Below are 71,515 nucleotides of genomic sequence, written 5' to 3'. Positions count from 1 at the left end.
TTCAATTCAAAATAAGAATATTTTTTAGTCAATTTACATATCAATTAAAATCTAGTTTCTCTTATAATTATTCTTAAGAACGTATTTTTATAGTCTAATGCCTTATAAGGATTTTTTTAATTACTGATTTAAAATTCAAACTTCAAAAATTAAATCACCTAATCTAATATTGACACTTAATTTATGTTATCATAAAGCAAGAAATTTTGGTATTATGATCATGATATTTTTTAATATGGATTTTTCAATTGAAAATCACTTTTAAATGATGGGTTTTTTAATTTTTAATTTATTTTTTATATCAGTAAGTCAAAATCAATAAAAACACATATAAAATATCAATTAAATATTTTATCAAACAAAAAATTATTAAAAAAATAAATAAATAACCCAATTATAACACAAAAACAATACTTAATTAGTCTCCAATAATAATTAACATTAAAACAATCAACCAAGTTTAAAGCAATTAACCAAGTTCTTTTTTAAAAAAAAAAATATAATTTATTGAATGGGAAATACCTACCTAATATAGTTTATTTTCACATATTCAAGTGCTATTTATTTTGTCAACAAATAAAACGTGATTTACTCTAGTTATCAAATCATAATCATACATTTACAATTTTTCCTGAGTGATAAAGGTAGTCCTCTTCTCACCGAACACTTGAAGAAAAAAAATTTCAAGATTTTTTATTATTATTATTAATGTATATCCGAGCTCAACTTAATCCTACGAGTACTGAAATTAACGATTATATAAATTTTTATTGGTTTAAAATTGACGAGATTCAAACTGATAATTTTAAAAAAATAAATCAAGAATTTAATTAGTTAAGGTACACCATTTATAATTATATTTCAATAAACATGTGAGGTGATAATCATCGCCCATCAAATTAGAAATTTCTTATTGATTTATATGATGTTCCATAATTTGCATCCAATAAAGAATTTAAACTATACACGCACACACACGTGGATAGTAAATTAAGAAAATACATAGTTTTCTACGCCATCGGTCTCTGTAGCTTGGAAGACTGCCCATATCAGCTTGCTTTTCATTAATTTGCTTGAGCATGCCCTCAATTTCATATTATATTGTTGATAATTAAAATAGTAAAAGAAAAGTAGAAAGTGACAAGCAAAGACAATGAACTTTGTGAGAGCCCCACCTCATCATGATGGGACTGCCTCTGCCACATCCAGAAAACTGCAGACCAAAATAAAATCTATATTTTTTTAAAAATAAAAACCCTACACATCATCATCCCCACATCCATTATCCCCCATTGACCATCATGACATGGTACCATGTGACATAATGATGCACTCCCTTAACAGCACCGTCAGTCATCAAGAATACGACAAGATACACCAGCTGTGAATAAACTGAAATCCTGATTGGAGGATAGTGTTTGTAAACGGTGTCGTCGCGCCGCCACGGTCACCGACAGGGTCACGGAGTTTCTGTACGACAGAGAACATGAAAAAACAAGAAGGAAAGGAAACAGGTAATGAACATTAGTTTGTGTTCCATGTTTTCGTGTTTGTTTGTGTGGTGGGTAACGTTAGAACGCCGTGACGCCTCTGCTGCCGACATATTCGCTCGTGAGGAGAACGGCACCAATTTTATTGTCCAGGCCCCAGGGATCATGCTGTGCTGCCACGTTCAGTAATATGGGTCCACCTTGGCAGATTATTTTGAATATCGGAGAGGACAGATTATTTTGCAATAAGAGGGAGAAAAAAAATCAAAGAATCTTTTAAATCTTCAGTTTTACGTTCATTTTAATTCAATCAGATCAATTTAAATATTTTATTTAAAATGGCTGGCTTGGTGATTAAATCTTTTTTTTCTTTGAATCTCTGAATTTAAATATCGAAGGCAAGAATGCACATGTAAGAAATACATTTTTAAAATCATTAAAAAAGATCTTAGCCTTGATTGGTTTTCAAATCAATCTTATTTTTTTAAAGGGGCAGGGCCCCGATGTTTTCTAGAGCATTGAGCTCATAATTCATGTGTATATTTTTCTATATAAATTCAGTCTTTAATCTTAGTATTTTTGGGAATTGTTTCTCCTATTGATACTACTATGGTCTTTTCTCAACAATATCATTTTGTTGCTTTTTTCCCTCGCTTTATTAAAAAAAAAATTTGGTGGAGCACTTAAGTTATTTTCCTGAACACCATGTTGCACACCATAGAGAACTTCCCCTCTCAATTATGTATAACTTGATGTTAATAGTCAATCATGGAATAGTATATGATTTCTCCATTATAATTAAGGAAACATGGCACAATCATTTTTTTTAATAAATGTGATAAATAATTATCTTAGCTTATAATTTTTTATTTTTTTTATTAATATAGGTATCTGGACCAGCTTGCGTCATCTCGATCAATCTCACAAATTCTGTAATTTAACAATCATATAAATCTTTAATAATCCTGAAATTTATGGGGTTTAAATTAATAATTTATAAAATATAAATTTAAAATCTAACTAATCAAGTAATACTTTTCTCGTTATTTTTTATTTCTCAGCTTATAATTTTAAGTTTTCAGGTGATGTGGTGTTAATCACTCAATTGATTTAAGTTTGCCGTGAGAATTTACTTTTTTTTAAAAAACCAAAATTAAAAAGGAAAAGACGGAAAGTGTGTGAGAGAGATGGAGGGGGGGGGGGGACCGCAAGGGGAGCTTGTTCGGGTGGGTCAAATCGGTCGTTGTAAAAGGTGAAATGACGACCGGGTTGGGTGCATGCAGCAGCTGGTGCAGCCCTGATGCTGCTGCCACGCACTGATTGCTGACGCCATATTAAATCAATTGAGTCCCTGTGTCCCCAGCTTGCGTGCTGCCTCTTTTTTGTTGTTTTCCCCCTCCCGCCTCTTACTTTTATTATTCTGTTCTTTTTTTTTTTTTTCTGTCTGATTTATTCCTCACTGCAATTTCACTTCTCTGACAGCTATATTCGACATCTCCAATTTCTTTTCTTTGACATTTGTACCCATTGTTTCTGGACAGGCCTTGCTATCCATCATGGAGCTCGGGATATTATTATTCCCTCTTCCAAACACAATCCAGAAAATAAAGCTTGTAATTATTGTTGTTAAAGCCATTTCTAAATAATTAATATTCTCGTCCTTTCCAGGGCAGTAGTTGGTAGGTAAACTTTTGAGTAATATTAAGTGGCCGCTGCATTTTTATGTTAATATGTTTATATTAAATATATATAAAAAAAACAATGAATGAGTTACCACTTACCACACTTTACACAATGACCGGAAAAGCTTGATCGTGGTAGAGTAGTGCTGTACAAAATACATATTTGAGAGGTTGGTAAATATTATTTTTTAAATTGATTTTTATTTATAAATATATTAAAATAATATATTTTTTTTTAAATTCTAATATGTAATATTGTATATGTACAAAATTATTGCAAAAATTAGCTAATTTATCCTTATATTTTAGGCACTCAATTTATCTTCGTAAATATAAGCTGTGCAATCAATAAAATAACCTTCGTTCATTTGAATGCACCACCACAAAGTCGTATTTTAACAAAAATATTTTTTTTAAAAAAATTTGTATATTTAGTTACCATCCAATTTTTTAGAATAAAAATTCATCAATATAAAATGAGATTTCATAAAAACAAAAATCACAATATATACCGATCTCAACAGCTTCAATTAATATCTAATCTTAATAGAATATTAATCATAAACATTTAAAAATAATGCTTTGATACAAAAACGTATCATAATTATAATAATTTTATAACTTTATTTGCAATGTATTTTTGTTTTATATGCTTTATTTTTACCTTACATTGATTAATTAAATATTAGATTTATTAATCAAATATAAATTATTATTAAAGATAAGAAAACTTTAATAATAATAAATATATTTTAAAATTAATAAAATCAATACCACGTAAAAAGCATATTCACAAACATCTCCATCCCAAAATGCTCATGGCACAATTGCTTTTAAACGACAATCACCCTTCTTGCCCTTCCACGCGTCTTTTAATAAATTAATCAAATTACTATAATTTTGCTTTCTGCTTTGTTAATTTTGATATACTTCCCTGACCTTTTCTTGTCAATTTCAAGGATTGAATTCAACGCTAATCTCAAATTCAATGGCTAAAATCTCAGGATGAGGAAACATTAACAGGACCACGTCCAAATTAATAGCAAAATAAATAAACAACTCGTTTACCCAAAATCCGATCCAAAAACTAAATACACTTTGGACACACCATTAAGCTTTAAATTAATAGCCCAAGGAACAAATATGCACACAAAAGGGTGAGTTTCACATAATTAAACAATTGAGAAATAAAAATAAATGACCCAATATTATTTAACGCTATAAGACATCAGGATGGGAAAACATTAATGGCCAAATAAATAGAATAATTAATTCACTAGCTTCAAAGAAATAGTAAAACTTGAATATCAAGTCAAGATCACTTTCTCCTTTAGTGCAAGTTTCTCACAATCCCAAACTCACTATGTTTTCTTCTCTCCTCGTATTTTCTCTTATCTCTCAAGAATTAAGAGACGTGTGCATGTTTTTTTTTTTTTTTTAAAAAAATCCAGGAAAAAAATAGGTCTACTTTTATGGAGTTGGTGTGTAGATACGTGGTCGTTCGATCCCACGTATCCCACATAAAATAAAGGGTCGCATCTATTTGCAACTATTCCAACGTTTTTCAAGATGTTCATTGTCAACAATTGGTTCATAATCGAGTGCAATGTTTTCATGGGGTATAGAATGTCCAAGTAACTAGCTATCCATGTGTGATGGATGTATTATTAAAAATAATATGTATAATAATACACAAATATATACTTTTTTTTTTGTTCAAAGCATACAAATTAATAATTGAGAATGAATGAATAAATAAAAATGACTTGCATTCTGTACCAAACAACAAGACTTAGGATTATTGCTTGATGGATGATGAATCACGAACGAGTGGGACAATGGCTGGCATTTTACTATACCGAAAAGTGACAATTGAGGGGGACATTGAGAGCTCTCTCCCATCTCCACCCCTTTCTTCTCTTAAAAAAATAGCTAGATGATGAACATTTGAGGATTCTTGTTGAGATTTACTTGTTTAGCAGACAAATCCACCGTCCAGCGACAAAAAGGCAGGAAATGAAAAGGTTTACCGGTCAACTGTGGCCATCTCCGCCTATTATAATTTTCACCGTCTTCCTGAATTATTCAAAGCTCAAGAATCTACTTGTTACTTTGATATGAAATCTACAATGCCAAGAAAGAGAGGCATTAAAAATACGATTAATTAAAGCTCTCTCTTTTGCTACATTATACTCCTTTCCACTCTCCTTGCCCCACTTACATTACAGTATTTGTTTGGGCCACAAATATGTACGAGAATACGACATCTTGACAAGGTTGTTTTTTTTTTTTTTTTTGCAACTGGTAATTTTTTTTAGGGATACCTAGCTACCGTGTCGTTACCTAATTCCTATCTTCAATCTTTCAGTAGTATCTGGACCCTTTCCTTTAGCATATAATATTCGAATACGATCTCATATCTCCTTGAACAAGACAACTAGGGATATTGGACTGATTCTTGACCATGATCATGGAGTGGAATCTAAAAATGCTTTCTTTATACGTGTACGTACCATCTTACAAATGAGGCCATGAGGGAGAAGGAGTTCTCTGAACAGCCCCATCAATCATTCAGTTCCATCCATGTGCTGCCTTAATCATCACTGAGGATTAATTACATGAGTGCTTAATCAGTTAATTAACTGGAAAAAAACAGAACATGAATGCCTCTTCTTTCCATTGTTTAAGTACCTTACGGTCTGTACATAGCGAAGAGCATTTAGATTTGGCCTGTACTTCTCTTTCCCAAACAAGCCAGTCAACCTTGCTTCCAAGGACCCAGGGAAATGGCTTGCCAGGTTCACCGTCCTAATTAATCTAAATTAATCATCCTAATTTAGATTATAGCCTTTCAGATGTAGCTGTTGCCACGTTTTTGTTTAGGGATGTTGGTACCTTGTACCTTGTCTTAGCTTATAAATCGTGTTGCCTTTACACAGCCGCTAACGACTAGTTCTGATTTAACATGTAAAAAATTACTCCACTTCGGTTGTTTGTTTTTTCCAATTTTTAAAAACTGAGTTTGAAAAAAAAATAGAGCATTTATTTGTTTTTGTTTTTTATTTCACCTTTCAGTTGCTTGTCAGAAATTTTCAAATTCAAACAAAGTGATTTTCAAGAATTATATTGATGGCTGTTGATTTTGCTTTTTTGAATAAAGAATCCAAACAAATAAGTCCTTGATTTACGTTTTCGAAGATTGAAAAATGAAAACAACCAAAAAAAGGAAATTAAGCCAAATATCTATCCATTTTATCTTCTAAAATGAGAAATAATTCATGATAAATGGATAAAGTGATATTTTAAAAGGGACAAAGAAAATGAATTTTTTTAGAAAAAAGATTTGAAAATAAAAACTTATTAGTCAATGAAAAGCTTGACAGAACTAATCAATATGAGGAGCAAAATAAAAAATATAATACAATCTATTTGAATATTTGAATTAAAGAATGAAATTGAAACTCATAAAACTTTTACAAAAAAGTCAAGACAAAAAATTATAGATCCAACTAATAAAGATTGACTTGGGGAATAGAATATTTGATAAATTAAGAATAAATAATAAAATTGCAAACAAATAAATACAAAGGGGTAAAAAAAAAAAGATAAAAAAAATAAGGATTGAAGTTAAAATATTAACAACCAAGAGGGTCAAGCTATAATTTTCATGGGAGAAGAGAGAAACAAAGGGGAAAAAAAATGTCAACTAGAGACAAACCGGACCATTAACAGAAACACACACCGCACCAACAAGAAGAGGACACGACGACACGACGACACTTCCAAAAATAATAAATATTTTTGGACACGAGAAGGCGCCACACACACAACCTAAAGGGCTCGAGTGCCCCCTTTGCCCCTGAGTGTGCCACACAAAGATGTCTATTTTGTTTTTTATTTAGCTAAATATCAAAGTACTTATGAGTTGACTTTCTAATTACAAAAAAAAAAAAACCATTGTGAAAAATAAAAAACACTCCTTTAATCTCATGCTTAATTTTTTTTATTTAAAAGATATTTTCATCATTTTATTGTGTATTTTAATTATTTATTATTTTTTATATTTGATCAAATATCAAATTGTCTTTCAGCTTAAATTATAATAACCAAAAAATTATTGTGAAAATAAAAAAATACCTTTTGATATCAAGTTTAAATTTTTTGTTTTTAATGATATTTTAGTTGTTTTATGATGCAATCAAGAGAAAAAAAAAAATACTTATTTATTCTTAATGAAATAATAAATAGATCATATAAAGAGATTTCAATAATCTTGAATGCAAGTGTAAAGGTTTTTTTAGTGGAATAACAAAAACATTATAGCAGAAGAAAATGGATCCGTGCGTGCGTGTATTTGTAATTTGCAGTAATAATCCCATTTTCCTTAATGGAAAAGAGTGTGTTCCTTTCTTGAAAAAAAAGCTAAAAATTCAGAAATTTTTTATGCGATTCCCAAAATTCAGAAATGGAACTCCAAACCATTCATATGCCATTTTTTACTTGATATACATAGATTAATCATACAATTAACAATATATTATCGCTTTTCTTTTTATCATATCAATCATGTTGAGAAGGACTATTGTTCCCATATCTGAATGGGTGGAAACTAGGGGTGCATGCGGGGCCAAGAGTCTCCCAAAATTAGAAAAGAAGTATTTATTATTATTATTATTATTATTATTATTAATATAAATATTTATAACCAACTTGCGTATGTCCTTGATTAATTCAATGGACCTTAAAGTTAACAATCATGTAAATCTCTAATAACTCTGAAATTTATAGAACTCAAACTTGTGAATCTCTAAAAAAAAAATGAACCAGTTAAACTATACAGTATATCCTTCAAGGTTGAAAAGAAGTACTTTAAATTTTGCAAACAAGTATAAAGTTTGTCTACATAATAGTCATTACAATGAAAAAACTTACAAATTGGTCCTTAATATGTAACTTTCGAATCCACTTTTGGTATGTTTGAATAACTGTATGATCTTTAACATGTTCACTAGCCGACCGGCACCCAAATAGATTTTATAGCCCCGCCCTTGATGTCTTTACAAGTGAGGTTTAAAGAACTCAACACTCGTTCTTGCAAGACAGCCTGAAGCTCAAACTTCTAGCGCGTCTCAAACAGGCAAGCGCGTGAGGGGAAATCGCATAAAGGCAAAGAAAAGTAGTCTTTGCATCCAATAATTCTTTTTTTCTTCCTTGTGTGTCTAAAGTCTAAACCAGGATGGAGAATCCATCAAGGCCGGAAAAGGGCAGAGATGGATCGACAAGAATAATAGAACGGACCAAAAGAGGTTACTTTCCATTAAAACTAAGAAAACATTATATATATACAAACTCCTTCATGATTCTTAGTTTATAAATATTTTGTTGTTAATAATACTCCCTTTTCTTGCCTTAATACAAGGTGTGGATAGTGAAGCAGACGGTGCAATAGGAAGGAGAAAAAAAAAAAAAAGAGGAGAAAAAAAAGGAAAATAAGACAGTGGTAAGGTTAATAATAAAAACCAGCCGCAAGATATGCCTTGGAAGAACAAAACGAGACAGACCATCTTCTTCTTCTTCTTCTTCTTCATCGTCATCATCAGTTAATTGCTACTATTAATATTCAGTCACAGCCACAAAGGTGGAGGCTCGTTCAAATCTATTGGCAACCCACGTCGCACCATCCCCAAAAACGAAGCCGGAGCAACATTTTCCGGCACCGGAGCTCCAGCTACAGCACCAACACCAGGACCCTCTATCTTCACTACTGGCCCAGAAGCTGCTGCAGCCTCAGTAGCATTGAAGTTCATTTCTTTAAAAACCACTCCAGTCTGCAAGAACTCACCAAGACCACCAAACCTGTGGGACCCGACATGAGAACTTGAACTCCAACGAAGGTGGTGGTGGTGAGGGTCGGACGGAAGATTAAGGTCGAGAGAGAGACCAGAAGTGGAAGGTGGTGATGGGAAGTTAGTCTTCGCCTTAGCTCCACGAAGAGAACGAGCTGCACCATCATAAGCGAGAGCAGCTTCTTCAGGTGTATCAAATGTGCCTAGCCATACCCGTGTTTTCTTCCATGGGTCACGTATTTCTGCAGCATAGCGACCCCATGGTCTCTTTCGAACTCCCCTGTAGTGTCCTTCCCTTGAAGAAGCCATGAAAGGAAGGGAGCAGAAAGGGATGATTACAAAGAAAAGGAAGCTTTGAAGAGGAAGTATGAGAGAGAAGGAGAAATGTGAAAAGGGAGGATGCATAAGGAGGGAAAGAGAGTATAAAAGTGGAGGGTCCCACGTAGTCACCCGTAATCGTCGGCTGGACGGCACGATCAGCTTGTTTACATTAAAGAAATCATATGCCCTTTGTATATGCAAATCTATATTCTCGTTTTCTTTTCTTTTTCTTTGCAAGCCTTTCGGATCCTTGCCAAGTTTGGCGCATCGAAGACGTTACTATTCTGTGACCTTATTTCGGTGATGTCTGGGAATTTTATTAATTCTATATTTTAAAAACATTTTTAATTTAAAAATATATTAAAATAATTTTTTTATTTTTAAAAATTTATTTTTGATATAGAATAAAAACAATTCAAAAATATAAAATAATTAATTGTCATTAGTTTTTATGATTTTCGTTTTAGAAAAATAGATTTAATAAAAATATTTTTAGTTATGGTTTTAAAATTATGTGTTTTATTAAAATTGTTGTAAGATGAATTTGTGTATGTAAAATAAATAAAAAGCAATTCTTTATCAATAACAAAATATATTATTTTAGCCGCTACATAACTAAGATTTGAAATATACTTACTTATAAAATCTAATGTAAAAAAAAGTTATTTATCTAACAAAATAATTTTTTATATATATGAATATCAAATAATCTATTAATTAGATCGGGTTTTAATTATTAAGTTGATCAAACCTAGCTTGTCAGAAACGATCAACACATTTTACTTTAATAAACATTCACGTGGATAAAAAGTTAAGAAAAAGGAGATTTTTTAAAAAATAAAAAAAAATAAATCGATCAAATTAGTGATCATAGTTGATAAAGGGAAATATGAATTTGAATGTTTTATAATTATTTATTTTATTAAGCTTAAAATTGTTTAAGATTGTAGTCGTGGTTATTTTTTAAAATATTTTTTATATCAAAATATATTAAAATAATATTTTTTATTTTCAAAAAATTATTTTTTAAAGCATTAAAATAATCTAAAACATACAAAAAAAAAATTAATTTTTTAAAAATACAAGTTAACCCATATCCGTGTTCGAACCTCATGAATAACAGCAATGAAAAAAAAATTCCTTAAGATCTTTATAATTAGAGGCGGAGTACCGGAAGCTGCAAACTTCAGGGGAGCCGAGGACGTCCCTAAATTCAAGCTGTCACGTGTGGCAAACATTTCTAGTGCTGGGGATGTCGGAGCTTATGCCCACCGTGTATTCCACTGAGTGAATTTACGAGCCAAATTATCTATCATTTGCACTGACTACTTTATTAATAAAGCTAATAAATATTAAAATCTGATGGCATTGCTGTCCTTAAAGAAAGAGGCATGATATTTTTATTAGATCCAATTCATGATTAACTTTACCCTTTTCTTTTTCATATAATTTGATAATAAGTAGCAGGCACGTTATCACGGGGTGTTTCAGCCTAGTGAAGGTTCAATAGCTTTTTATTTTTGAATTTTTTTAAAAAAATATTTACCTTTAAAAAATATTAAATTAATATTTTATTCTAGTATTTTTGTGATTTTAACGTGCTAATAGTAAAATATATTTTTTTAATAAAATACATTAAAAATAAAAAAATCAAACTTAGCCGGTGGAAGGGGATGGCCCTATTCGAAAAATAATTATATGTTCCCACTCCCGCATTCATTTTGCTAAAAGACTAGCTCTCAATCCTTAGATTCTATTAAGGAAGGATATACACGTGAATATCTAAAGAAACGAGTTATCACTAGCATTAGTATCTAGGGGTTATTTATTTATAGTGCTTGAATTTAATTTTTTTTAATTATTTTGATGGGTTAGTATATAAAAAAATGATTTAAAAAACAAACCATATTATCACACCGTACAATACTTAATATGGGTCCTACAAGCTCTTAAAATAATAAATAAAAAGAAAGAACAATTGAATATCATAGCCGCCGCCTGATTAGACATGAGAGGGGAGAGCGCGTGTTACAGAACTCAACGTGTGTGTCTTGTGACTACACATAAAGGGCGGTAATGATGATGTCAGCCCTAGAAACCAAGCAAACACCCAGATGTACGGCGCTGCTAAGCGGCGCCTGCCATTTGTTTTCTTGTGAGTGTTAAATTTATTGCCGTAGTAGACAGTAATAGTAGTTTTTTTTTTTTTTTTTTAAAAAAAAGAAAACAAAAAAGGAAAATAAAATAGTGGGTCTCTCTCTGGCTAGCTGGGGGAGGGAACAGTGTGTGTTAGAAGAACAATGATTTATGAATATTATTAGATTGGATCGGGTATTGCAGGCGTAGTGGGGTGGCGTGTCTGCTAGCGAGTGGACGGTAGCTGCTGCGGTTTTATAGTTGCAGAGAGCCAAGAAAAAGAAAGGGATTGTACAGAGCCCCCACGTGGAGGGTACATAGGGTGGTGGTGTCTGAGTGGCGGGAGACAGCCCGAGTTGAGTTGATGCATCTCACATTGCATACATACATATATAGATAGATAGATAGCGTGTTTGACTCAGTTTTTGGGCCTCACAAAAACATGAAAGCAAAAGGTGTGGCCTATCTTTCTCCTGTCGTAAAAATTTCTGAAAGGCTAAAAAAGAAGAAAACAGTACGGATATGGTGGGTGGTGAATCTTGGGGGGGCTGTGTTCTGGTAACTGAAAACTTGCAGGGAGGTCACTGACATGTGTTCACGTGAACCTGGTATTATTATTGTTTTTCTTGGCTTTTGTTTTTTCTTTTTTGCCCTGCTTTAATTTTTACATCAGAGACACGTGTGGCTGTTACAGGATGTTCTTTTTTATATATTATTGTACCTATGCAATTTTAGGGAGAGAATGATTTTCTTTAAAAAAATATTAACAAAATAACACGGTTTGCTTGTATATATCACTGTTTGAAAATGACTCATTCAAGTTTGTCATTATTTTGAATCGTGATATTTAAGTTTGTCATTATTTTCAATTATGATAATTACAAAAAATTATGAAATGGGCTATATAAAGAAAGAGAGAGAGAAAAACCTTTCATAGGTACACCAAATTTATAACATGTCTTAACCTATATTCACATATATTGTTTTTTAATTTTTTTATATAAAATATTAAAATTTTAAATATATATATTTTTAATTTTTTTAAGTTGATTTTTAATTGACCTCAAATACATTTTTCATGTAACCCGGGACTCAACTTCTTGACCAGGTCAACCACTGAAATCAGGTCTGATAGCTATTGTTTATGCCTTATTAGTGAGTAATGGCTGCCACTGACATGGAGGAGAGGAGAACATGAATCATGTAAAATAAATTAAATAGTTTGGTAGAATAATACCATTTAAAAAATATTTGATGAAATAACACATTTTTATATTATCACGCTTCATAATAACGACATTTAAACATATCATGTTTTATGAATTTTATGAGTTTTTCTTCCAATTATCTTTTATGAGTAAAAAAAATATTTTTGTTCAATTTATAGACTCAAAATGAGATCCAATTAAAATAAAAAAAATTAGTGTTTATGCAGTAGTTCTCATGAGTGATTCCGAAAAGTAAAGTGTGGTTATGTTATAATTATTTGATAATATACTCCAAACATATTACACGTATGACTTAACAAATAAATTTATAAACCAATAAAAGAGGTTAGGTCCAAAGAAAGTTTAGTTGCACCAAACCAAAATAATGACTCAAAATAACCATAACTTTTAATCTTATCGTTGGGTCAAATTTTTATAAGAGTTGTTGGAAGCTGTTTTACAAAATCATTATTTTGACTATCAAATCTTTAGATTTCAAAATCTCGCTTTAAAACCTTAATTTTGATAATTTTATAATTTTTTTAAGAATTGATTAACTGCTCAAATTTAAATAGACATCAAAGTAAAGACTGAAACATCAATTAAAATTTCATCCTAGAAAAGTACATCAATTAAAAATACCCTATTTCACCCAGACTTTTTGTTTATATGCCATTCCATCATTTATTTACATTTTACATGTTAATTGCCGAATCTATCCCCCCATTTTAGCATACAATTTTACTCCTGTCTTCTGCCTTGCCTTGTGCGGACATTCAAAAACTGCATGCACAGAGTGAAAAAAGGTCTCCCTCTGCCAAAAGCCTAGCAAGAGGAGACTTGAATGGTAATTTGTGGTCTAAAAAGATCAGGCTCAGTTAAATGAAAGATCATTCCATGAGGTCAGCTCTCTTCAGCTTCGAGCCCCTAACTCACCACCAAAATTCAAATTATGGGTCACTAGCCGCTAGTACAAACCTGCTGCTGCCCCAAGTAAATAAATAAAAAAAAAAAAAAAATATATATATATATATATATATATATATATATATATATATATATATAGTTTCTGACACTGAGTTAAGCTTTGCCCTAACCTACCTGCAAATATTGTCATTTGATTAGTCTTTCAGGGCTATGTCTTCTGCTCCTCTGTGCTTTGGATGATTAAAGAATGACATCATTCATGGTCTCAAAAGAAACATTCACCTCACAGAGACACCAACATTCATGCTTTGGTCTGCCAAAATATGTTAATTATTTTCTTAATTACATTTACTAAATGTTTCAACATTTGTATGGAGTATTATGGTTCAATGCTTTTACAAAATATTTTTGAATTAGAAAGAAATCAAGTTGATTTTCTTAAAAGGTATTTTTAGATGATTTTGATATGAAATAAAATTATAAAAAAAAATCTTGTAAAAAAATAATAATTTAATGTTTTTTAAATAAAAATTAAAAAAAATATATTTTTAACCAACGCTTTCGTGGCACCTCGCCCATTAATACTTAGAGAGTATTTTAGTATATGAATTTAAGACATGATTGGCGGAAATCTAGTTATGAAAATATGATACTTGTATTTGATGGAAAATAAAATTTCTAATAATAAGTCTTTATTGTAATTGGTTTATTATTAAAGCCTATTAAGAAACAACCAGTTTACTAATTTATCCTTAAAACTTAAAATATATCATTCTTATAATAAATTGTTTATCTTTACACACACACATTACTTATATTTAAAACTAATATATTAGAATGATCCAATATTTAATATAACTTTATAAACTATAACTATAAAATAAATTAATATATCCACTAACAAATTAAATAACACGTGTGTTATGTTAAGCATTGTGGTACTAGATTAAAATCAAAGAAAAATTATATTAAATGTCCAAATGTATATCCTAGCACACACATACATCTTAATTACCTAAAACATTTGTGTCTTATTGATAAAAAAAATAAAATAAGGATATGTTAGTCAACTTAATATATTAAAAAAATAGGGGTATTTATGTAAAAAACATTGAATATCTTGGTATTTTAAACTTCTCTCAATTTAGAAGAGAATCACATTCCTATCTATGCTTGAAATCGAATATCTTAAATTTCTCCACATTCCTATTAAAAAAAGATACACACACATATATATTGAATTTTCATATGTATAGAGCTTTAAAAAGGACAAGAAAGAAAAGAACATGAAAGAATAAAATAGGAAAAGGACCTTCCCTTGGCTTTGGGACTTTATCCGATGGGTAGAGATCATATTGAGTTTTATCATAAATTATAGTTGACATTGAAAACGATAAGGTATGAAATGCGATTCAAAGAGAAGTATTTGTCAGCGAAAATGCCTAGTAGTTAATTTATAATATTAATTTTATTCACATAAAATATATTTATTATTAATAAAAATTTATTTTATTTTTAATATTCATTTATATTTAATTAATGAATCCAAAATAAATATAAAGTTCATAGGATAGAAATGCCTTGTAAATTTTTTTTTTTTTGTTATAATTATAAAATTCTTATTGCATCAAAGCATCATTCATAATTGTTCTTGATTAATGTTCTATTAAAATTAGATATTAATTAGATTTATTGAAACCAATACATATTATGTTACTTTCTTTATGAAATAAAGTTGTTGCTTTCATGAATTGACATATGAAAGATACCTGAAATTAATATGTAGGCGCTTGTCAAATAACATGTGTATTGAATTGATTCACAAGAGAATTCTATATGGAGAGATCATTTACATTTATGAAAAGGTTACTTGATAGTTTTGCAAGTGATCCTTGAACTTGAGATCATTAAGTTATTTTATATAGTAAGTACTATACTTTGATCATGACTACATGTTATCCTAATCAATGGTAAAAACAGGCAGATATTAGATATAACATAAATTATATGAAGGTAATTGAGTAATCAAAAGAAGATTTATCCTCTTAGATGAATTAAAGAAAATGTTTCATCTGTTTTCAAATAATATTGACTGTTAAATCCTTAACCAATATTGAATGAAATTTGAAAAGAGTTTCAAATTTTATTTAAAAAATCAATAACTTTAGAGTTAACAGCTAAAATGATTTAACAAAGTAAACATACTTCATGCTATAATGTCTAAATAAAAATATTCTTAATGAAGGAATAATAATTACATTGAAAAATCAATCACCGAAAGATCAAGTCAAACCACTTATGACTTTTTCAATATTTTAAGGATCATGACAAGTTACTAGGTATTGTACTTGATTTTCAAATATAAATCAATCAATTGTTGAATTGATAATAATTAAATTATTTAATTTAGTATTATATTTCATATTTGAGCCAACTTATTAGGGAATCTAATGGTCATGCACATAAGAACCATTAATCAGAAATTAAAATGGAATAATTAATCAAGTGTGACTTGATTGTAAATAATTTTTAGAAATTAAGGACTAGAATATAATTAACACAAGAGATTACAATTCTAAAGTTAAAAAAATCAAGTAAGGACTTGATTGAATAAATTTTTAAAATTATCCTAAAATAATATGTGATGTTATTTAAAAAAAATTGATATTTTATCATTTATATGATTTTTAAGTTTCTTTATAAATAGAATATTATGACTCTTATTTTCTATACAATACAATAAAGTACATAAACACTTAAATACAAAAGAAAAGAGCTAACACTCAAATATATAGCAATCCCCCTCTCTTAAAAGGGCTTTAGAAAATTTTTTACTAGTAGTTCATGTGAATTACTATTAAAGATTGTATACTTGAATGACTTGTGATTTACGACAACTTATCCTTGAAGTAAATATTCAAAGCCAACAAAAATATCTTATTTTTAGATAATTTTAAAAAAAATCTAAAAAAATCTAAATCTATTTAAGATTTTTATCTCTTAAAAATTTTTAAATTTATAGTTTATGCGGAGAATATAAATTTTAAGAAAAACCAAAAGTATCTTTGCACCTCAGTCCTCCCAAAATTTTTTGTCAACAAGATATTCTACTATCCCTCCGAATATGGACGCATGTCAGCATTGGGCCGTCTACTGCTAGAAAAATAGCTCACTGCAAGTTATAGTGAGCCGAAAAGTTATGAGTGTCTCGGTCACTTTTCAACTCAACTCCAACCCGAGTGAAAGCAATTGAAGCTATACTCGGTCCGGATCATTGCTTCCCCATAACGAACAGGCTAGCTTCCCAGCCCAAAGGGATACGCCCAGAACATTTTCAAAAGAGATGCATAACTGGTGACAATTCCAGATATTCAAGAATGTTTGTTCTTGAATGGATTAGTCTCCTTCATATTATTATTATTATGTTCAAGAAACAAACGCAAAAGACACAAAATTAGTGGAATCAATACAAGTGCCTGTTTGCACAAAAGCATTCACTCGTATTCTTCTGGAGAAACATAGCAAGATAGAACCATTACGAAAAGCTGAAAAAGTTAATGGGAATTACATGTGTATCCGCTATTGATCTAGATCGTAGTTTTGTGACTTCATGGAGATATTTTACAACACTCCCTTCCTATGAACCTAAACACAAAATAAAGAAAAAAAAAAGGAACCATTTTGATATCACCGTGTATCAGTGCCGAAGCCATACAACCTTCCTTTGCCAGTACTGAGCCAAAAAATTGCAGATTTAAAGCAGCTTGTATGGTTTTTCATTCTATATGACATTCGGTGGCACTGACGGTGGATAGGATCTTCTATTGGTGTTTCTCACTTTTCAAACTTCACCAAACAAAAGCTTGCAGAACCCTGAGTTCCACGAGAATGGGAGTTCAAATCAAATTGGGTGGATTCATGTTAAGAAATAAACTAATCAGAATCCAAAAACCAGCAGAGGAGCAAGTTTAAAATGGACTGCATCATGATAGTAAGCTAGGCCCGTTCTCGGCAGCTGTCCGAGCATTGCCATGACTATAATGCCTTGTCATCTGGATATCATGCGATAATTGCGTCCTTGCTTTTGCATATGGGGCACCTCTTTCTGTAAACAAGAGAAAGCATGCTTTAAGTGCGCAAAGAGGAGAAAATCAAGCAGATTTGTGCTTTCGAGCACTTCATCCACAACCATGTCTGAGACAACACTATTTTTTCTCTTATACACGGAATAGAATCTAGGTGTTGCTTATAATTAACTTTGCGTGCCACTTTATTTTTTGATGCATCTTTGCCATTAAAATCATATCATGTATGTATATCTGAGTTTATCATGAAAACCTTTACCTGCAATCTGCTGTGCACGGAGAATATTCTGTCGTCTTTTCCACCAACACATTGAACAGATAACCATTAGAAGGAATCCCACGGATGTACCAAATGCAATGCCAATTTTCTCACCAGCAGAAAGGTGAGGGCCACATGTACGCAATCCAGGTATGCCACAAAGACCTGCATTATCTGTAAAACTGCACAAACTACAGTAAGTATCATTTTAGACATGGTTATAAATGAAATTTAGTTATGGCCTTTTTTTTTCACTGTGATAAAAATAAGCAAAGGATGAAAGTATAGTCTAAGTAAACATATTCAACATATCATGAACATGTTATGATACGTATTCCATTCAAAGCCAGCAATATTAAAGAGCAACACTTGTTGCAGCATACTTGAAGCTAGCTCCATGCAAAAGTCTTCCTCCTAGCGCTGCTGGGACTCTTCCAGACAGAGAGTTACCATTGAGATTCCTGTACCATAACAGCTTAAATTGTAGTTCGAATATATACTTCCGTGGATTAATTAACTGCAAGAAAATTCTTACAGTCTTCGCAATGCTGTCAACTGTCCGAGGCTTTCAGGAATTGATCCATTGAAGGAATTGTATGAAAGGTCACTGTACGCAACAGATATGATCAGACATTTTATTAGTACAGTTAAATCACATGAGTAGGATTGGAAAATGCACTTCTATTTGCATCCAGCTTCTGGTGTTTCGCCCAGAAGTTAACATTGAGTTGATTCACATTTCCACATGGGCAGAATCACCTTTTCTTTGTTCTTCTATTTTTTCTAAAAACAAAGTTATTTAAAAAAAAAAGAGGGTTGCAAATTGAAATTATGCTGACTGCACATTTCCTTGAGCACAGGATCACATTACTGACAAAAAATGACTCTACTAACACCGGAAAGAGGAGGCAACAAGAGATTATATTTGCTTCTTTTTCATTAAGTATTTCTTTCTTTCTAATTCTTTACCATTCTGCATACTTAGTGGGGAAAGATCAAGTTATCCATGATACCATGCATGCACAAACTAATATGAACCAATTGATTCGCACAGTGATTGCTGAATTGCCTTTATGGCTGTGGTCCTTCTATGCCACAATTATATAATTTTTATTGTTAAAATTTGTGTTCCTTATTCCATTATACAATGACTACTTGGATATTCACTTGATTTTATTTGTTTGGGCTAGCAGTGGCTAATTTTTCCTACGTGAGAATTTTCAGCAAAAGTTACATAATTATGTTCTATCAAACCCAGGTAAATGCGAGTTGCATCATGGACTTTGCCATGAATTTGAATTAAGCAACCATCAACTTCCTCATTTTGCATCTTATCAAATAATTCAAATGCAAAATCAGTGAAAAAGTAAAGTTCTATTTGTTGTTAAAGCAAGCAGGAGTGGCTGGTTGGAGGAACAAAGGATTTGAATGGACAAACTACTATAAGCATATTTTTTCTAAGAAAATAAATGATAATACAAGATAATCATATGGTAATCATATTTTATCAAGTCTCTGTCACATGCACTCACATTAGCTCCTTTGGTGGAAACTATTATCATCAGTGAACAGTTTTATTTGTGTAGAAATCTGACTTAATAATGGGGTAAATAGATAAGCAGACTTACAGTACTACCAAGCCAGGTATTGTTCCAATTGATGGTGGAACAGCTCCCCGGATGCTGTTATCACTCAAGTTTCTGTAAATGTAGAAAGTCGGAGCAAATTAAGAGATGAAAACAGAGAGTTAGAAGGTCAGAGTTTTAGTTGCAAGAAGAGGACCAAAAGTGCTAGAAACTTACATGTTCTGCAAATGACGTAGTCTGGATATGTCATTTGGCAAGAAACCCCTCAAACCTTGGTTGTCAAGGGAACTGACCATGAAGAAGTAATCCGTATTAAGTGATGGATAATATTGACATCTTAAAATAACAAGAATTAAATTAATAATTTTAATGTCAAATTAACTGGAGAAGTAACCTATGAATCAGCCAATTATAGGAAAAAATTGAAGGTATTATTCTTAGTAGATCTCCAAATTAACTTAATGAAACATATTTATTTCATGTAAAATTCTTAATATAAAGTCTGTCAACAGATATGTATATTATTTAGAGCTTTTATTTCTCACCCGAAAGTATGTGCGGAATGAGAAATGTTTTTCAGGAAGCCTCTTAGTATGGATAACATAACTTCCCTTCATATATATTAACATAGAAGACCAGAAAGTGAACAGAACAATCATCATGTCTTTGAACAATGCCAAGATTGAGTACTTTCTAAATTTATTATCAGTACCAGAGATTTTTCTTCAGCAAAAAGAAAAACAAGGCGAAGCTAAACTATTGAACATTTTCTGCACAATTTTGTTTGGATAAAACATTAAGAAGGTGGTGATTTTGAATGCACAAACAATTACAAACTTTGCAAACATATTATGAGCACCACAGAAAGATTTCTTGTTTAACAATAAAATGCTGAACTAATTAAGAGTTTCATGATTTTGAGTGGAATAAGGCACTGAGAAGTTAACGAGTGAAGTGAATGAATAACAAGAAGGATTCAATAAAAGACAATATCTGGTTCAGATAAATCGTAGTGAAAAATGAATAAAAATGAATTTGAGGAAAAGGATCGAGACAGTACAGTCCATCGATAAACCATTTGCTGCTAGTCTTGTCAAAATGGCAATCTGCTCCATTCCATGGATGTTCTTGGGGAACACATGGATCACCATTCCACCCAAACCGAAGAGGAAGGCTCAATGCACTCTTCAATGACTGTAAAGCTCTAACTGATAAAAAGAACATTCAGATAAGTAACAGTTTACACATTCCGAACTTTTTGCAGAATTGCTTTTCCTATCTATATAATAAATCTGAGCAAAAAGAACCATAAGACAAACTTCAAACATGTGTTTTATGAAATGAAGATCAATGGCAGATCTATAGGAACACAACATGTGTTTGAACAGTTTCTTCTAAATACCTGCAGAACTGCATCTTATACTTCAAAACAGCAGAGGATAAAAAGGTCTGCATCAATGTCATGTCACATAAATCAACAATGTGACACAATTTGTAAGGTAATTAGGAGCCCATTTTAAATAATGGCCAAACAAGAGGTTACAACAAATTGATCCAAAACCCTCATGATGCAACCATGAGAAGATTTTGGTTGCTATTCAATTGCGTCAAACTTCAACTTTTTTTGTTTTTTTGTTATATGCAAGATGGTCAGTGAGAGAAGTGCCAATTTAATAGGTAAAATTGTGATTAGCTTAGGATCAGTACCCATCAAAAGTTAACTTAGTGTTGAATAATACATTACTTGATATGGTATTTATATGCATTTTTTTGAAGTAATGAAAGAATTCTAATTTCTGCAAACTTCAACAGCTTAGGGGTATATGGCATGTAGCAAGCCTCATTCTAGTGCGCCCTATATATTCCTTGAATAGAAATAAACAGGAATTTTATTAAGAATGAGATGGTATATGCACCTTCTTCCAATAAAGTTTTGGACTCAGATGTAAGAATCTCAAACACCTCAATAGCATTGATTATGGCATGACTGCCTTCTTTAGGACGCAAACCAATCGTCAGAGTTCTTCCACTAACAGTGACTGTGGTGTTCAGTACAAGGGCAGTATACCGATCCCCGCTCATTTTGACAATGTCTACATCTTCAAAAGCAACAACACCATTAATCAAAATGTCAAATACCCTTTTCCCTGCTGCAGTGACTGAAGAATCAATCTCAGCAAAGTGTAACCAAATTGAGTAGTTTCTATTGGGATCCACATCCATTGTGTATGCTAAATCTGGTTGAGTATCAGTGCTAACCAGGGCTGTCTTATAAAGAGCTTCTGGATAATAGTTTGGTGCATTTGAAGCCTTCTTGATGCCACTTTCAGTAGATCTAGCTAAATCAGATCCCTGGCCAAAAGTTTTGATTGGACTCCAAAATCTATCCCCACCCCAGTGATCCCCCCTATAATCAACATCAAATTTCGGTTTCCCATTACCACAGCTCAATCTGGCGGCTGTTCTAAGGATTATCCCTTGAACCCATGCTGGGCCAAAATAGTATGCTCTATCTTCCATTTGAAGAATCTCAATAGAAAGTATTGCAGGATCTCCATGACCTGTGCTGTGGAAACAGATAGAGGCAGTTCCATCCGTTAAAAACACTAGAGCTTCAGTAAATACTTGGTCATCATGGTTAGTCCAACCAGATTTCAAAGAATAAATTTGGGTGCCTTCAATGGAAATATCAAATAATGGTTCATTATCAAAATTACGATGTCCATCTAGTCCAAAGAAGACCCTTACAGTATAATGCCCCTTCGGCACTCTATTAATATTGTAGCAATTGTTGGGACCTGATGATAGGGGGAAATAGCGAAGAGTTTTTAGTGGAGGACTGATGTCACTTGGGCGTGTTGCGTTTGCTGGAATCCCTCCTGTATATGCAAAATCCTTATACCAAAGTGTATTGGTTGGTGCTGTATGAACATTCAAGCGAGCTCCACAACTTATGCGCATAACCCAAGGTGCTGTAGGAAGATTAGCAATCTATTAAGTAACACTGAAAAAGAAGAATGGATTATATAATGTCAAAACAAACATAGTCATTGCTCTAGCCTCTAGCACTTCATTCAAGCATACAAGACTGAACTCACATTTGTTAAATGATTCAAGTTGTGCAAATATCTAACCAGATATTCCTTGTTACTTCAATGTCTAGTTTCAAAAGTGAATTAGCACCCAACAGGCTACACACATTTTCACTGTGTAAGCTAATACTAAGCAAATGACAATCTATCAATAGTTTCTGCTCTAGAATCTAATGGCCCAGTCTACTGGACAATTTTACAGAAATGATCAGCTATCCAAATAAAACAACAGAATGAATCAACAAATAAAGAAAGAAAGAATTCTCTCTCTTGCCATTTCAATTCTCCATATACATCATAGTATAATATGTTTCATGGAAAATTTTATGTGTTGAGGGAGAGTAACTAGTGTCATCCTCTTAGTTACTAACTGATCCGCTTAAAGAAAGAGATAGACATAAGAAAAAAGAGAAAATAAAATTCATAACCCACGAAATTATAAGAATATATATACCTAGAATTTCTTTGCTCTGCTTGTATTCATCTCCTTCATTAAAGTGGGCAGGATGCCACTAGTTACCACTTGAGCATCATAAAATTACTCTATGTTTCATGTTCTTGTCTCCCAATAAAATATTGAATCAAGAATAACAAAACCAAATAGCTGTACAAGTCCCAATTTAGTCAAATATTCTTGCCTTCTCAACAAATACATAACCAAGAAAAAACTCCAAACGTAAAACTTCCTTCTTCCTCTCTTTTCCTACACCTTCTCAACAATCAAACAGATCCAAATCACACCCACTCCATATCCATAACCATAGATTTCAATAACAAAAACACACACACACACTCTGTTTTCCCATTCTGCTCCTCTATCCAAACGCTAAAAGAAAAAACTAAAAACCAACAAAACTGAAACAACTCCTCTTAATCAGAAGCAAGAAACTTAAAAACCAGAAAACAGTTCATAATCATCAACACCTATCACGAGAACACGAAATTCACTTCACAAATCAACAATCCAAATCCCTAACAAAGAAGAATCAATCTTTACAGCAGGAAATGAACAAAAAAAAAAGCCAATTAAGTTCAGCAGAGAAAGCTTCTTACCTTGTCTAGCTAAACAAGTAGAGAAAGCTAAGCAAAAAAGAAGAGTCCATAGTAGGAATGGAAATCTCTGCATTATTTTAGCTTTCAAAATCTGCTTTCTTCTTTTTTAGCCAGTCGCTCTCTTTCTCTAGTGTTTCACCGCTTTCCACATTCTTGCACCGTCTTCCAATTATTTTTTCAGATAGGGAAAGAGGAAAGTAGCAGAGAGTGAGAGAGTGAAGAGTGTGCTTTCAAGTGTTTGCAGGTGTTATAAAAATCTATGTGGGCAAACTACAGGTATAGTCCTCGATTATGCAAAATGTGTCAATTTGGACCTACATGTTAATAACTTGTGGGGGCATACAGAAAGATTATGTTATAGTTCTCTCTAATACGATATTATAGGAGGATATTAGATTTAAATTAAATATAAAACCAAACCTGAAAAAGCAAGGTAAATACAAAGATGAGAATCTTATTGGCATGAATCTCGTTCTTTATTATATCCATTTTGATTATTTATATTAATTTAAATATAATTACAGATAAATAAAGTAACGTTAATCAGGACTCCAAATTTTGTTTGGCAACCTCATTAAACCTGATAAATTGAATCAGAGATAATAATATGATTTTGATTTTAAAAAATAAAGATAATAAAAAAATCAATAAAAGACAAATCAAAGTAATCCTATAAAATCTAAAATGAAACATATTATAAAGACTCATTCAAATTAAACCAAATACTTAAAATTATTTTTGATATAGCATCTTTTTTCTAAAAACAATTCAGCCTACAATATATTTTATTGTCTTATGTTTCATGGTCTAATTTATCAAACCTCCAATTCGAGTAATCAAATTCAATGTGTTTGATTTTTTTTATACCTAATATAGGATAAAAAAATAGAAAAAAAATTTATTTTAAAAAATATAAATGATGATACTAGAATAAACAAATTAAAGGAACAAAAAATTTACAAAAAGACTTTTTTATAAAAAAAATATTGACATACTAAAGTGGCTCCACTCAACCTATGTCAACCAACTACATCCATCACCATGATCACGAGATTGTGATAATCATAAGAATTAAATTTAAATAAATTAATCCAACATGAAAAAAAAATCATGAAGATAAATTTAAAATAAATCAAGTGCTTAAAAAAATTCAATATGGCATAATTTTTTTAAAAAAAATATTAAATCGACCTGGACTTTAGAGTAACTCGTTAAACTTGCAATCCAAATTATGTACTAAAGCTGTTTTGATGAATTTTTTCTTAAATTTACTTTTGACCTAAATATATATATATATATATATATATATATAAAGAAAAAACAAAATAAAATAAAAGATAAAAAAGGAGTCTAGTCACATGGCCCACCGTGGCAGGGCCTTCTAAAAAAAAAGCTCAGACATGTAGGCTTTCAAGTCCATAGCGTGTCTAGCCTTAGTTTATGTATTTATTTATTTTTAAAGGGGAAAATAACTTTTTTTGTTTTAAAAAAAATAGACAAAGCATCATCTGCTATTTGTAAAATTTGATGACTAGAGAGTGGCCAAAAAAATCAAGGTCTTGGGTTTTTCTTTCATGAAAAATTTATTTTAGCTTAAAACATTTTAATAAACCTATTTATGGCATTAAACAACTTAAAAATTGACTCAAAAACTAAAAAATCAACCCAGTCTTGAAAATATTTTCAGGCAAATCTATCTTGTCAAGGAAAAACAACACTTAGGTGAAGTTCTCATTGTCAAATGAAACTCATTGATGTTAAAATCGAATCATTTTGTGGTCGGGACCAGCGTCAATGACGATTTTTTTCTTTACAGAAAAAAGGATTGGAAAATAAATAAAATAAATTTTTATATTAAAATTGAATTTCTGACAGCTAAAATAAATTAGTTACTTGTTGATTGAAAATGATGGGATCAAATGAACTTTTTATAAGAAATGTGAATTTGCCATTCGGTTTTCTATTTTTGAATTCCATCATTTTTTTTTTAAAGAAGCAATTAGATATCACTTTATGCTTGAAAGGGTGTGCAATTACAAGAGAAAAAAAGTTTAGGATCAAATTAAAATTTTAAAAAATTTATTATTCTAGACATAATGATTTGTGAGAAAGTGCATAGTGATTTGGTCTCATGACTTTTTATATATATAATTACAATGAATATTTACTTTCGTTCTCATTATCTCTATTACTTGTACTTATCAACTAAAAATTGCTACCAATTGTTCCACATCATGCTTGTTTTGTTACATAACATCTTTTATATCAGCTTTCCATGACATGAAACTAAAACCTGCTATCTATATGTATGTACATTTTCAAACATTTTTATCATTGCTAATAAAGAAAATTAATATTTTATTATTACTTTGACATGTTGATATAAAAATAAAAAAAAAATTATTTTGATATATTTAAAAAAAATATTTTATTCTTAAATCAGCTTTTACAAAACTATCATACATGACATGTTAAAGTCGCATATAGTTAGTGGGCATAAATGGAGTTTTCTCCCTTTAATTTCTCTTCTGTCTCCTTTAAGTGATTAGGTGATAAAGCAGTCGTGGAGTTCACGGCGTTAACGGGATTTTCAATCACACGGCACAGACGGTTCTTGTGTCAACATCACACCCGTTAATGCATATTGGATGCTTAGTTTGGCGGGGCCCAATACGTGACTGCTGGTGACGTAAGGTCACAAGAGCTGGTGGATTGATTAGAAAAGAGGGAGAGATACGGAAATGTATAGTTCGTGGATTGGTGGTTAGGGCAATTCAAGCTTTTTCCTTTGCTATTGGTAAGGGTTTGGTTTGTAATCAAATGCAAAGTAAATATCCACTCTTCATTGTTAAGTGGCTTGGCATTGAAGAACTAAGAGTTAATGATGTAAGTGAAATTTAATGGCATATGGTAATAATATATGGATTGGTTGAGCCAATTAGTTGGCATTCATTACAGCTTAAAAGGAGTGTTTGCAATGGGACAGGACATATTAAGAAAATGGGAGGCTTCTTGTTGGAATCCAAAATCTGAATATTTAGTGGCCAATAAATTACAAATAAATGCCTTCAAATTGTGCATTTTGTTTTATCTATGTGGCAATGGAATCTTAAACTGACACACCTAATACATAATTAATATTCAAATAGAACAACTTCTCAATTTGTGCAGCTAGAGATATTTGTCCCTTTTTTTTTTTAATTATTGTAGGTATTTAATCTTGTGTATAACTTGATTAATTTTATGAATTTTAAAATTAATGGCTATATAAGTTTTAAATAAACCTAAAATTTATAAAACTTAAACTAATAAACTATACAAATTAAATCTAGATTATGATAAATTAAGCTATAACTTTAAATTAGGGGTGATCATTTCCGGTTCGGTTCGGTTTTTCCCTAAAAAAAACAACCAAACCGAAAAAAAAAACACAAAAAAAAGACACCCGAAACCGAACCGGACCCGGCCCAAACCGGCCGGTTCCAGTTCAGTTCCGGTCCGGTTTTTAAGCCAAAAAACCAGACAAACCTATATGTATTTTTTTGGGCTTTTTAATGGGCTTTTTAATGACTTCTAATGGATTTCTAGTGGGCTTACAATTAAATTTGCTATTATCTGATTTTCTTTGAAGATTCCAAATATATTTAATTTTTTTACCCTTAAATATTCAATTGTATTAAATTATTATTATCAATCTTATGTTTATTAATTTTTTTGCCATTAAATAATCATTTATATTAAATTATTAGTGTCAATCTTGTGTTCAATATATTTTTAACTTACTAATATTTTTCTACTTCCAAAAAGTTTAAATAAATAACACACACTCACAATCACACACCAATAAGTTAAAATCCAAATTACAAAATACAAATTGCCTTCAAAGGGCTTAACAAAAAAACAACAAATAACATTATCATAAAACACTCCAAGCCACAAAAAATAAATCTTCATGTGCACATCATCTCAATAAAAAAGCACTTCAAGAGCATTGCACTTTGATTCTGAAATTCATAATCTAGAATTATAACATAATAAATTAAATCAGAAGATATAAAAATTAAAAAATATATATATTTATACCATACGTTTTCAATACATGCATCACAAATTAACAATTTATGAACTAATTATCATCCGTTGCTAAATGCAACTTTCCACAAATTCTACAAAAATAAAATATTAAACATGTTAGAATAAAAATGTGTTAATTAATAAATAATAAAATAAAATGTGTAAGTTTTTAAGAAACGTTACCTGATTCAAGGTTTTCGTAGGTTTCCAAATCATTCATCAAGGATTGACAATTCTTTTCTTCTTGAACGAGAATTAAAGGAATTTAAAATCATGGAAAGGAAAGGAGAGGGGTGGATTTCCTTTTAGTTATAGTTTAATCAAATCCCAATATTGAAATGCAACTTTCTTTAATCATTTCTTCGTGGTGAATGGATGAACTCCTCTCTTCACAGGAAAAGAAGACATGAAACCCAAGAAGTGCGTGCCCTCAGGATTATAAAAAAGAGGAATCGATCTCATTACTTGTGCTGTTGCTTGAATTAATAAAAAAATAAAACAACTACAATGAAACAAGCTTACATTTGAATTGAATTAAGCAATTACACCGTGACACTAAGCAATAATTATCACTTAAATTTGCTTCCTAAAACACCATTTGACTCTTTGTTTCTATAAAACAAGCTTACATCATCTTACTAACGTCAAAAGTCATTGAAATGCAATAGCCACTTACGAATCAGATTTTTGTCTGCTGAGTTTAGGCAAGATCTTGATGGTATTTCATATATAATCATTTTTAAGGAATCATATACAAAAAAAAATACAAAACAATGGTCTCATGAGTACGCTGAACAGAAGTCCCAAAATCAACAGCAAATCAATCTAAGAAACAATAACCCATGTTTCAGTTCAACACAGTTAGGATATTTTTGAGAGAGAAAATAGATTACCAGCTAAGAAGCAAGAAGAGGCCAAGAAACCGCTGCTGGAAGGAGGAGATGAAGGAAACGATCGGGGGAAGAAAGGTAAATCTGTCCTGGGGTGATGGGTCTGTTGGGGGAGATCGCGTTTTGTTTTAGAGAGGGAGGCGGCTACTCTTGGAGAGTGAAGTGAAGAAGTGAAGACTGAAGAGAAGAGAAAAGAGGGGCGCGGCGTTTTTTTTTAACACTAATCGGTTTTATTTTTCGGTTTTTTAACACCCCTACTTTAAATGTTTATATTTGTCTTTCTTAAGACTACCCTCGGACAACGTATTCCAATGAAGCGTGCATTTGTATGCAAACATGCAGAAAACTTGCTAGCTAACTAGCCAGGAGTATACCATAAAAAAAACAATCGTGGGAATTGTACTTTTTTTTTTTTTTTTTATCTATGAACTCTTGAATTATTATTATTTTATTAGATTTTATCATTATTTTTTTAGTTGTTATTTTTTATATATATATTTTAAAATATTTTTTAATTACTTTTTATTTATTTTATCTTTTAACATTAAATTAACTGAAAATTAAGATTTTAAATTAAACCGAATCTAAAGTCTTATAAATTGCAAGTTTACGAGATTAGCATAGGTTTAAAAGATTCATCTAGATTTATTTGATGCCCCCTTTAATTTAAGCTATTATTTTTTAGTTTCATCATTGAGCATTTATTTTATTTTAATTTTTTTTTTATTTAATAGAGTTTTAAAAATTATATTTATTTTTAAATTATTACAGACAGTGTTACAGATGAATTTAATCTTTTGGTATATTCTAGAGAATTAATTAAAAATTAAAACTCCATTGTTTTATTATTTTTTAATTTTTTTTATAAGATTTTTTTTTTGCTAACTTTGAAAATGACCTGGGTTATTTCAACTATTTTTATTTGTTGTTCCTTGTTGAATTTAAATTTTTTAAAAAGAGATTTTATTTTTGAACTAAATTAAATCAATTGATTAAATATAAATATAATATGTTCACTTTATGATATTTTATTTGGTTTCATGGTTTTTTCAAGTTTTTTTTTTCATGAGATAACCCTGACCTCATGATCCAGGTTACAGATTTAAAAAGCTAGCCTAGGTTGACTTAGCTATTTTTTTAAGGTTATTTTTTAACAATTACATCATTCAATATTAAATTTGTCGAGGATTGAACTTTATTATTTTGTTCATTTTTTTTCTACGGGGCTAATCATGATCGCATGTGTCAAGTTGTTGGTTTAGTGGGTTAAAACATGTTGATCAAAGTGTTTTTTTTTTTTTGCTGGTTTTTTTAAATAAAGGTACTCTTAACATTGAATTTGTTTGATAATTAAGCTTTGTATTTCAATAAATTATCAAAGTTTTGAGTTTTACATATTTCTTTAGAAATCCTATCATCATCGTCTAAGTATTGTTTTAACATTAGAAAATACTTGGTCCGCAGCATGCCACCAGTCTAGTTTACCAGCGATAAGAAAAGGTGATCAAGTGGTGGAACCAGAGACCCGGCTCAATCAGACGACAAGAAAGTTGATTCGTAATTACATATGGGCTAACATTGATATACTGCCCTAAAACTGAACTGGACATCTTTACCAAACTTGGGTTTGGGCTGTTTGGGCTTGACCACGTCGAAGGGAGCAAGGCAGCCCACGATACTAAACCCTTTTTTTTTCCTCGCTATTTTAGAAGTGTCTTGCAATGCTGCGACATCGGTAAAAAAATGTTAAAATTACTGATATAAGTTTTTTTTTTAGTAAATACACATAAATTATGCTGAATTCCAGGAATTAATTTTCAGGGTTTTATTGAAACTTTTGAAAATCTTTGTATGATTGAAACTTAATTTTTTTTATTGGATGGCGGTGTCGTGGGCCCTTTTATTTTCTTGGAGCCCAAGGCACCGGAGAGAGCTGTTTCACTTTTGCCAAGGTCTGCCAACTTTAACGCATGCCTGTATGTTCAAAGTATAAACATTAAGGAAAAATATATCAAGTATGTCTTAATTATTGTTCAAAGTATAAATTAAATTATATTCAGAATTTGTGAAATTAATTTAGGTATATAATAAAACTGGACATCTATATTAATATTAAAAAAAAATATTAAAGCTGGTTATTGAATAAAATTAAAATTAAAAATTCATCCTTTTATTAATATACTTGTCATATAAGTATCGCACTCTCTTTTTTTCAACCTTTTATCATGGAAACATATAATCATCATACCATTCATTTAGTTTACTCTTCATTCTTGCCAGATTTGACTTTTGTCAACTCATTCCATCCATTTCTCATTAATTTTATTTCCATTTAAATAAAAAAAACTAACAAAAATTATTAATTAGAAAATGAAAATTCAAACCTTTTCCATTTTATTTCTCTCTCCACTATACTCTCCTTTCAAAATTAGAAAAACTCAATAAAAACTAGCAAGCAGCATGCCGAGTGTTGGGTTCTCGAATATTATACATGCAGTGAAAAATTATAAAATAAAATTATTTAGGAGTCTCTAGGATTCCATTAAATAAATCTACAATTTTTTTTTTGGATTTATTACTTGAAGATTTTTTTTTTTATTTTGAATAATTCCTTAAAAGCTAGGTTATCGCAAACTACAAGTCGTTTTATGGTTCGGCCTCCAACGATAATCCACACGAACCACTTATGAGAAATCTTCTAAATTCCTATTTAAAAAAGAGAGATTGATATGCCTATAATGCTTAGCTCTAAAACCGTGTTTACATAGTCTTTCTATTTAACAGATAACTACTTTTTCTTTTTTAAAATAAGAAGCATAACTTATTAGTTATAAATTTTTTTTGAAAAACCTTATAAATTAGTAAAATATCAATTTGCCTCTGAATAATATTCATATATTAATTCAGGATAATTTTAGAAATTAACTCAATCAAGTCCCTACTTGATTTTTCCAAGCCTAGAAATAATATCCTTGTATTAATAATATTATAGTCTTTAAGTTTGTTTTGCTTTGAATAATTCCTTAAAAGCGCAAACCACAAGTCGTTCTATTATCCAATCTCTAACAATAATCCAAATGAACAACCTATGAGAAATCTTCTAAATCCCTATCTAGAAAAGAGAAATAGATATGTCTATAATGCTAGCTCTAATATTGTGTTTACATAGTTTTTTCTATCTAATAGACAACTATTTTTTCTTTTTTAAAATAAGAGGTATAACTTATCATTTATAAAGAAATTTGAAAAAACCCTACAAATTAGTAAAATATTAATATTCCCTTTAATAATATTCATATATTAATTCAGGACAATTTTAGAAATTAACTCAATCAAGTTTTTACTTGATTTTTCTAGATTTAGAAATATAATCCTTGTATTAATTATATTCTAGTCTTTAATTTTTAAAATATATTTTTAATGAAGTTATACTTAATTAAATTATTCTAGTTTTATTTCTGATTAATGATTATTAATATATGTGATTCATTAGGTTTCTAATATGTTCTCTAAATATAAATTTTAATTTTTATTAAATAAATTAAACAATTTAACATATTATTAATTCAACAATTAATTAATTTATATTTAAAAAAAGTTTAAAGATGAACACTTCATAAAAATATATATTACTCTCAATCTTTTTTTTATTCATTGAGTTTTTGATTTTTCATTATGGTTTTTTCATCTTTGACAACACCGATTCTTCTTCAAAAAATGACATGGAGATTGATCAAAAGATAGATGTGCATGAAGAATCAAAAGTGCTGAGACATTTCCCTTCTGATCTTATTGATTTTGTTAAGGAATCGCTGAAACCAACTTGGCGTGAAGGTCATCTCAGGCGAGGATGCTCATAACACAATAGTTAAAAAGACGGCAGAGAAGGTTCTTAGCAGCCTGCAGCCTCATCAAATTCCAGCTGCTGTAGAGTCAATTAAGCAATTTCTTTCTTCATCTCAGCCAAAAATGACAAAGCTTGCTGAGGTTAGTATCTTGTTTTGAGAGAGATCGCATGTAGGAAGGGATATTTGAGGATTTTTGAAAGTTTCTCATGCCTGGCATTAAATGGTTGCATTTTTCATTTGCAGGGATATGTTTCCAAGTATGGAAAATCTTGAGACGCCAGGCCATGTGGTTTTCTTTCTGCACATTGTTTTTTTACAGATTCTGGTTATTCAAATATCCATTACAGTTTGTTCGAGGCTTATTTAGCAGTCGTTACAACTGAGATTCAGGTTGAATGTTGTGAATTCTGTAAGATGTCATAGAACAAAAAGAAAAATTTCGTTGATGCTTCCAAGCTCAAAAGGATATTGGTTTACTCCTAGCAAAATGCTAGTGATGTGATTTCTGTATTGATGGGCATTCCGAAGTAGATGATGACTCCTTGCACAAGTGCACATCATTCTCAATGGACGTCTTTTCCCGTCTCGTATTTGCAGGCTTTGTTTATTGCGGGATTATATTTTTTACAGGAAGGGAAACCGCGTCTTTTCCCGTCTTTTGATTTTGATGGAATAAAATAAACCGATGACGGATAAAAGCTTATTAAAATCTCCATGAAGCAGGATCACGGGAAGCCCAGGAGGAGGTAGCAATCGGCAGCACGGTTTAATGCCTGTCCTTTCCGTTCAACTAAAATGGGTTTTGATCGGATGACAATTAGCAGAGGCGCTCTTACAGGGAAGAGTTTTCAGCACCGGGACGAGCACCCACTGAAGTCACCATAAATTTCAGTGGGGTCTCTCAGCTAGTCAATAAGTTGCTCAGTTTTGTTTCTAGAGACGTTGGATCTTCCATGAGGGGAAAAGGAAAGTAACAAAAAGAGACATGAGATCAAATTTCTTTAATGAAAGGTTAGGAGCCGATCAACAATAGATAGAAAAAAAACTAGATCATTGAATTGACTATTGTTGTTATACTTGTTGGATCAATTTGTTAATATTAAAAATATCTAAGCATTACTTATTAGTTTTCTAAATTGTTTTTTTTTTTTTTTAAATTATGAACTCAAAATAATGATATTTTTTAAAAATATTTATTCAATGATATATTAAATGATATTTTTTTTTAAAGACTCGGTTAATTTGTCAAATCTGTATAACTCTATAGAAAACAAACTCTATAGAAAACACAGATCATAAAATCGCGATAACTCTATAGAAAACAAATCAAAATAAATTATAAAGGTCAACTTCCAGTCAAAATATGAGAGTCAACTCATGTTAACTTGCCAAACTTGTAATCTAGATCATTAGATCAGAATAATCCTATAAAAAGCAAATAAAAAAGCTATGAAATGTAATTTCCAATCAACTCAATGTTGAATTATAAAAAAAAAAAAAAAAAAAAAAGAACAATTTAAATCAACTTGAGCTAATCTGTTAAATAGGCGACTTAGGTCACAAAACTAGAATAACTTCATAAAAAATAAAATTAAAAATTACAAAGTTCTGTATCCAATAAATCCAATGTCGAAGGTTGAAAAAAAGAAGAAGAAGAAGATCCATGAGATTTAGATAACTTCACTTAGGCTGTGTCAGTTTTGCAATTGCTTTTGTGTTTGCGCTGCAACAAACGGAGTAAAGTGTTTGGTAACAAACCAAACTGTGTTTTCTATTGTGGGATCCATTAAAAATTTGAGTTTGAAACGCTGTTTTCACATGTTTTTTTAACTGAGTTTCATAAAACTTTGTTTGTTTTTATGTTTCAAAAGCGCTCTTGAAAAAAATTATTTATTTTATTTATTATTTTTTTAAAATTAATATTTTTCTTGTGTTTTCAGATTATTTTAATACTCTGATATCTAAAATAATTTTTTAAAAAATAAAAAAAATATTTTGATGTATTTTTAAGTAAAAAACATTTTGAAAAGCAACCGTTAACTATACTGCTAAACACAATTACTAAACATTTATACATGTTTTTTGCTATACATAAACCTCAATCACAATTATTACCAAATACGTATCTAAATCAAACTAACCACACCTAACCATACTTTTTTAAAACTTATTTTTTAAAATCACAATCACAAAAGTTACCTAAAAAACAAACACATTCTTAAAATAAATTGAAAAAACTACAAAACTTAATTTCTAAACAATCTAATATTAAAAAATAAAAATAAATAATAAATAAATGAAAAAATCAAGTTGTTAAAAAATAAAATTAAAAAACTATATATAAAAAAATAAATCAAATCAACCCCATCATGAAAATAAATATACAAATAAATTAAGTAGACGCCATGTTTTTAACCCACGACTTTTCCTTTTCTATGTGAATGTAATTCGATGGATAGTATATTGCCACGCAAAAACAATATACTTTACAAACAAGGAAGGAATTATACTCTTCTATCTCATATGATGGTGAAGTTTATGAAAAACATTTAAATGGACTTTTCATGTATTTAATAAGATCCCCTTCACAAACTCATAATCATGCCTGTCTTTATGTAAGGCAATATCTGAGAAATCAAAAGCAGAAAATGACGTCCATGAAGACACAGCCTCCTCCAAGCTGCCTAGCTCAGAATATTAATGATATGGCACAGCGAACTTGCTTCGCAGCCGTCAGTTTTTTTTTTTTTTTTTTACATCAATTCATTTAAATCATAAAAAAATATATTTAAAAATATAAATTTAATATTTTTTTCATATCAAATATATTTCTTTTTAAAAAATTAAAATAATTTCAAACAGGCATTTAGATTGCACCCACTCAACTTGGATCTTGGAATCATACATTAGAGGTTTAATAACTTTATTCTAAATACTCACCTCATCAAGAATCGAAACCATGATGGAAGGAATGGGTTCCACGTGTCGCCATCGAAGAAAACAACCACCAACTTTAAGGACCCCACAATGACCCCTAGAATAGGGCAGCCCATTGTATAGCAAGGGTACACTTGTGAACCTACTCTAATCTAGTCAGATCACGAATTGATATTATTTTGCGGGCCCCTCCTTGACTAATTCTTCATCCTTATCCATCCTTTTACTTTGTCCACTTCCCCTCTTCTTACCTCCACGTACCCTTCACGACCCCCTTTTTACGCTGTCTGGGCCTTCCCAGTAAATGTGACCATAGTTAAATCACACTTGGAAGTAGATTAAAATTAAAACACCAAGCAATTATTCATAGATATTTATCCATCTTCTTCTATATAAGTGAGCAAATCTCCATTGAAGGGAGACAAGAGAGAAAAGAAAAGCTAGGCAAGATGGTTTTACTAGACAAGATGTGGGATGATGTTGTTGCCGGACCGCAGCCAGAACGTGGCCTTGGCAAGCTTAGAAAGATCAGCACCAGACCTCTAAACATCAAAGGTATCTTTACTAATTCTATGCATCTACATATTGTTAACTGTTGTCTTGTTTAATTTTTACTGATATTGATCGTTGCTTCTGGTCAGATATTGACGTCGGAGAGGGGAGCAGTCCTGTTAATAAGTTTCAGAGGTCCATGACTATGCCAGGAACTCCAGGGACACCGACGACACCAGTGACCCCTACAACCCCAGTGTCGGCGCGTAGCAATGTTTGGAGGAGCGTGTTCCACCCTGGTAGCAACCTTGCTACTAAGACTATTGGTGCTCATGTTTTTGACAAGCCACAGCCTAACACACCCACTGTCTATGACTGGTACGTAAACCCAAAAAACAAAAATCCAAATTAATTTGCATATGAATCTATTAGATGAGTTTTAGTCTCCTTCATGTATTGGTTACTTGCTTAGAAGAAGCTTATTTTGTTCTCATGAAAAAGGGAAGGAAAAGAATGTTTGAGATTTTTCTTTCTTATTTTTACTTAAAAGGCTTTGTTTTGAAAATCACTAGATAATTAATTAATTTCACGTGAATTTTCGAATAGGGTTTTTGTTTTTGTTCTACTTTATGATATTGTTCCTTTTAGATTTATTTTCTCTTATTAAAAAAAATAAAATGAGAGGAATCTCCAGGTGTTATAATGGCGCGTGGGAGTAGACCTCTCTCTCTCTTATGCATGCATGCATGCAAGTAGACATGATATGGTATAATTATTTTCATTAATTGTGCTTCAGCGGACTCAAGCCATTGGATCTGCATCTGATGGCTTGGATCTGCCAATTGGATTTGTTTCTTGATCGTTGAAATGAGATTTTGTGCTGTATCTGATGATTACAGGATGTACAGTGGAGAGACGAAGAGCGAGCATCGTTGATGAGGTTGCCTTCAACCAAAGGTTGCCCAATGTAAATACGCACTGTGTTTTGTTTTTCAGTACTTATCTGCAATATGTCTCCTGTTGTTATGGTTCTACGGCTCTACCATGCCTGGAACAGCCTGAGCTGACTAGTTTTGTATTGATCTTAATTTCTTTCTTGTGAGATTATCCCAAGTTATGTAAACATTGTACGTTTGGTTGGTCTTGTTGTGAATCAAAGATCAATCAGGGATGGTGATGATGATGATGATGGCTTATTAAATATAATAAGAAGTTCTTGTTGATGCTATCTAATTAAGTGCCCTGTGCTTATCTGCTATCCCAATTGCTCCTTAATTTATTATAATGGAGCATCATGAAGAAGACGATCAATAAATTATTATTTAAAGGAATCCTGATCCTTGGAGATGGGACATCTTGCGATGGATTATTGGATAAGGAAAAGGGGATGCATGTGGGGATCCAATGGCAGGCTAGTTGCCTGGCATGTCATCATTTGTCGAGGAATTGGATATTGGATCAGTTTTGTCCTAGGTCAAGTTGTCTGGCTTGTCATCATCTTGAACAATAATATCTAGTCCCTGTATTTTTAAATATATTAACTTTTGTTTTTTTCTCTTTTGTTTCAATATCTGTAACTGGCTTTTAATTTATTGAAAGCTACGCTATTTATCCAAAAAATCACCAGTCCCCTCGGATTTGGTTAATATATAGCCTAATATATCTTGGAAGAAAAAAAAAACTGAATTAGTGATATTGCAGCACTTTATTAATGAATGAATAATAGAGGGGTTAAGTAATAAGTATATAAGAATTAGAGGGATGTGAAAAGGGAATTTTTAAACTGGAAGGACTAGCTAATTATTTTTCTTAAAACACGGGGACTGAACAATAATTTACGAAAAAGAAATTGGTTGAGATGTAGCTCTCCGGTTACTGTTTCATGGGGACGACCACTTGTGTGATTGATTAAAGAAATTGGTGTTCATCTTTTTCTAAGGAAATATTAACCGGTGAAGTTAGCGAAAGGTGGGCTTTAAGGCTTCTTTGTTACTGGAAAAAAAGAACAGAAAAAGAGAGCCGAAGAACTTTCGATGTGCATCATCGTTCGATATGGTTTCAACATGAAACAACTCGATTTTTAGCTCTGTGTCTTCCCGTTTAGCCTGGAGAATAGGAACTCAGGCTTGTTGCTGGGTAATCCGGCCATGAGCTCTTCCCTGTCTTCCCCTGTGGGCTATGCCTCTGCTTTTGTGAAGAAGAGAATATTGGCAAGCAAATGCCCCACTGCAACAAGTCTAGTTTTTGGCAAGCTGATTAATCAAGAAGTCTATTCGTGAAGAAAAGTTGAATCCAACTTGTATTCGTAACAACCTCCAAGGCTTCAAGAGTATCCAGTCTGCTGAGATTGGGTGACTTCGATGTAAAATCAAAACTGAACTTAGTTATGTGGGAAAGCAAAAAATAGACAAGAGAAGATGTTGTCGTTATATAAGCAATTCGTCCATATGGCTGAGTTCCCCTGGGAGTTGGGAGCAGTCGGTGCTCCTTAAGGCCATGTTTGTTTCCCGGAAAGTAGTTTTCGGAAAATTATTTTCCAAACTTTCCTGTGTTTGTTTGTCATTATAAAAGTTGGTCAACGAAAAACACTTTCCGGTTAACAGAAAACACTTTCTAGGTCAACGGAAAAAATACTTTCCAGTCAATTTCAGTCAAAAAAAAATTTGACCTGGTTTTCAGGAAAGTGTTTTCCATTTAGCTGTGTTTGTTTTCCGGAAAGTGGTTTCCAGAAAATCACTTTCCAAACTTTCTTGTGTTTGTTTGCCAGTAGGAAAGTTGGTCAATGGAAAACACTTTCCAGTAAAAGAAAAATTTGGCTTGGTTTTCAAGAAAGTGTTTTCCTGAAAAATTTGGGGGGAAAACACTTTCCGGAAGTTGTGAAAAATTTAGAAATGTCATTATTTGCTGTTTATATTAAATTTAATCCTCAAATTTTTGATTGCTATATATATATATATATATATTGTTTTGAATATTTATTTTTCAATTTCATCTCTTAAAATTTTATTTTTATATTAACTTTGGTCCTTATTTTTATAATTGTTATTTTCTTTTTCCTTATCATATTTTTATTGAAATTTTTTATCTATCAAATTTGGTCCTCATTCTTTTGATTGTTACTTATTTTATTTGAAATAATTTATGAAATGTTGATTATTATTATTTTAATTTCTTCATCTTTCATTTTTTTTTAATTTTTTAGATTTGATCTCTATTATTTTGATTATTATTTATTTTATTTGAGATAATTTATAAAATTATATATTTTTTTTTCAATTTCATTCTCATTCAACTTTTTAATTTGTAAGATTTGTTCCTCATTATTTTAATAAACTTGAGAAAAATAAAATATTAATAAGTTATTTTCCAGCTCATTTTCCATGACATAACCAAACACTGGAAAGTGTTTTCCAACTCATTTTCCATTATACTACCAAACATCGGAAAATACTTTTCTGGAATTCACCTTTCCCCGAAATTCACTTTCCAAAAGAAAACTACTTTCCAGCAAACAAACGGAGCCTAAATTCTAGAGTTTTTCTTTGTATTCACAAATAATGAGACAATATTAGGTAGTGTTTGATTGTTATTGGAAATAGTTATTTCCCCAGGTTTATCTTCAACACCCCCCCCCCCCACACACACACACACACACACACACACGTATGATCTAGCAGGACATGGCAGCCCACAAGCGACCACGATTTGGACAAGCATGGCTAAATTTTAGGATTTTCTACAACATGTAGTGACCACGATTTCAACTAGTTTTTACCTGAAAATTTAGAAGTTACATGAATAAAAGTAAACTACTTCCTTTCCCGTTGAAAAAGAAGGTGAAGTCTCTTGTTGCTTGAAATTATGGTAACATGCAAGCACCCCTAATTCTTCAATTCTTCAACCACATCAGAATTTACGGGTCCCAATAAATGGGGCTAGTGTGCACTAGAAATTATTGGTATGATGGAACATTCAAGCGCCAGAGATATTTTCGCAAAGCACCTGATTTACAACTTGGAAACTTGGGGCAAGAATTTGCTCACTATCAGTAGAAATAAGCTCAATTAATGCTCGCAAGAATTTAAGCAGAAAATTGGAGCAGTAAATAATCATAATCACAGCATTGCACATGGAGTGAATGTATTCGATAGGCAAGATCTTGAATAAAAAATTGGACAACTGACAACCATTTATGCTCATTCATGTTGACCCTGTACAATTGCTACCATTTTGTATAACGTCAGATCCATGAACATGCACGCTATGAGAAAGAAGAGCCGGCAGAGGTCCCCGTTGTGAGTGTATATATATCGAGATGTAGAAAACTTGGTATCCATGAGGATTTTGACAGGTAATGTCTCTAAGATTAGGACTTCCACACCTTTTTCCGATATGCCAGGAGCTGCGAGAAAAAAAAGGGCAAAAGGAAATATTTTTTATGGTGCTTGTACAACTATTCTCATCTGCATTTGAGCATGGATATAAATATATGATGACTAGGAAAAGGAGCTCACCAGGTGCCCGTGGATGAAATTTCTTGTTTTAAGTCTTTCCAAAGTTTCTTGTTCTTCTAAAACTTGCAATTTATCTTTGCATGGATCAATTATACCAGGTTTAGAAATTGGAGTGCTCATGGAGATTGAAAAGTCGACCTTAGAATTTATCTCTCGGACCAAGTATATCTCCACTTCATTGGCTTGCAAAGAGGTTTGGAAAGCAACATACTGCAATGAAACAAAGAATTGGTGACCAATTCTACACGCTGACATCAGGAGCACTTAAAATAAATGAGGTGTCATTATTAGAAAACAGGATATAGGCTAGAAGAAAAATCACCTGACACAGTTTATTAATAGACAAAGTTGGCCTGCAGCAAAGGTATGGGCGCTGCAAACTGGGTACTCTTTGCTCATCAAAAGAAACAAGCATGAGGTTGATATCCAACTGAAATAAAGAACGCGGGACAATCATTTCAGGGCAGTAAAGTGAGAGCTCAAGGTGAAACAATAATCTAGAAACAGAATAGTGTCACTAAGTTGACAGTCATATGGGTTAAATGCAGAGCCTGTGACTCAGAATGCAGAACTGTTTGATCTGGTTTAAAGCTGCAATTAGCGTTTCATAGTTCCTCATTGTATGCAGTTCACAACATGACCAGCCACGGATCAGCTTTACCTCATTATCATTTCCCTCCAAGTTCCGTAGATAATCTGCTAACTTAGAGATGCGACTGCTTCGAGCATTTTTTACATTGCTGCCGTTTCCACTGCCATAGCGGGTGTGACTCCGCATGCCATTTTTTCCCCAAGCAAGCCTTTCTGAGGAGCCAACAAGCCCAGAAGACCCCCCCACAGATTCTTTATTCACTTCTGAATCATTTTCATCACCACCTCCATCTGCATTAACAGTAGCTGAACGAGCACCTGCCCATTTCTTGCACCTTTTTGGTTTGACTTCTGCACCGTGCTCGTCAGCAGATGATGAATCTTTTCCTCCATCACCATTTGCATCTTCATTGTCATCAGATCCTTGAAATCCAGCCATTTGATAATTTCTTCTTCCCCTAGAGTGGGCATCTCGAAAACGACTTGGTGTTCTCCTTGCAAATGCTGCTGCTGTCACTTTAGCTGTTGTTTTTTTCCTACTCAGAGCTTCAGCCTGTCGATGAAAAGTCTGGGAGATGGTAGCCTGGATCTGCCCAAATAAAACTTGGCATTAAATACCTTAAGGGACGGATTTGGAGAAGTCATATGGCAATTTTACTGCATAGGATTCACCACCAAGGCCTAGAAGGCTAACACTCAAAATGGCAAAATCGGTGTTAAGCATCATAAAAAATCTGTATTAAAAATCAAGTTAAAGAGTACTGTACAACTGATAGAAACATGAAAGACTACAACATATGGATCCACATGGACATAACGATGCGTTCGATCACATTTCATGGTTTGACAATTCCAGCAGTGGTAGTGCTATTGATGGACCTATAGCATGTATACATGAAGAATGATATTCTCTTCTGCTAGTGTAGTTTTCTATGGTGGACTAACTAAATTCACCAGGAATTTCAAGAATGTGTGCATGTGAATCTGTATTCAAAAAGACTTGAAACAGTAAAGGAGTATCACACCTGCTTATTGCGAGCCTTCTCATCTTCTTGGAAAGCCAATTCCTACAACAGATATACAAACAATTGATGATTGAAGTTCAATATTTTTTTACAGAAAACAGATTTCAGTAGGATGGAACCTGTTTACCTCTTCCTCATATTTGTCAATATCTGGATACAAGGCTGAAATTAATGCATCATAATTTGGGTCATCTCTCAAAGACCTACGACTGGCACAATGTGTGCGGCAAGCAGGGCACTCATTGTTCCTGTAGTGAATTTCAGTATAGATTTTTAATAGGGTGGATTTTTAATCTCAGAAAGCCTTCTTTAAACAGATGTTAGGGGGGAAAGAATCATTGAAGGCAACAAGATTTTGGTACCCGAGCCGCATAGATTTGTCAATGCATTCCCTGCAGAAACGATGCAGACATTCCATCACTGTTCTTGTTTTGCGGATAATACCTGCACATAAAAAAGGAGAAAACAATTTCGTACAAACAAATATTTCTGCTCGTGTATAAAGGGAAAGTGGCTATTGTGACTAGAATGTAAGAGATAATGAGCATACAAGCACTTCGTGAAGTCATTGAGCTATTTATGTGTCCTAGAGAAAAGTTTTTCTTAAAGAACAGCTAAAGAGCAGAAAACAAACATCTTGCTATTCCAATTTAGGAACAGTCAAAAGTTATCACGAGGTTGATAACGCAAAGACTTAAACTCACACCTAGACAGATTGGACATTGTACTTCCTTGCGTATCTCAGACAACTTCACTACAACATATCTGCAAACAAGCACCAACACAAACAATATCAGTCACTGGAATATTCACAGCCAATCATTGATGTCTAGTACTCAGCAACATTCTTTTTCCTTTCTTCATGCATAAGAATTATCATCAAACTTTTTGCTTTGTATGCCTGGGATATTTATGAAAATCAAACTGGATTAGTGGCACCATCATGCAGAAAAAAAGTATGTATCTCATTTTTTAGATCCATACTTTTCCTTAAGTTGTTGACATTATACACTACAAACATGAGATCGCATGATGGTCTAAACTACTCATCCAATAAAAGAAGGGAACCATTTGGACATTGCATTATATCAGATCCCATACCACTAAATCCCATGATTGAAAAAAAAAAATCAAACTATTCATATGCTAAAATGTAATCAAAGAAGCAAAAGAGATGTTATATGCCAAACAAATTCATCAAAATTTCCAAAATAAAAAAACTAGGTTCACAATTATGACAAAATTGCACAACTCATATGCTTGCTGCTTTGTCCACTATCATCATTCAGCTCCTTGGAAAATGCATGTATATTCCACAGCTCCACATGGTATAACAAAAATAAAAATAAACAAATAAAAGTATTAAAATTCCTCGACTCTCAAATTTAAACAACTGGGTCATCGAGCTGGCTAACAGTTAATCAACAATTACTAAGCTGCCAGTTAAGCCACTTCCTAGACCAGCTTGTTCCTCTTGAATTAATCCAAGTACTCAAGAACTTACTTCAAACAAATTCACACTGCATATCCAAAAGGAAAACAAATAAATATACTCCAATCAAATAACCTGGAAAACATGCAAACACCGGAATCTTACCCAGCATATACAAAACTTTCAGCCACATAAACAAATCCCGGTATGAAACTGCCTGCAATTATCTGATGACGAGCTACATACATATATATATATGGTAACACAAGAAACCAACTTTCATGCACAAAAACCAATTCGAGCCAAAATCACCAAGACCCTTTAAACCCAAAACCAAAGTCCACACTCCATCGTACGCGGTTGAGAATTCAACGATAGATAGCTAGCCATTGCAAGAAAAGAGGAGAGAAAACTCAAGAAACCCACAAAGCTTGTCCACTAATAGACTAATAAAATGTAAGAAACAAGCAAAAAACGAAGATCCCGAACAAAAAAGAAACAGCATAATTGATAAAGCAAAGCGATCCAAAACAAGAAAAACTTACTCTTCTTTCACGTCTTCGTTAATACTTGAAGAAGACTGGCTTCGATCGGATTCTGTTAAAGTGAAAGGCAACAAACTTAGCCAAGAAAGGTTGATCGAATCCAAAACAAAATGCACAAAGTGAGAACTAATGTTTGTTGTTATCTTAGAAATCTATGCACACGTACGCTCATCAACACCACCACCACCACCATCATCAATATCGTCTTGAGGCTGTTGCTTTTGTTCATGGTTGTTGTTGTTGTTGTTAGTGTGGTCTTGTTGCTGCTGAATAAAAGCATCATCATCTTCCTTTTGGAGGGTCTCATGGGAACGCTTCTGGGCTGGCATTTTTTTCGCTCGGAAGCCAATATATGCAATAATAATAATGAAGCAAAGGAATTGGAGGGGATTTGCTGTTGTTTTGTTTTAATATTGGTGATGCTTTGCTAAATGGTAATGGCTAGTGTCTGGCTGGCTGCTGCTTGATTCTATCGAGAGAGATAGCGAAGAAGGAAGGTGGTGCCGTGGTGGTGGTGGAGTAGCGCTTGAGGTTTCGCTTGACCTTTCCTCGTTTTAGAGAGAGCGAGAGAGAGAGAGAGAGGCGGATGCGTAGAGAGGCTGTTTGTCGTGCCAATTGTATTTACAGGACTTGTGTGTAGTCTTACATGTATAATTTACTTTCTTTCTATGTATATGGATCTACGCCTTCTTCTACTCTATAAATTTTTTTTATTTTTTTCTAGGCATTATAAGCTCTAGTTTATTACATGCAGATAGATAGATAGATGCTGAAAAAGTTTAGTGTTCTTTGTCGAGTATATATGATTAAATTATAAATATTCATACGCTTTATTTTGGCTATGTTATTATAATTACGTGGGCTTCTCCCAAATCCCAAATTAATTTTACATTATTCTTTAAAATGCCTATAAATATTTCTTAAATACACGGTGCTCATGCTATAATTATAATTAGTAGCATCCTATTATTAACAAAATTCATGTTAGCAACGTAAGAAATAATCTCCCCTCTCCTTTTCATCCTTGTACGGAGAAATCTCTAAAACAAAATCATAGTCACCCTTCTCCCATGAAACCCCAATTATTGCCTGAGATACGCAGCCACCTTCAGATTTTCCCCTGAAATTCCCATCAATCTTAGATTTGGAGTTTCTGGTTTGGATTTTCATGAGAAATTATACCAACGAGCTTCAGATTTCCAGCAGTCTTACACAGGGAGGAGGGCGATGCTATGTGGGTTGTGATTTTTTTGGATGTTTCTCTCTTATTTGTTGTCTTCTGTAGAGAGAGAGGAGATGGGGTTGGGCTGTGATTTTTTAAGGATTTTCCATACAATGATGAGAAGAGAGTGAATACTTTTTTTTTTCTTTTTTTTTTTCCTGACATGGCGGCGTAGGTTAATGAAGCTTTAATACCATTAAATTTATACATACAAATAATGAATTCTTAATTGCATGTTAGGGATTAATGAGGAACTCCATTTCCACAAAAAAAAAAAAAAAAAAGAAATTAATGAGTAACTCCGTCATTTTGTATAAGAATGGGAAAAACATTTTCAACAAATAAAATAATGAAGTTCGGGAGCTTATTTGACATTTGGTAAGTCGCGGTCGTTGCCGGCCATTGCTAAGCGTCTATTTAGAGGAATTTCATGAATTAATTATAAGTTAGACCGTAGTCCATGAGTGTAGCAAAATTGCCTCATTAGTTATTATACTCCAAGCAGACGCTATACTACGGGATTCACCAAAAAAAAATATTCAACGTAACAAAACATATATATATTATAAAAAGTTATGTGATATTGTTATTAAATTTGATTTAAGATGTATTTGAAATATAGTGAAATCATGTTCCTAAAAAGTTTTAAGACTTATTTTTGCTTAAAATAATTTTTTAATATTTTTCCAATCGTTTTGATGTGATAATATCAAAAATAAATTTTAAAAAAACAAAAAATATTTTGAATCGCTACCACTAATACAATTCCTAACAAGCTCTTAATAGGCTAATCTTATAATTTTTTTTTTATCACGTTCCTTTCTCAGCCTTGAATTTAAAATTAAATTATATGATAAAAAACTTGTTCCACCCGATAAAAAAAAGTGATAATAAATTTGAGAAAAATAATAAAATTAAAAAAAAAAAATATTTACCCAACTTCTAGCCTAATTTTAATTTTAAATTAAATAATTTAAAAATTATTTATCGTTACCCAACAAAAACCTGGTCAGTATAAAGGTAACCTAATCAACACACACTAAAGTCTATATGGTCGTAGACACCACCAGCGAGTTAGTGTCAAATGGGTCCTGCAAATTATCTTTAGGTCCTCATTGGCACTCGACAATGTGTTCTGTTGACTTAGACCTGTATATCTTGACATTATTGATGCATTAATTTGCTAATCCATGACTAGAACAAAACCAGGCAAAAAAAAAAATTTACATTGCTTTCAAATGAGCTCTACAGCAACATACAATGATCTACTTAAATCACAAGTATTAATCACTATTCTCTCGAGAAAACTGTAGATTTAGTACTCATTAACTTTTATTTAGCATTAAACCTTCAATTTTTATCTATTTGACATGTTTTATATTTAATCTATTTTAAATGTAATACTCATTCACAAAAAAAAAAAACCCTAAAAATAGAAAGGGTTTTACTCTATTATTTCTCATAAAATATTATTCACTAGAATAATTTTTTTCTTTAGATTTTTCCTTTTCCTTTTCTTTTTTACAATCATGTTCTTTTTTTTCTTCTAATTTTAATTCCATCATTTCATATTAAATTCATTAGGAAATTGAATTTTATAATTTACTTTTTATAAAGTTATTTTAGTCTCATGGTCCAAGATGTAAATTTGACAAGTTGACTCGAGTTTTTTTTTTTTTTTAATTTTTATCTTTTAATATTGAGTTGATTGAGTTTTTTTTTCTGCGAGATTATTTAAATTTCATGACTTGAGTGACAGGTTTAATGAGTTAACATATATTGACTAGAGTTTTTTTTTTTAATAGATTTTTTTATTTCAATTACGTTATTTTGACATTAAGTTTTTTGAATATTGAACTTTATATTATATTTCTCAATTTACTTTTTATAAGGTTATCTCAGTCTCATAATTTGGATAAAAAATTTAACATATTAACTTAATTGACTCGTGTTATTCTTTATCTTTTCCAATTAATTCTTTTTTAATTAATTTTATTATTAAATACTGGGTTAATTAAAAATTAATGCATATATCAAACTTGGTATTGCCTCATGATTCTTTTATTATAGTTAGTATTACTTAAAATATCAACATTAGAAACCAATTTTTTTTTTTTTAAAAAATCATTTTGTCATAACGTGTATCAAAATTCATGTACTCGAACGCAGTCCTTCACGCAGAATGTGTTATGAGCTTACGAGTCAAGTGGACACCCATTCTAATGGATAAAAAAAAATAGTGTATTTGATTTTTGGAACAAATATGAATAAGTTTATTTATTAAGAAATAAATGATCAATAAGTTCTACGATCGATATTTTTGATTTACCAATAAATTTATTTTTTCATTTTTTTTATTTAAAATAAACTTATATTTTCTTATAAAATAATTATAATAAATCTGAAAATTTGTTATTTATTTTTTTCTTTGAAAATAATTTACAACAAGTTTCAATGGATTTTTTTGGTGTGAAAAAAACTGGGTATTCAAGAATGATTTTTTGAAGAAAACTAAAAGAAAAGAAAAGAAAAGGCAATTGATTGCTTGATTTTTTCAGTGTAAAAAGAGGATAATACCAATTATATATATATATATAACTGTAAAAATCAACTTATTGGTGTTATTTCAAAAGTGAACTTGTATGTTTTTAATTATTGACAGAAAATCATATTTCTTGAATCTACGACGTCGTTCTCCCATTTGGCTTGTGCCTCGAATTTCTAAAACTTGATGTCATCAGCTTCAGTTTGCAAAAGCAGAAGCAAAAACTTGAACGTCAATCCAATCCAAAAACACCAACTTTTCTCTTTTCCTACACAAAAGAACCTCATGGGTTTGCCTGAAATCGTAGATTTTGCCCGAAACTTTGCTGTCATGGTTAGAATCCGAGGCCCTGTAAGTCCCTCGATCACCTACCTATACACAAATATGTGATTTCGTAGCTTAACAATGAATTGGTGTGATTTTTTTAATGCAATTCCTTTTTCTTTAGGACCCGAAAGGACTAAAGATGCGAAAACACGCTTTTCACCAATACAAGTGAGTGAATCTGTTTTAAAAAAATGTTATATATTGGAATACAAATATGCCTTCTTTTTGGTTTTAATGTATTCTTATTGAAGTTTATTTATTTATCTCGGTATCCGTAGTTCTGGCAAGACAACACTTTCAGCTTCTGGGCTGTTATTACCTGACACCCTTTATGATGCTGACTCGGCTAACCGGATTTTGGAGGGTAAAAGCCGGGGTCTTGGGTTGGTAGTCACAGTTGCTTCTGTTATTGAGCCTTTTTTGTCATCAAAACATAGAGAGAGCATTTCTCAGGTTTGAAGTACTTTAATTTAGTGTGTAACTGGATTTGTTTCGCTGTCTTTGTTTCTTTTTTTAATGTGAATTGTGGAGTTATGTGATTGCAGAGTCGACCTGAGCTGATTCCTGGTGCTCAAATTGATGTTATGGCTGAGGTATGAGATAATAACGAGCAAGTGGTTAACTTGGCTGAAATGTTTAGTAGCTGGAGTTAATGTTTGAATGTGTTTTGTCTTGCAGGGAAAGTCGGATTTGAGGAAAGGTGCAGATGGGGGTTTGGATAAAGGAACTTCTCACTGGCTCCGCGCACAAGTTATTAGATTGGTAGGCATTTTAAGATGTCGTATTTGTTTAACAGAACATTGAGGAAGCCTTAAATAAAATGCAATTTATTGTGATTGCATGAAAACGAGTTATCTTACACTAGCGAACTAAGCGTGAGATTTTGATTTTCGGTTACTTTGTTGTGTAATTTTGGCAGTCAAGTGGAGCATGATGGTTTTGGTAGATTCGTCAATGCATGTGATAACTAAGTAAGATATGGGTTGATCTGGGACATTACTTTGGCTTTGTGTGTCTGAAAGCATGATTTGACATGCTCATTCATCACTCTAAGTGGGATGGTTTGCAGTATTTGAAGGCCAATGGCAGTGAAAAATTCGACTTTGTTGTTTTTCATGAGATCCAATACTGATTCCATGTTATTCTCTATGATGGTGCCCGTGCTTCTAGTTTTCATGGTAGCCTTAATTATCAATTGGTAAGATTTAAATAATGTAGAGGCAGTGAATCGATGTTGCATTTCATTTATATATGCCAGATGTCAAATACCCGCTTAAACTTATGATCACATGTTGGAAATCTCAATTCACACTGGTGTTCAATGATAATGATACGGCTAGATTTCTTGTAAAATAGCCCTAATTAATCGATTTTCTATGAAGGTTGATGTTCCTCTATCTTCTCTTGCTCTTCAATCACTCGTAGAAGCTTCTTCAGGTTCAATGAACCATGGATGGGAGGTTGGTTGGTCTCTAGCTTCACCTGAGAATGGTCCTCAGTCTTTTATGGATGTTGTCCAGACACAGGTTAGTAAGGGGCAAGGTTTCCCAAAGGACTATCCTCATCGAATCTGAACATTTGAGTTATGGGATAAATAATGCTGAATTGATCCTCTCAGACTGAGCATGGAAATGCATCAATTGCTGAGAGCCAGAGACGAGCAAGGGAGGAATCTAGTAATCCAAGTATTATGGGCAAGTCGACTACTAGAGTTGCTATTCTTGGCGTTTTCTTACATTTGAAGGTAAAGTGTACCTTTTATTTTTCTGTTCCTATCCTTTTGATATGCCACTTCATGACAAACCATCTACATGTTTTTTTGTGTTATAATTCCTTTACATTCGATGCAATAAAATATAGATGTGAATTTTATCATTTAGGATCTGCCCAACTTTGAAATATCGGCATCAAGTAGAAGGGGAGATTTTCTTTTAGCAGTGGGTTCTCCTTTTGGTGTCCTCTCGCCTGTGCACTTCTTTAACAGGTATTGTTCTTTGCTTTTCCAACTTTTTTTGATTTCTATAGTTATTTTGAATTCTTCGATCACATTTCTGATTATTTATTTTTTGTCAAAAAGCATAATACAGCACATAGATCTGGTATTCGTACTGTCTATTCTTAAATGGTCATACAGGTGACACTGACTTCTAGTTTGGTTGATATAGTGAAATTAATACAAAATGATATTATTTATTTACTTTATTTTTCAGAGCACAACTGAAAAAGAAATATCAATATTCTGTGGTCATCTAGCCACTCGAATTTAAACTGGGTTAAATGTGTGTCTGTGTGCATATATGGGTGTTTGAATAGCAAAAACTTCCTCTGCGCTCATTGCATTATTGCTATCTCATGCATTCCATGAAGTTTCATTGTCTAATTCTCTTTATACTTGCAGCTTGTCAGTGGGATCCATTGCCAACTGCTATCCTCCTAGATCATCTGACATATCATTGCTGATGGCTGACATTCGGTGTCTTCCAGGTGCAAGCATTTCTCTGTCATATTATCTGTGGCTCTTTCATCCTTTACAATTCTGATCCACTTTGCCGCTAAATATGCCAGGAATGGAAGGTAGTCCAGTTTTTTGTGAAAATTCAAATTTTATTGGCATATTGATTAGACCATTGCGGCAAAAGAGCAGTGGTGCTGAAATCCAGGTAACTTGGAATGTTCTCAATTTGATTTGTTTAAATTATCTGGTAGTTAACAGATCATACAAATCCTAGTCTTGGGTAACAGCTGGTGATTCCGTGGGAAGCCATTGCACTTGCTTGCAGTGACTTGCTGCTGATGGAGCCTCAAAATGCGGAAAAAGGGATTCATATTAATAAGGAAAACTTAAATGCTGTAGGGAATGCATACAGCTCTAGTTCAGATGGACCCTTCCCTCTTAAGCATGGGCATCATATTTCTTATTGCTCTTCACCACTGCCAGTTGAGAAGGCTATGGCTTCTATTTGTCTTATTACCATTGACGAACTTGTATGGGCATCCGGGGTTCTGCTTAATGAACAAGGTCTGATACTCACAAATGCTCACCTATTAGAACCTTGGAGGTTTGGGAAAACAACTGTAAATGGTGGAGAAGATGGAACCAAATTGCAGGATCCTTTTATTCCACCTGGAGAATTTCCTAGATATAGTGAAGTTGATGGCCATGAGAAGACACAGAGGTTGCCACCAAAGACACTGAACATTGTGAATTCTTCTGTTGATGATGAGAGCAAGGGATACAAACTGAGTTTGTCTTACAAAGGCCCTATGAATATACGTGTTCGTTTGGATCATGCTGACCCTTGGATTTGGTGTGATGCTAAAGTAGTGCATGTTTGCAAGGGACCTTTGGATGTTGCCCTTCTGCAGCTTGAGCATGTTCCGGATCAGCTTTTCCCTACCAAAGTGGATTTTGAATGCTCTTCTTTGGGATCAAAGGCGTATGTAATTGGACATGGACTATTTGGACCACGATGTGGTAAATGCTTGCTTGCTTTATATTTTTCTTGTTAGATTTATTCATTCAGTAGCGTTGCTTTTCTGCTCGTGTCATTCTTGAAGAACTTAAATATCGGGTTATAGCTGTTATAAAAGAATGTAATTGACTCACTTTCCGACATTTTTTGGCTTCTCCCCTTTCTTGAAGCCTACTTTCTACTTTGGAAATGGTGGTTTGATCATTCTTTTGGTACTATCAAACTAGACTTTCACCAATACATGATGTCATTTATGAAGTTTATCATGTTTTTTTCTGAAGTGTTATGTATTTGTTGTGTGGTATACTGTATGTTAAGATAGATGGCCTTATCCTTAAATCCACTTTCTGATGTGATCATATCTTTTCATTTGTGCTGTGGAGTGCTGCATAGAAATGTAACACATGAAAGCTGATTTTTTTTTTGTTCTATATTCATATGATGTTAACTAGCCCATATCATTTATTGTTTTTGGCTTTCTGCTAAATAGGTAATTCTATTAGCTAGTTAACTATGAAGATTCTCTTGATTTTTTTTTTTGCTTTGCTTCATGCTTTTTAATAAATCTGCTAATGCCTTGAATTTTGCAGGCTTTCCCCCCTCTATTTGCTCTGGAGCGGTGTCAAAAGTAGTCAAAGCAAAGGCACCATCATATTGTCAATCTATTCAAGGAGGGAATTCACACATTCCAGCGATGCTTGAAACAACGGCTGCTGTCCACCCAGGTGGTAGTGGTGGCGCTGTCGTTAATTCAGAAGGTCATATGATTGGACTTGTTACCAGGTACTGTTGCTTTATTTTCTTTTCCTTTGTTGTTAGATGGTTCCATTGATGGCCTTTGGTTATCATTCCACAATGGAAACTGTTTGCCGCTTGGTATGGGCATAATCCATCCAAAGTTTGTGATGGTTGCTCATGGACTTGGCATGATGGGCTATGTGTCGCACGCCATAATGTCAGCAAAGACATGATGTGACATGCCTGCATTCATCATAACTTCTCTTTCTAGTATTAGTATTCTTGGCACATGCGTTGCATTTGTATCAATAAATGTTTTATAAAAAATGTTAAAATTAGTTCTACGAAAATGATTTTTTTTTGAAAAAGCACGATGTAGGAATGAAATTTGAATATAACCACATATATAATACAAATACATAAGGTACAAATGTGAATAAAAATCTTATTCTACCTTTTGATCAAGGAGTCTTTTTAATATTAATAGAGTTTGTTAAAAGGATCATTTTCTTTAAAGGAGTCAAAGATAACATAAGAAAAGATTCATAAAAGTTTTGCTATTCCTTTTTACCATATATTTATAATCCAAGGATCCAATTAATAAGCTGATAAATTTTTATTATTTTTCATATTTTAATTTTTGGTACGTGTTGAACTATTGTAAGTATTTTTGGAGTTTCACTAGTCAAAATAAAGTACAATAAGGTACTATATAGGTTAGAGGTGATTTAAGAAGCTTATTTTATATTATTTAAGGTTTATATGATGTATAAATAGTCATATAATGGAAAAACAAGATTAACTTATTTTTTAGGAATTATATTAATGTTTGTCTCTTACTTGATTAGAGATAAAATTGAATTTACATATTAGTATTGACATATATTTTGTTTTGTGAGATTAAAAAAAAGTATTTTCCTTTTATATAGAGTAGAAGTATTTTTAATTTTAGTATGTATAAACTTTTTTTTAAGATAAATATATTTTCCTTTTAAAGGGCACTTTTTTTTCTGTGCTTGTGAGCTCTCAAGCAAGTCTTCTATTTTGTTTTCGTCATTTTCTTTTAATTAAGATCTTCAGTGCTTGCAGATTGAACTTCTATATTTAATGAGATATATTCTTGGTACAGCAATGCAAGGCATGGTGGTGGAACAGTTATACCACATCTGAACTTCAGTATTCCATGTGCAGTTTTGGCTCCAATCTTTGATTTTGCAAAAGGTTGTTCATCTGAACCTGGTTTTGAGATCACGTTGATAATGAAATGAGTTCATCTGCATTCCCACATAATTTAGATGCTCAAGCTCATCATTGCAAAGTGATATGCTTTATTAATTAATGACCACGAACACCAAGAAAGAATTTTTTTTTTTTGAAAATCATGTTTCATAAAAGTTATTAAAGATTATGTTTCTATTGGATTCTTAGTCTTAACTAAGTATTAGGGAATATAGAAACTATAGGATTTAAATTGATACGTGATACAAGACAAATCTATCCATTTCATGTGTTTTTGATGTTTGCTATTGTATTCTGCTGTAGTTTATGAAGGTAAAGCATGCTTGTGAATGCTGACAGTTTTTCTCGTGACAGAGATGCGGGATATTTCACTTCTGCAAAATCTTGACCGACCTAATGAACACCTTTCTTCGGTATGGGCATTAATGCCACCACTCTCCCCCAAACCAAGCCCTCCTTTGCCTTCTCTGCCAGAGTCAATACTGCAAGATTATGAGAAACAAGCGAAGGGGTCTAGATTTGCTAAATTCATTGCTGAAAGAGAGAAGCTTTTCAGAGGGACACCTCAACTAGGCAAGGCAAAGAGCATTTCAAATGTGATTTTTCCCAGTAAATTATGACTGCTATTTTGTGCCGCGTAGGACGGTAGCAGCATTATAACTCGTATCAGAATGAGGCTTTGAAACCTCTCACTGTAATGAGCTTCAGCCTGCACACAAATTGCGAACTGGATGAGGAATGAAGTTGTCAGGGGCTGGCAAAATGAAGAGTGAAAAGGTCAGAGCGCATGCCCCTGCGAGTGGAGGATTGTAACATAATTGAAATTCAAATAATATTCTTGTACACTAAACAACACTATTTCTGGGTCGCCTTTTCTGTATGTTATTTATATAATTCAGAACTTTTGACAGATTTAAAATTCTTTAATCGTAGTTGATACAATTTTAGATCACAGTTGCCTCGAACCCTTGTTACCTCTCGCAGGTTTCTTCAATTTAGGGTCATTATCTGTATCAGCTTTAACTTCTTGTGTTTGAAGCATTAGAGGAGATGTTTAGACTCTCCTGGTACAAGACGTGTCAAACACTAGCATTCCCCCCCCTTTAATACACGAGGCATCCTCGTGTCAGCTATTGCACACCATGTTGTAGTTTTTTATAGGCGAGGTTTAGTGTGTGTTTGGCTTTGAGGTTTTTTTTACGGCTGTGTAGATAGATGCATGTGTTGCTTTTATAGTTATTTATTTTTTTAAAAAATAGGTTTTAAAATAACATTTTTAGTTGGGATAAAAAAAAAACATTTGCACAGTGAATAGTGTTATAAATAGTTAAATGCATCCATGATGCATAATGGTGTAACAATGATTTACCATCCTCTTTCAATATATTTGTTAATGATTCTCCCATCTTTTTTAGTTTTTTTTTTTTTTTTAATTAGTTGCCAGATTTTATTTCTGCTCAAAGCTAATTTTTATTTATTTTTGTGGTGATTAAAATAAATACATGTAAGAGTTTGAAGGACTTGAATTTTGAAGGAGAAAATGTATTTTCTAAGTCGAAGTTTTTTATTTTTTATTTAAGCATTTTTAATTAATAATATTTTTTTTTTATTAACAACATTATTTTTTTAAAATAAAAATTCATATGTTTTTTGACACATAAAATAAAGCTCGCATACCTAATTTTTTTTTTAAAAAATACCTAATATGATATAAGCCTAGAAGATCAGACTCGCATACCAAACATTAAAAACACTAAAAGAATAACTAGCAGTCGATTCAATATAAAAAATTTGTGCAAATGACACATAGTTTGTAATAACTTCTTGGCCACATAATAAATTAAAACCGAGTTTATAAAAAATAGGGTTGAGTTTTTGAATTCTCAAAACCAATTTTTATCTTGTTTTGACTTGAAAGCACCCTGAAAATTCTAGAAATCCTAAAAATCGTAGTTTTTAAATTGAGTGGATTTATTTTTTCATGAATATACATTGAATGGCTTAATTTTATTTATCACTCGAATATGGAGGGATTTAGAACACGAAAGTTCTTCCTATAACTTGATCATTAAAATAAAAAATATTGCCAAGTTATTAAAACACCATCCAGATTTTTGAATCAAATAACATACTCTTCACATTATGATAATTCAATTCAATTAGATTAAATTATAAACAGGTTGTGATAAATTCACCTCATAGATAGAGACTACATTGTTTATAACCCAGTCTAATTATTGAGTGTAGACAATGAAAGCAGACAAATATATGATAAATTTGAAGAATTTTTCGTCTACCAAAGAAGGGAGCTAAATTCTGTTTTTTTTTTTTTTTTTAATTACACCCTAGACACATTACAAGGTCGGAGACTAAATATGCTTCAATTACGGCAACGGTCAAAAGCCCACAACTTGGTTCCATCTGTTGAATCATGAATGAGAAGACCCCTCATCTCTTAGGGCTCCTCATCTCTTTGTAATTTTCACAATTCTGGGCAATCTCCACCTTCTTCACCCTCTCATTCGACACCAATTGAGAATTGAGGCGCAAAAACGATAGTGGCGTGACTGGTTGCTGACAAGTTCAGCCACCCAACTTTTACCAGTCTATTTAAGGACAATGGTTTTTTTTTATTTTTTTTATTACTAATTAATTAACTTTTGAGGTTTAGGGGTTTAGAGAGAGAAAAGAGAGAAACCAAAAAAATGGGAGAGGCATTCGCTTACAAGGAATACTTAGCTGGTTTACTTGCTGGTGTAGCCACTGTTATTACTGGTCACCCTTTTGACACTGTCAAGGTGAGTGCTTTACAAGCATCTGTCTCTCATTTTTCAGATTTCTGATGCTAAACTTGTTTAAAATGAAGTTTTGTGATTTGGGCTATCTTAAAGTTTGTAGCTTTGGATTTGGAGTTTGTAGGGATGCTTAAAAGGGTAGTGAATGTGGGTCTTTTTGTTGATAGATACTGGTTTGTGTTTTTGAGTCATTGCATAGCTTTGTGGTTTTGACAATGGTATGTTGCTGAATTGTTTCTGTACTTGTGTTTCATTAGGTGAAGCTGCAGATACATAATACAGAAGCACATGGGATTAAGTACAAGAATGGTTTGCATTGCACTGCTAGGATACTACAGACTGAAGGAGTATGCTCTTTTAACGTTTTCTTGTGAGCCACAAAATTAACTCAATGATTTCTATGTTGAATTGGATTGATAAAATGGAAATCTATATATTCAGTTGCGTTAATGATGGATTTAAGTATGTGTAACAATTTATGCATGTATAATTTGCACACTTCTTACTGATCTGAAGAATTCAACTACATATTTTGTGGGTAGAATTTTATAGAAATACGCCTTTCCATGTTTGGTGGCTTAATGATATTGCTTAGTGATTTGTCCAAGGTTATTTGTATTAGTAAATTATGTGAAGTTAAAGATGATTCATGGGGAAACCTGTGAGTGAGAAGATTTTAGGTTTGATGATGTTAGTTCACCTATGAACTCATAAATTTCAGCAAACTGTTTCCACCTTTTTGGTCTCTGGCATTATTTTAATGATTCTGTCACTGGAGTTGATTAAAATACTTTATGGTACCTTATAACAATCCTTGGTGCACTGATTCTAGGCCATACACTGTGTTAGTAAAACATGTCATGAGTTATGGTGTGCCTGCATCTTCTCTCTCTGTTCGAGGGGAAGAGGGGGAGGTGTTTAGGATTTGCATGTTCCTGACATTTTTGTTTTTGAAAGTATAGCCAGATGATAATTGTCATTGACAGGTTAAAGGACTGTATAGAGGGGCATCATCATCTTTTGTTGGGATGGCTTTTGAGAGTTCCCTTCCTTTTGGTTTATATTCTCAAACAAAGCAGTCATTGCAGGTCTGTGTGAAGTTAATTGGAAGAGCCTTTTTGTGCACATATATCTTTTGAAGTCACGCTGGGAGTTCAGTCTATTATGTAAGTGGAAATAACCTCTTTCCCCTTTACTCATGAAGGGAGGATTGCAAAGTGATGCGCCTTGACTCCAAGTAATAATTCCATCAGCAGTATATGGTGGAGCTTATCAGCTTCTTATTATGCCCATCAGAGCTAGTAAAAGTAAGTCACTTGTAGCATTCATATATGGTAGTGCTGTCTCCTTTCTGTTGCTTCCTCCTGTAGCATTATGGTGAAACTGAGTTTCTTCAGTGTAGGATGCAAATTCAAGGAACTGACTCCTTGGTTCCAGAGTTCAGTAGATACAGCAGCCCTCTTGATTGTGCCCTCCAAACAGTGAAAAATGAAGGGGTGAGAAATTCTTCTGTCTATTGGCAACTTAAATTTATGATGTCTTTGCTGATGGAAAACCTTTCTGGTGACAGGCATTTTTCGTGGAGGTTTTACAACGTTGTTAAGAGAATCTATTGGGAACGCAGTCCTCTTTAGTGTTTATGAGTATGTTCGTCATTACATGCGTTTACAATTGAAACCCACTTTATCTGACCGCAGCAATTTAGTTGACATGGGGATTGGAATTCTGACTGGTGGCCTTGGTGGCGTAGCTGTATGTATCCTGAAAACCTTGCATATCTTTTGGAAAAAAAAATTGTTTGAAGTGTTTCATGAAGTCATTAACAGCTTTACATTCTGATGTTATCCAGTTTTGATCTGCTGTTTTGCCTTTGGATGTGGCGAAAACCATTATCCAGACATCTCCTGATAAAAGCTCCACAAGAAATCCATTTCTAATTCTGAACTCTGTAAGATGTCCCGATCCTTTCTTTTTTTGTTGGTTTTAAAAAAAAATTCCATGCTTCTAATGCCAGGGGGGCTGTCCAGTAAACTATAAAATATTGTTGTATAAAGAAAAAGGAGGACCTAATTAATTCCTTTTTTGATAGAACTATAGAAGGGCTGGACTTAAAGGATGTTATACGGGTTTGGGTCTGACAATAGTGAGAGCATTTCCTGCTAATGCCGCTGCAATAGTGACCTGGGAGCTAGCCATGAAAATGCTAGGGATAAACCGTGACTAAAAGTGATAGCTAATTACCAAGGATTTCTAATTTTTCATTGCAATACCATTATTCGGTTTGATTCGTGAAGTTCTCTACATTGGAACTGGGGTGATTCTAATTTAAAATTTAAGCTCCAGATAGTATTTCTTCAAGAAGAGTGCTCTGATATTGGTGCCTGAAAGAGAAAATGATCTTTGTTTGACTTACCAGATTTTATGAAGGTTGTGGAATTAATTGTGTCCTCTGTTTGAAGATGCTTATGCAAGTCATGTTCAAATACGCAGACCTTTGGTTACATAATGGTTTTTGAAGTACCTTTGATATGAAGGACCAGTTTTTATTGAATCGTATTGATTCTGGACAGGTATGTACCAGCTGTATTAATGCAATTGCTTGCTTGCATGTCTTTGTGCTGCAAAAACCTGTGCCAGATTACTGTTTTCATGGATGCGTTCATAAATTGTTGTCAAGAATCAAGACAGTCTTGGTGGATCAACTATGAGAATCTTTCACGTTTCTAGCTAATTATGTCTCTTGCTAAGGTAATTGAGATTTAAATTTTGAAACTATAGGCTTCAGACTTGAGAGTTTCCACTGATATATTTCCACTGCACCCCCCACCCCACCCCGCCCTTTTTTAATATGCTTTCTGCCTGATACACTGTCACATCCATACCCTAGCTATGAAGAGAATTGGAAATCACCATAATTCAAGAAGAAACTCGGGTAATTCTTGCTCTTTTACCTCCATGTTATCCATGCAAACTTGATCTGCTTACGATGCTTGCATGGCACCCTGCAACTAAGATCTTTGGCCTCCTTTAGGCAAAATATTCTTCTTAGGAGAATTGAGATGTTAGCATGCCTACTATTTATACAAGTGCTGCCATAATCCCAGGAGAAGACACGGAGATGAGGGCGTCTAATCAGAACTACCAATCCCATGATCAGAAAAGGCTATGCAAATCCCCCCATTTCAGCTAAAGAAACAATTAGTCAAATTATCAATGATAAATCAATCGCTAAGTATATCTTTAACCCTTTTGATTTATTAAAAACTAGCTACTTGCCCTTGCGTTGTGTGGAGTTTTTTTATTAGATTCTAAGAGCCTAATAATGGCGTGCAATTGTTAAACTAATTCCAATTGTGTGGAGTTAACTTGTTTTTTTAATGAGAAAGAAACAAAATGAGATGATTGTATGATTATTTTATTTTTATAGGGTTTTTAGTTGGGTGAAATGTAATGATGTAAATTTTTGCTAAAGTGGGCTTGTTCTATTTTTTAATGGTCTCTTACTAACATGATAAATAAAAGAAATATTTCATAGATCATGAAGGGAGATTTATTTGTATTTTTTCGTGTTACATAGGTAATACAAATTCTAATAATATGAATTCTAATAAAGTTGAGGTCTTGAAAATTAAAAAAATATAAGCTTTTGAGTATTTATTGCTGCTATACTTCTACAAGAATGTCGTGGAGTCCGATTCTTGCGAGTTCAATGGCATGCAATGTGCTTCATTATATTATGTTCGAAATATGTTGCGGATTATTTGTAAAGAGTTCTCCTTTCTTTTATTAAACTCTTTAAACTGCAATATTCTTTGCTAAGCCATGTGTTTAATGGCTATAACAATGGATTAAATAAATCTCTTGTATTGCATAAAAAAAAATAATCGAGTTGTCTCAATAAAAAACAATTAAATTATTAACAAATACCTATATAAAAAAGCTTTGTTTTATAATGGAAACTTGCTTCATGCAATCAACCCTTCAAGATCAATCGAGGCAAAAGATTTTGTCCATAAACTGATTTATATTTATCGTCAGTTTGCAGAGACCAATCTTTGGCTATTCATGCAAATTATAGAAAAAGATAAATGATGAACTTAAATGGAACAAAAAAACTTCTGGAGGAACACCAACTAATTAATCTGAAGGGTAGGCAAATTAGATAGAAGACTTCCAGTCGCATCCATTTATTGAATATTGGTACACATCATAGATTATTATTATTATTATTATTATTATTATTATTATTATTATATTAAAGCTAAAGATTGACAGAAGAGAGAGAGCATGCCAGAGATCACATACTTAGATATTCTAACCAATCTAATTAAATAATGCATGGAGGAGGCCACTTATGGGGAAATAACATGTAATTGTCTCCCTCTTTTGCTATGTGAGCAGACATCCTGCACGCCTGAGCAGTCCTTCCGTCAATTCGAGCCTTCTCCTTGGTAGTCAGACGAGTTTTTCCTACGCCGTTCATTGTGCCCGGCTAAACGCATCCGGCAACTCCTTTTGCTGTCATCAAACTCAGATAAATAATGGAACCTACAGGCACCATTTCAAAGCAATCCTTTTGAGTTAAATGAAGGGAACCCTCTCTTTTTTTTTTTTTTTTTTTTTTTTTTGTTATGGACGGAGATATTCAAACTTGAAATTTCATAATTCAGTGTTTAGAACACGAGTACCGTTGAACTAGAAGTTCATCGGCACTATCGGTTGATGTATAAAAGGCTCACACCCCACCCCACATAATTAGAGAATAAGAATATACTCATCTTAAAATCCAATACTACTAAAAGAGATTTTTTAAATCTCATCAACAAGTATATTTATTTAAGAATTACAAGTTTAGAAAAATGTTCAACATCTATACATATACATGAAATAGTTTAATCTTTCTTTCTTCTTCCTTTTATTTTTTTTTACTTCTTAGATAGGTAACTTCTTTGTAGTTTTTAGGGGAAATATGGCTAGCAATTAGGCAAAATTGGCACAAATATAAAAAAGATGCAGGAATTTTAAATAGCATTTCTTTGTGGGGAGACATTAATTTTTATTACTTAGGTTAATTTTGGTATTTGAATTATTTTATCTTTAAGGTAAAACTCATAACATATAAAATCTTACTTTTTTCTTCATATTATATAAATGGGACTAGTCTACTTTACCGAAGAGGGAATTTTTTTTTTTTTTTTGAGAATGAAGGAGAAAATCTTCTTAAAAAAGTAATTAAGGAGAAATTACTTCTTGATGATATTCAATTTGTATATATTTAGTTATTCCTATCTATATTTGTATGTTTAATAAAAAATATATAATTTAACTTATAAATCATAGAAAAGTTTTAACTGTATAATTAAATCAGAGATCTCCATCCCACTTAATTAATTATGAATGATCTTTCTTGGTAATCACCAATGCTTTTTTTGCAAAAGAAAGATTATCTTGATTTGGGCTTGTGTCATGACAATAGAATTCTATCTTTTCTTCAAAAGGGTTTAAATGTAAATTTATATATTTAGCCTGTTCATCATTACAACCAATAATCATGTATTTGAGTCACCATATAAAATGAGAAATATTATTAATTTCACAATAAAAAAAGGAAAAAATGCTTTATCTAAAAAACTACTAGTGAAAGTTAGGTGTTATACTTTTCAATATACATTATTATATAGATTGATAGGGCTACTTAGAAATAAGACTTTGTTTGTTTTTTCACCCCTTTTTAAATGAAAAAAAATTGTGTGTTGACTTGAAGTGTTGGAATTGAAAATGACTTGGGAAATTAAGGTTTCACCTGCTACATTGCTGGCAAAAACGTTGTTCGACTCCATTGACAAGTACAGAAGAAGCTTTGGCATGGAACTCACACACCTTATGTCGTTTATGGTATCGCTTGGCATAGGTCATATCAGCTGTGCAATTGTCTGCTTGACAAGAAATTGGCGGACTTGACGACGACCTACCACCATCACAACCAGATCCTTTTCTTCCTTTCTTCTTGATCTTGTCATCATCTCCAAACCCTAACCCAGTATAAACATCTTCTTCTTCATCATCATCTTCCTCTTCATCTTCTAATTCATTCAAGTTCCTCTTTCCTTCAGCTTTGCTTGTTCCCATATTGAAAAGTAATCAAAAGGGCTAATAGGAAGAACCAAAAAATATGAAGCAAACAAGAAGCTACAAGACCTTAATAAATAAGTGAAAAAGGGAGAATAATTATGTGGGAGGACCACATGCTTCAATTTTTTTTTTTTTTATTCCTTGTACGTATAAGGGTAATGATAAAGGCCAATTAAGATTTTAAGCTATAGCTCAAAAAGTAATCATGGTAGGCGTTACATCAAGAACAATTTTCTTTGTATTTTGTATATTTGTTAATGTATTTATATTCTCTCATACAGGTACAATTGTAGTTGTACATGTGTTGTGTATACACACTCTTATTTCAAACTTCTTATGTAAAAAGTTATTAACATGGTTAAATCAAGTAATTATATTATACATAAAGAAATTTATATGTACCATAAGAAGCTAGATTCGTTTACCCAAGTTGAAAAGCTAGATATATATGCGGTGGATGTTATAACATCAATTTTTTTTTTTATGGGATTCTTAAGCATGCAATAATGCTGCAAAAAATTAATCATGATATGGCCAATGGCTCAGCTAGAAGCCATTTTGCATTATTATATCCACTACCAATAAGAAACAATCTTCTAACATATATTCAAATGGATTAAAACCCCAATAAGTAAAGACACAAGATCCTGAAAAATAGGATACATAAACTATATAAAAATGTATATCTAGAAAGTAATCTAGATCTACACACAAACATACAAACACACAAATAATCCAACCTAAATCTTATTTAGAACATGCTTTTATTAAAATAAAATAAAACACAAATTTAGTTTTTCTAAATTAGAAGAAAAAGAAGAGAAAGGGAAATAGAAAAGAAAGAAAGAAGATAAAACGATGCATATCATTTTATGACATCAATGAATCTAATTGAGGTGTCGATCAAGTTCATTACAAGTCCAAGGATCGAATTGACTAAAGAGGCCATTTTGGGTTTAATGTTTTCCACTATCTAGTTTTACAATATTATGCATAACTTTAAATTTAACTATTTGATCGATATTAAACTTTACCAGATGATTCCAAAAGTATTGTTCTATTTTAGAATAAACTTTTAAGTCAATTGGAGTCCGATAAAGAAGTATGATACAAGTCAGAAGTTACTGTATAAAAATTATATTATTTTCCTGATTGGTTTGGGGTTATCTTTTTAAGATTCTTGGATTCTATGCTTGGAAAGAATTTTTTTATTTTTTTGTTGACATATATGGTAGCATATTACTTATATATTTTTGCAAGGATTCCAAAGTTATCAAAAAAGAGAGGCCAACATCAATCCTTATTCTATAAGGATTATTTAGCTACAAACAAGGAAATTTTCTAGTGCTTTGGGGAAAAATAAGTGGTAGAGAAAAGGAGGTGGTGCATTAACAGCAAATTCTCCTTCAGAATCAAAGAGATGAAAGGTAACATATTCTCCCTCATTTCCAAGAAGATTATAAGTGGTAACTTTTCCTTGATTATAAAAAAATAAAGGATGGCTACTACACATTATCACAAGGCAGAGTGGTAGTTTAATCAAGATAATTAAATTATCAATGAGTAATATCACTATTAGAAAAATGAAAAAAAAAAATGAAATTGCTGATGGAAAATACTCCGTTGTTGTTTACTGATGAAAATTGTGGCAAAAATTTCCATAAATAATTTTTGACGAAAACAATGATGGAACAAAAAAAATTAAAATAATCCCATCAGAATTTCTAACATGTTATATTGTCGATAGAATTTCCATTGTCAATTTTGAAATGAATTAAAATCTGACAGTTCCCCCCATGACTTCTTCTTTTCTTTTTCTTCTTCAATTAAATTCAAATCTTAACTCTATTTTCTTCAAATTTTTTATAGCTCCCTTCTAAAATTGGGTCACTCAACCCATCTACGCTGATGCAACCTCCCACTCTTGGTTCCATTTATTGTCAAACTTCACTCCATCAAGTAAGAAAACTCATCCATTCTTGTTATAACACCCATTTATGTTTAAAGTTAATTTATTCAAAAACTTTTTGTTGAATATGTAGTTTGCACGTATATTTAAGTGTTTTAATTATTTTATAATGATAATTTTATTATATTAATATATGATTTGTATTTTAGAGTTTCTTTGGGATTTGGGAGAAATAGATTTAACTTGTCACTTGATAAATTTAAGTGTGATTTTATAACTTAGGTGTGTTAGAATTGAATAAATGATGAGTAATTTAAAGGGTACCAATTATATTTTGTCAATTTTATGGTTAAGTTGGAAACTTGGAGAAAAGTGATTTTGTATGGAATTGATAATAATAATAAAATGTATTAATTTGGGTTGAATTAGTTTGAATGGAATAAATGATGAATAATTAGTTGGTCCAATTAATTTAATTCAATTGTATGTTGTGTTGAAAATTTATGAAAATTTAAATTAATATATAATTGATAACAATTAGGGTATTACTTTATGTTATTTATTTATTACTTTGAATAAATATTGGGTTGTTTGTTGAGTATCAATTTTTTTAAAATCAATTTTATGGCTTAGTTGAAAATTATGGTTTAGTATGTATGTTTCAATAATGAAAGTGTTTGACAGCTATTAGATTATGAATTCATTATTAATTAATAGTTAAATTTCTTATTGATATTTATATGATTAATGAATATTATTTATTTATTTATTTATAAGGTGATAATCTTTGTTAATATAATTCTTTTGTTTAAAAAAACTTACATAATGTTTAGGATTTATAATTGAATCAATGATGAAATATTATGTCAGTAATTTAGGTATTAATAGAGTTTTTGATAGAAAATAGACGATAAAATCTAATGTTAATACTTTGTTGATAATTATTTTATGAAAAAAAAAAAAAACCTTGAGGAGGTACTTCCAATTATGTTTTTCCTTGGATATTGAAATTATTGATAGAATTTCGCCTAGATGCTGATGCATAAAAACTATAGTAGTGAATTTTATTACTAATTCATAAATTTCTTGTCTAATTATTATATTTTGTTACATAATTAAATTATCATGTGATGCATTCTTACCTTTCATGTAAGAATGATGGGAGATCGATTTCCAACTATTTATCAAAACTTTTTTTAAAAAAACTATTTATTAAAATAGTATTTATTGCATTATCACTGTGCACATTCTTAAAACTATTATTGTATTGAAAAATGTTGCAAGTCCATGTACTTTGAAATAAAATTGCAATTAATTAAATAAATAAGGATAAAGTTGAAAAACCATATAGTTTCAAATGCTTCATGTCAAATATTTTGGAACATCTCTAAATGGAAACATGAACAAATAACATTAAGACAGGGAGAGTATCATCTACAGGGGCAAAACACAAAATCAAATAATATCAATTTGTTAGAGCTAAGTCATTGGAAAATAATTGTTCATCAATATATAGAGCTTGCTGATTGGATCTTCATTCTTTTGTATTTAGAAGAAAATAAAACCGATCATATTCTTAATATCTAATTTTGAATTTTGAATTTAATGATTTATCAATAAAACAAAGTTAAATAGTCAAGTAATTACAATCGTTCATATTACATTTAATAGTTTAGATACTATGAACATAATAGAAAAAAGAAAAGAAAAGAACATATCTTTGTCTGAACACGTGAAATTTTGCACTGTAAGGGCATTATTCAAAGGTGAAAAAACCTAGACGATCTATCAAAGGTGCCCCTCAAGATTAGATGCTTATGGTACGGCATGCCTACAGTCTATGTCCTTGGCATCTGATTCTTCTCTTCTTTTCCCTCCCTCTCTTGTTTTCACACCTCACATTTTGCTGTGGCCAACAGTGTCGCAGCAAAGTGGGCACCTACCTATGCTCTCGTGCTTCGCTGCAGTTTCTAGCTACCATATATATATATATATATATATATATATATATATATATATATATAAGGATCCACGATGTGCATTATCCTGTAAATTGGTCCCCTCTGTGTTAGGGCAGCTCTTTAACTTGTACTGTATATGGAGCACGAAACAATGATGCCAAAGAGATCACCAAGGTTCGCAGGTGGTTTCGAGCACTAAATGATAGGACCGCAAATCATTCTATGCGATAGGAATCATGGATCGCACAATATTCACATATTGGAAACCAACTTGCAGGTTGGCTTTTGGAGGGGATAAATGAATGGATGTTTGGCTTAGCTTTTTTTATGTTTTTAAGATCCTTTTAAAAATGTTTTTAATCTAAAAGAATATTGAAATTAATATTTTTGAAGTATTTTATGATAGTTTTGATATGGTGATGTTAAAAATTAAAAAAAATTAATGTTTTTAAGATCCTTTTAAAAATGTTTTTAATCTAAAAGAATATTGAAATTAATATTTTTGAAGTATTTTATGATAGTTTTGATATGGTGATGTTAAAAATTAAAAAAAATTATTCTATTTTATTTTTAATGAAAAGTTATTTTTAAAAACACACTACACTTTAATATTAAATATCTCTAGAACATGAAGTTTATGAGGTGAAACATTAAGAGTGTAAGTGATTAAAGGTGAAATGTTAGCAAATATTTAATATTTAGATGTTCATATTGTTAAAAATAATATAAATTATATTTTGGGATCTCACTTGAAAGTTTAAGTCTTTTGGGTCAAATGATTATTTGATATGATATCGGAAACCTTGATGACTAAGTGGTCACGAGTTCGAATTTTACCATCCTCATTTATTTGATAAAAGTTAAGTATAAAGTAGTGTGAGTCTGTGCAAATTTCAAGTCTAAAAAACTTTTACTTGAGAGGGTGTGTTAGAAAATAATATAAATTATATCTTGTGACCTTACCTAATAGTTAAAGCTATTGAGTTGAGATGGTTCTTTGGCACTATATTTTTTTTTTGCATCTATAATCCATATATATGGTGGACTTCAATAAATATTATATTAATATTAATTAAAGAAAATTAAATTAAAATTAAATAAATAGTGTGCATTGTAGGACTGAATTATTAGAATATTTCTAAAATCAAGATTTTGTATCTGAAAGAGTATTCTTATCATAAGAAAGTGGTAGAAGAATCTATTGCAGAATATATACATAATCGATAATTTGATTTTTGGATTTATGAGAGAAGTTGAAACATGTTGGGAAGCTCCCTGTGATGCATGTATTTTGAACTAAACCTGAAAATGTGGTTAATTTTTAAAATATTTTTTATTTAGAAATATATTAAAATAATTTAGTCATAGCTAATATCAAAAATAATTTTAAAAAAACAAAAATTATTAATTTAAAAGAAAAAAAAAATTAAAAAAATTTAATTTTTTTTAAATACTTTTAAAATACAAAAACAAACTGAAAAAAAAATATAAAAGTTTTGATCCCATCACAAATACAAAAACTTCGAATATTTAGTCATGGCTTCATCTTACATGTAAACACCTCATTCCTTCCTTTTACTTAACGTGGGATAGTTACCACTCAATTATGCACTCAACAAGTCTCTCCTTCACATATGAGTCCGGCCTGTTCGAACACAATTTTTTCTTCAATGAAAGTATTTAACAATTTGACTGCAGTATCCAGAGCTTCGAGATTTATTTATTTTTTTTTCTCAACTATGAAGATGTAAATCTGGGCCTCCACGTTTACATTGAACATGGACACATGAGGATTTACATACAAGTATAGACACTTATATTCAACTCAAAAGTTTAGAATATTAGGTTATGAGTCTATTTTATATACAAATACTTTCCTTTTCCTATTTATCTTTAATAAGGGATAGTTATCATACAATTTCTAATTATGTAATTATTATGCATTAAAAAAATCCAATAAATGAAGACATTAGTTAAATTATGTATTAATTTATATTAATATAAGTTCATATGAAGTTGAATAACAAGAGGATTTAAAATTAGGGAAAGGTTGGAAGACCACAAGTTTTCGAGAAGTGAAGGGTGAAAGTGGAAAAAAAGAAAGAAAAATAGGTTAGATAGGTTTATGTTGTTAAAAAATAGGCAAAACAAAAAAAAAAACTATTTTTTATTCATGCAAGTTGTGTGAGCCAGTTTACACGTATTTTAACTAATACTTATGGGTCCTGAAATTAACAACCAGACAAGCCTTCGATAACCATTAATATTAGCAATCTGAGGACTCAAATCTAAAATCATAATCATAAGAGAGCAAACTTCTTGGTTTGAAACTCTTACCATTAACTCTTTTAATTTTTTATTCTTTATCTCATTGGATAGAATTCAGAGATGAAACACTCTCAAAACTAAGTTATAATCATATATGACAATATTAATAGTTATTCACGCAAAGTGATGAACTATTTAACTACTTAAAGAGAAAAAGGTTTAAAAATCATTTGGCACCTATCAAAAAAAATCTAAATAAAAATGTAATTAACGAAGGGGAAGCAAATATGGATCAATACAGGAATTTCATTACTTCACCTATCACTTTGATATATGAATAAGCTTTCTTCGCCAAGGAAAATAAGTTCATTCAAAGCCTATAAGCCTAGAATTCGATGTGTTACGCATACAGCTAAAGTAGCAGAAAAGGGATTCAAGACTCTCTTCAAATCTTAGAATCGAACCTTAGGCAAAAATGATCGGCTAAGCCAAAAAAGATTGGTCTACAAAAGAAGAAGCTTTATTGGACGCAACTTTCTTGATCTAGCTTTTTGACTAATTGAATAGGCTCTTGTCTATTCTTTTTTCTCTTTTGAGATTTTGACTTAGCCCTCTCTCCTTGCTTGCTCTCATAAGTGGTCTTTTGGGTTAAGAAAGAGAAGAGATCGTGATGGAGGAGATCGGAGATGAGAGAGAGCTTGGGGGTTTGCTACTTTTGGGTTTGAATAAGGGTTGAGACCAGGAAGAGATGAGAGGCAGATAGAAAGTTGGCGTCGGGGCAGGCGGTTCCTTTAGGTTTAGTTAGGATTTGGGTTTGAATAAGATTTGAGACAATTTAATTTTGAAGAATTAAATTATAGAAAAAAATTCAATAAAAAAAACTTGCTAAAACATAAAAGATAGCAATAAAAAAATAATAATTAAATTTAATAGAAAAAAAAAAAGAATGGAATTGTAAAAAAAAAAAAAAACAATCAGAAAATTATCCCAAACAAAAAAAATAACAATACAAAATAGGGATCAAATTTGAAAGACTAAAAATGATAAGGGTGAAATTAAAAATATTTGTAATTTAATAGATTATTCAAATTTTAAAAAATAATATTCAAAAAAATTAAAGATCAAATGTAAAAAAAAAAATAAATTGCAGGGGCTGATCTAATTTTTTGTAGGGGTTGACACTAAATTCAAGAAGAAGATAGAGAAAATGAAAAAAAAAAATGGCTGTCAATGGTAAATCAAAGGCATGTATGGTGCATGCGCCGCACTTATACTGGAGGGGTATTAAGACATTTCAAAAGCCATCATGAAATGCGATATTTAGTGGTTGGATACGTGGATGACCTTGCATGAGATGCTCAAAGAGCGTGGTGGCTGACACGTTCACCAACATGCTTTTTTTAATAATATTTAATATATGATCAATTACAATAATTTTCCAGTATAACTTTTAAATTAACAAAAAAAAAAAAACAATGTAAAAGGATAAAATATATCATTGTGAAAGAGTTAAATTGATTTTGTCTTTTAAAACAACAAAATAATTTTACTATTTTAAAAAAATAAAAAGACCATAACACCCTGATTGAAAGACATTTTTTTTTTTTTTATTGTAAAGGTTTTACTATGGAATAAATAAATAAATACTAACATAACCCTGCAGAAATTGCTAAGATAATTATAACATGTTGAAAAGACAATATCTCTCTTAATGTCTTTTTTTTTTTTTTTAATATTTTTTTTTAGTCTGGAGCAATTTCATCAAACCAATGAATACTGATTTATTCTTAGAACTACACTAACTTATTCTTCTCCTTGATGTTTTTGTTAATTATATTGAAACATTTATCCAGGAAAAATAAATTTTGAAAGAAATAAATAATCGTACTTGAACTTTTTTTTTCCAGATAGCTTTGACTGACACTAAAAAGTATCATTTAATTATAGTGATCTAGACATGATTACTTTTACATATTTTTCTTAGATTAAACTTAGTAACACTACATATCTTTCATGGCTTACAACCATATTTATTTTTGTATTTTAAAAATATTTTAAAAAAAAAATTAATTTTTTTATTTTTTTCTTCAAATTAATATTTTTTTTTGGATATTTTTAAATCATTTTGATGTGCTGATGTTAAAAATAATTTTTTAAAAATAAAAAAAAATTAAATTAATATATTTTCAAGTAAAAAACACTTTAAAAAATAATAACAATCACATTTTCAAACACGCTCATATGATATATAGTTTTTCTAGGAACTAAAAACAAATGCTATATAAATGGACAAGAAGTTTGTCAAACCACTTACACTTTGAAGACTATACATATCCAAGGTTAGTATACCCATCTTAAAACCAGCTTACACTTGGATTTTTTCATTGATACCCACCTTCATAGGAGATAATTTCAATTACATTAGCTTTCCTTGGTTGGATTTAAATGAGTACCCGTGAGTCAAATTTTTTTTATATTTGTTTTCTATTTACAATCTATTAGGAAAAAAACTTAGATATTAATAAATTATCCATCAGGTTTTGGATATCCACATGAATATCCATTATCTTACTATTATTTAGTATTTAATAAAAAAATAAAATAATTAATATATATTTAAAGTGTGTGTTTTATGCCAATTATGAGATCTGTATATATCATATTGTATTAAAAAAAATCTAAATGTTCTATAAATATACCTATATAATATAAATATATATTTCGGGTTAGATTTGAATATGTATCTAGTTAGTTTTAATAATATTTATATCATATCCATTATCTATTGAGTAAAGTTATTATTTAAAACAAAATACCAATCATATATGGCCCGATCGATATGCATTGAGTTTGAATTAAATTGCTATCTCTAA

The 71,515-nt window shown here is 31.5% G+C and overlaps 6 protein-coding genes, 1 long non-coding RNA gene and 1 pseudogene across 10 annotated transcripts; 3 read left to right on the top strand and 5 right to left on the bottom strand.

Moving 5' to 3' along the window:
- Positions 1-8,462: 8,462 nt before the first annotated feature.
- LOC118047277 (ethylene-responsive transcription factor 12-like) lies at positions 8,463-9,475 on the bottom strand. The gene has a single exon (XM_035056520.2). The coding sequence runs from the start codon at positions 9,421-9,423 to the stop codon at positions 8,797-8,799; it is 627 nt and encodes a 208-aa protein (XP_034912411.1). The 5' UTR covers positions 9,424-9,475; the 3' UTR covers positions 8,463-8,796.
- A 7,589-nt stretch (positions 9,476-17,064) lies between these two features.
- On the bottom strand, positions 17,065-23,914 carry LOC118047278 (receptor-like protein 4). 2 transcript variants are annotated; one of them, XM_035056521.2, is made up of 9 exons: positions 23,686-23,914; positions 21,457-22,512; positions 20,601-20,748; positions 19,757-19,828; positions 19,583-19,654; positions 18,490-18,561; positions 18,338-18,415; positions 17,955-18,136; positions 17,065-17,715 (listed from the first exon to the last, which is right to left on the bottom strand). In XM_035056521.2, the coding sequence occupies exons 1-9, from the start codon at positions 23,756-23,758 to the stop codon at positions 17,594-17,596; spliced, it is 1,875 nt and encodes a 624-aa protein (XP_034912412.1). In that variant the 5' UTR covers positions 23,759-23,914; the 3' UTR covers positions 17,065-17,593. The 2 variants fall into 2 exon arrangements, with proteins under 2 accessions (XP_034912412.1, XP_073264884.1); XM_073408783.1 differs by having other exon boundaries at positions 21,457-22,544; positions 23,686-23,902.
- Positions 23,915-27,559: 3,645 nt separating this feature from the next.
- LOC140955522 (uncharacterized) lies at positions 27,560-28,850 on the bottom strand. Its single transcript, XR_012169756.1, has 2 exons — positions 28,653-28,850; positions 27,560-28,188 (listed from the first exon to the last, which is right to left on the bottom strand). It is a non-coding gene; the product is annotated as an uncharacterized lncRNA (long non-coding RNA).
- Positions 28,851-35,827: 6,977 nt separating this feature from the next.
- On the top strand, positions 35,828-37,154 carry LOC118047279 (auxin-repressed 12.5 kDa protein). Its single transcript, XM_035056522.2, has 3 exons — positions 35,828-35,989; positions 36,076-36,304; positions 36,826-37,154. The coding sequence occupies exons 1-3, from the start codon at positions 35,884-35,886 to the stop codon at positions 36,860-36,862; spliced, it is 372 nt and encodes a 123-aa protein (XP_034912413.1). The 5' UTR covers positions 35,828-35,883; the 3' UTR covers positions 36,863-37,154.
- A 2,819-nt stretch (positions 37,155-39,973) lies between these two features.
- On the bottom strand, positions 39,974-44,736 carry LOC118047281 (putative E3 ubiquitin-protein ligase RING1a). Of its 2 annotated transcripts, none has more exons than XM_035056524.2 (10): positions 44,215-44,736; positions 44,034-44,085; positions 42,763-42,821; positions 42,419-42,500; positions 42,184-42,304; positions 42,057-42,098; positions 41,102-41,620; positions 40,763-40,870; positions 40,441-40,650; positions 39,974-40,328 (listed from the first exon to the last, which is right to left on the bottom strand). In XM_035056524.2, exons 1-10 carry the CDS (start codon positions 44,360-44,362, stop codon positions 40,293-40,295), a joined length of 1,377 nt encoding a protein of 458 aa, XP_034912415.1. In that variant the 5' UTR covers positions 44,363-44,736; the 3' UTR covers positions 39,974-40,292. The 2 variants fall into 2 exon arrangements, with proteins under 2 accessions (XP_034912415.1, XP_034912414.1); XM_035056523.2 differs by having other exon boundaries at positions 44,200-44,735.
- A 3,209-nt stretch (positions 44,737-47,945) lies between these two features.
- Positions 47,946-54,496, top strand: LOC118047282 (glyoxysomal processing protease, glyoxysomal). Of its 2 annotated transcripts, none has more exons than XM_073408871.1 (14): positions 47,946-48,151; positions 48,249-48,295; positions 48,406-48,580; positions 48,673-48,720; positions 48,806-48,889; positions 49,510-49,653; positions 49,746-49,871; positions 50,008-50,111; positions 50,526-50,611; positions 50,693-50,787; positions 50,870-51,602; positions 52,191-52,383; positions 53,468-53,559; positions 53,881-54,015. In XM_073408871.1, exons 1-14 carry the CDS (start codon positions 47,987-47,989, stop codon positions 53,904-53,906), a joined length of 2,118 nt encoding a protein of 705 aa, XP_073264972.1. In that variant the 5' UTR covers positions 47,946-47,986; the 3' UTR covers positions 53,907-54,015. The 2 variants fall into 2 exon arrangements, with proteins under 2 accessions (XP_073264972.1, XP_034912416.1); XM_035056525.2 differs by having other exon boundaries at positions 47,950-48,151; positions 53,932-54,496.
- A 1,431-nt stretch (positions 54,497-55,927) lies between these two features.
- LOC118047283 (mitochondrial arginine transporter BAC1-like) lies at positions 55,928-59,103 on the top strand (annotated as a pseudogene).
- A 1,419-nt stretch (positions 59,104-60,522) lies between these two features.
- LOC118047284 (squamosa promoter-binding-like protein 3) lies at positions 60,523-62,551 on the bottom strand. The gene is made up of 2 exons (XM_035056527.2): positions 62,176-62,551; positions 60,523-60,920 (listed from the first exon to the last, which is right to left on the bottom strand). The coding sequence occupies exons 1-2, from the start codon at positions 62,499-62,501 to the stop codon at positions 60,803-60,805; spliced, it is 444 nt and encodes a 147-aa protein (XP_034912418.1). The 5' UTR covers positions 62,502-62,551; the 3' UTR covers positions 60,523-60,802.
- Between the last annotated feature and the right edge of the window lie 8,964 nt (positions 62,552-71,515).

The sequence above is a fragment of the Populus alba genome, chromosome 4 (assembly GCF_005239225.2).
Source record: "Populus alba chromosome 4, ASM523922v2, whole genome shotgun sequence".
Taxonomy (NCBI): Eukaryota; Viridiplantae; Streptophyta; class Magnoliopsida; order Malpighiales; family Salicaceae; genus Populus; species Populus alba.
The sequence above is the reverse complement of the archived record's forward strand: the minus strand, read 5'-3'. Positions and strand labels throughout refer to the sequence as shown.

Excerpts from the sequence above, each read along its gene's own strand:
- LOC118047277 (XM_035056520.2), bottom strand. The coding sequence starts at position 9,423 with ATGCATCCTCCCTTTTCACATTTCTCCTTCTCTCTCATACTTCCTCTT.
- LOC118047278 (XM_035056521.2), bottom strand. The coding sequence starts at position 23,758 with ATGCAGAGATTTCCATTCCTACTATGGACTCTTCTTTTTTGCTTAGCT. Across the intron at positions 19,829-20,600 it reads AAATGGTTTATCGATGGACT|TTCCCTTGACAACCAAGGTT; the intron begins GTACTGTCTCGA and ends CTTCATGGTCAG. Across the intron at positions 18,137-18,337 it reads TTGCATGGAGCTAGCTTCAA|TTTTACAGATAATGCAGGTC; the intron begins GTATGCTGCAAC and ends TAGTTTGTGCAG.
- LOC118047279 (XM_035056522.2), top strand. The coding sequence starts at position 35,884 with ATGGTTTTACTAGACAAGATGTGGGATGATGTTGTTGCCGGACCGCAG. Across the intron at positions 35,990-36,075 it reads CAGACCTCTAAACATCAAAG|ATATTGACGTCGGAGAGGGG; the intron begins GTATCTTTACTA and ends GCTTCTGGTCAG. Across the intron at positions 36,305-36,825 it reads ACACCCACTGTCTATGACTG|GATGTACAGTGGAGAGACGA; the intron begins GTACGTAAACCC and ends TGATGATTACAG.
- LOC118047281 (XM_035056523.2), bottom strand. The coding sequence starts at position 44,362 with ATGCCAGCCCAGAAGCGTTCCCATGAGACCCTCCAAAAGGAAGATGAT. Across the intron at positions 42,501-42,762 it reads ACAATGTCCAATCTGTCTAG|GTATTATCCGCAAAACAAGA; the intron begins GTGTGAGTTTAA and ends TTTTATGTGCAG. Across the intron at positions 40,329-40,440 it reads ATTTCATCCACGGGCACCTG|CTCCTGGCATATCGGAAAAA; the intron begins GTGAGCTCCTTT and ends TTTTTCTCGCAG.
- LOC118047282 (XM_035056525.2), top strand. The coding sequence starts at position 47,987 with ATGTCATCAGCTTCAGTTTGCAAAAGCAGAAGCAAAAACTTGAACGTC. Across the intron at positions 50,112-50,525 it reads CCTGTGCACTTCTTTAACAG|CTTGTCAGTGGGATCCATTG; the intron begins GTATTGTTCTTT and ends TTATACTTGCAG. Across the intron at positions 51,603-52,190 it reads ACTATTTGGACCACGATGTG|GCTTTCCCCCCTCTATTTGC; the intron begins GTAAATGCTTGC and ends TGAATTTTGCAG.
- LOC118047284 (XM_035056527.2), bottom strand. The coding sequence starts at position 62,501 with ATGGGAACAAGCAAAGCTGAAGGAAAGAGGAACTTGAATGAATTAGAA. Across the intron at positions 60,921-62,175 it reads TTTTGCCAGCAATGTAGCAG|GTTCCATTATTTATCTGAGT; the intron begins GTGAAACCTTAA and ends TGGTGCCTGTAG.